This window comes from Rutidosis leptorrhynchoides, chromosome 11 (genome assembly GCF_046630445.1).
Source record: "Rutidosis leptorrhynchoides isolate AG116_Rl617_1_P2 chromosome 11, CSIRO_AGI_Rlap_v1, whole genome shotgun sequence".
In the NCBI taxonomy this organism is placed as follows: Eukaryota; Viridiplantae; Streptophyta; class Magnoliopsida; order Asterales; family Asteraceae; genus Rutidosis; species Rutidosis leptorrhynchoides.
This window is the reverse complement of record NC_092343.1, coordinates 210,763,720-210,835,808: the sequence shown is the minus strand read 5'-3', so window position 1 is coordinate 210,835,808 and position 72,089 is coordinate 210,763,720. Positions and strand designations below refer to the sequence as shown.

At 33.9% G+C, this 72,089-nt stretch overlaps 3 protein-coding genes across 3 annotated transcripts; all 3 read right to left on the bottom strand.

The window, feature by feature from the left end:
• Window positions 1–24,945: 24,945 nt before the first annotated feature.
• Window positions 24,946–48,178, bottom strand: LOC139877049 (polyamine oxidase 1). Its single transcript, XM_071864450.1, has 10 exons — window positions 48,049–48,178; window positions 47,722–47,971; window positions 47,125–47,253; window positions 46,928–46,989; window positions 45,805–45,959; window positions 45,051–45,194; window positions 27,896–28,045; window positions 26,364–26,618; window positions 25,511–25,592; window positions 24,946–25,411 (listed from the first exon to the last, which is right to left on the bottom strand). The coding sequence occupies exons 1-10, from the start codon at window positions 48,098–48,100 to the stop codon at window positions 25,209–25,211; spliced, it is 1,482 nt and encodes a 493-aa protein (XP_071720551.1). The 5' UTR covers window positions 48,101–48,178; the 3' UTR covers window positions 24,946–25,208.
• Window positions 48,179–52,648: 4,470 nt separating this feature from the next.
• Window positions 52,649–57,107, bottom strand: LOC139875380 (uncharacterized). Its single transcript, XM_071862717.1, has 9 exons — window positions 57,014–57,107; window positions 56,617–56,766; window positions 56,371–56,469; window positions 56,012–56,263; window positions 55,459–55,897; window positions 54,375–55,315; window positions 53,896–54,250; window positions 52,872–53,761; window positions 52,649–52,776 (listed from the first exon to the last, which is right to left on the bottom strand). The coding sequence occupies exons 1-9, from the start codon at window positions 57,105–57,107 to the stop codon at window positions 52,649–52,651; spliced, it is 3,348 nt and encodes a 1,115-aa protein (XP_071718818.1).
• A 4,640-nt stretch (window positions 57,108–61,747) lies between these two features.
• LOC139875379 (uncharacterized) lies at window positions 61,748–64,261 on the bottom strand. Its single transcript, XM_071862716.1, has 10 exons — window positions 64,106–64,261; window positions 63,761–64,031; window positions 63,541–63,637; window positions 63,301–63,431; window positions 63,129–63,213; window positions 62,898–63,039; window positions 62,613–62,788; window positions 62,397–62,517; window positions 62,028–62,267; window positions 61,748–61,924 (listed from the first exon to the last, which is right to left on the bottom strand). The coding sequence occupies exons 1-10, from the start codon at window positions 64,259–64,261 to the stop codon at window positions 61,748–61,750; spliced, it is 1,596 nt and encodes a 531-aa protein (XP_071718817.1).
• Between the last annotated feature and the right edge of the window lie 7,828 nt (window positions 64,262–72,089).

The window sequence follows — 72,089 nt, the reverse complement described above, 5'->3', positions numbered from 1 at the left end:
ATGGTTGTTGAATTGCTAGCTCGTATGCGGTATTTGTGTAAGTGTTTGCAAGTAAGTAGATTATATATGTATATGTATAATTATTGCATTCACTAAGCTTTATGCTTACCCTCTCGTTGTTTACCTCTTTATAGGTATCGTTGATGCGGAGTTACCTAGTTGCTAGACTAGGGTTGATAGATGTTACTTAAGCTTGAAGGATTAGCTTTTGGATATTTGAACGCGGATTAGGGATTCGGTAGTCCCTGTGGTTATGCTCTTGGTATCGGGTTGGGTTATTGAGTCTTAACCCGGTTTGTAGTGTAAATGGGTCGTAATTACCCACTTGTTGTGTAACGGGTCAAAAGGCGTCAAATTGCACGTTTTGGATTTAGACACATGTTAAACATGTATTTGTTGTATATTGGGCACGTTATAACGGATCTTGCATTATGATGTATTTAACTTTACCAAACTTATAAATAAATAAAAAAAGTAAAAGTACTTCATTTTTGGTAAACGGATTTGGGGTCGTTACACAATGTAAACTTATCATCGAGCTCATAAGCCCAATGACCTTATAGACTTACATTCCCTATTTAAAACATGTTGGGCTAAGTATCTCAAAAATGCCAAGTATTTCTAAGAAAAAATAGAGATTGCTAGAGTGAAAGAAAAGTTCAAGTGTCAGAGATTTGATAGCACCAAAATTATACATATTTTTATGCCCTTTTTATGGTGATATCTTCCTTGTTGTCACACATAAATGACCTATTCCTTTTCTTATTAGGAGGAAAAATAGCAAAGGCTACTAACGGTGTGAAAAAGTTCATTTGTGATGATTGCATGTATATATACATAGAAAACAAGTCAAAATATTGAAGAAGTTAAAAAATCAAAGAAATCGTTGAATGAATGAGCTAAACATTGAATAAATCTTGAAGAACTGCGCGTTTTGACACAGTGTTGGCCATAACTCGGCTATCCAGACTCAGATTAACGTGAATCCAAAGCCCACGGTTTCGTAAAGATCTATAACTTCCAAGTATAGGCTGGTGACCCTAAGCACTCTAAGGCCGGCGACCTGAAGAAAAGTCAAGATTTTGAAGCCGGTAGAAGATGAATCACTGAGGAACCTCATGACGGCGGCCTATGGTCTCAGCCCGGCGGCCTGACGCAAAAATGGAAAGTTTTTAATGTCATTTAAAGGGGTTTTAATGCGGACAAAGAGCGTGTCTCAAAGCCACCTCATGATGGCGGCGGAGCGTGAAAACTGCTAGAATTGATTACATGTCAAACCGCGTTTCAAACTAAGACCTCAGGATGGCGGCCTGGCACCTTCGGTTGGCGGTCTAACCCATTTTGAGCCTATAAATTGTAGTTTCTACTCTAGAATTAAGTGTGCTTTGTTCTGCCAAGTTTCACCATTTTTGTTTCATTATTGCAACTCTTAGTTTAGGAGTAGGTTAGTTTACATCTCAAGTTTATTACATTTCAAGTTTCAATTCATTTCAAGAGTTGGAAAAACCATTGTTCTTTATGCAGTTACTTTAGTTTAAATTCAAGTTTGAAGTTCATCTTTTATAAATCATCATCCTATTATTTTAATGTATCGTTCTTTACTTTTTATGCATTCAATTATGTCTTTTAGTTAACCTTTAATTTCTGGAATGATTAGTACTTGGAATTTATAGAGTTTGCTTGGACTGATGAACTGTAACATTCAGACTAATTTTTATACAAGTGAGGCCGGCGGCCTGAGGCGTTAACTACCAGAAATTATTTCGAGCACTGTCTATGGTTTTTAGATTAATTTTCTGTGATGACCCGTCCAAATCCATTTGGACGAATACATCATTCATTGATTTTATAGTGAGGTTTTGACCTCTATATGATACGTTTTGTAAACATTGCATTCTTTTAAAAAGGTATACCATAAATGAATATATAAATCCAAGATTTTCAACATCTGATGATTTCTACGTATAGACAATCACTGTATATAATAGTTTTTAACAATACATCTATTGACAATACAGTCAAATAAGATACATGGTGATGATTTTGTGAATGCAAAGTTTTCTCGAATAAAGCATGTATGACTCCATGCACATAGCTTGTATAACGTATAAGCAAAAAACGGAAGACTTCTAGAAACCTGAGAATAAACATGATAAAAAGTGTCAACACAAAGGTTAGTGAGTTCATAGTTTTAATGTTGCGCATAATCTGTATATAAAGGTGGATCACAAGATTTCAGTTATTTCATCTGAAATGTTTATCAAAAGATTCTACGAAATTGAGCACCCTGGTAACTAAACTTAACGTATATATATTTTTTATACCCTTTGTATAATCATCTTAATAATACAAGCAAACCAACATATACGCTTCTCAAATAGCATACGTCCGTTAAAAGGCTAGTGCTCTAGCTCGGACGGGAATATCAAGCCCTATGGATCCATATACTACTACTCGCGCCCACCAGTTCTTATAACCGGCAGTTACTAGTTACCAAAGCTAAGGGATTTTTGGTTCAAACTCGGTTTAGAATTTAGTATGTATTTGTATCCATTGCGTTTAAAATAAAGTGCATGTATTCTCAGCCCAAAAATATAGGTTGCAAAAGCAATTAAAAGGGAGCAAATGAAACTCACCTTAGCAGCACATAAGGTCATTCATCAAAAAGTGACCGTAACTCAGAATGCAAGATTAACCGTAGATCTCAACCTAGAGAACATATGTTGGTCAATACATGTCTAATAAACTAGGTTGGGTCATAGTGTATCACAATCCTAATGCTCGAGATCGACATACAAAAGTTATCAAAAGTCATTTCAAAAAGTCAATTTTGACAATTGTTCAACAAAACGAGACGCGCCTTATATAAGGATTCATTTACTCGACTAGTAGTATTCAAAATCCAATTTATCAATCTCATAAACAGGTTGTTTAAATCATAATTGCAGATTCAAAAGCAATTTCAATTAACATCAATCATAATTCAGTTGACCATATCTTTTAATTCGTTCATTGAAATTACGCGATTTCTAAATGAAAAGTTATTGATTTTTCGCCAGCTTTCCAAAAACATGTATATCATATACCTTATATCAGTTGTATATGTATTAAAATCATGATTCGTCATAAACTATCTAACGACAAGATTTAGCATACATGCATGCATAAACATATATACTCGAGAACTAGACATGTATACACTATTAATATATAAAGGATAAGATATGAATGCTCACGTATCAATAGTGTGATTCAATATTGCATGAAAGTACGTAGACGCAACAGAGATGATAAACACTAGGTTTGACTTGCGAAAAATACCCATGAACATTACCCATAATCTCCATAGCTATAACCCATAGTTTCCTTAGCTCTATCCCGTTCGAAAACCAGTTTTGAAAGTGACACGCTCATGACCTCGTCGTAGTATTTTATGTATAATACAAATTAATAATACTACTAATATTTCTAATAATAATATTAGAATTAATAATAATAATAATAATAATAATAATAATAATAATAATAATAATAATAATAATAATAATAATAATAATAATAATAATAATAATAATAATAATAATAATAATAATAATAATAATAATATAAAGAGACATAGAGATTGAGATTGATGAAATGAAATGGCCAAAACTGATCGAGTTTTATAGATGTCTTCTGTCCCAAGCATCCATGCGATCGCATGGGGAATGTGAGGGGAACCCATGCGATCGCATGAGCCCCATTTCCAGCTCACATCTGTTTTGTTTCTTTGTTCATCGACATGTTATTTAATTATATTTATAATATATTTAATTTATATAATTAATTATATATTATATTAAATTCACATGCATAGTTGACTTGTAATTTTTGTTCCGATGACTCGTACGTTGTCACTCGACTTATGTCCCGGTTCTGGTTTCTCGAACGCATTTTCGTACGCTTAGAAAACTAGCACTTTACCTTTCGTGACTTGTACCTTTGTCGTTAATTCGACCCAATCATCGATAGACTATATTACTCAAAGTATAATCTTTACATTTGAGCGTTGTGGTCATTTGCTTCTATAAATCAATGTCTCGTTATTTATTAATATATATTTAATAATATTATTTTAAATCAAATCTTTTTAAGATTAAGTTAATATTTTATTTTATCACCTTGTAAAATATATATATACATTTTCATTTTGAAATAGTGTTTACTGTAGCAAAGTTACTGTAGCAAAGTTTTTACTGTAGCAAATAGTGATTTTTGAAAACACTGTAGCATGTTGGGTACTGTAGCAATTCGAAAATACTGTAGCAAATTAGTGTTTTACTTGTTCATCTTAAACGTTTTAGTTGACTTATCTAAATATCAATCGAATCAACAAACAAATGTTACTATCGTTTACTAAATAACTTGAAATTATATATATTTATATATCTTTATTTAATATACATAAATCAGTTTTTAAATACACATTGCAAGTTATTTATAATTAATTTTAATAATTAATATTTTAACTTGTTATATATATATATATATATATATATATATATATATATATATATATATATATATATATATATATATATATACACACACAAATAGATGTTCGTGAATCGTCGGTCAATAGTCAAAGGTTAACTGAATATATAACATTGGTTCAAAAATTTTGAGAATCAATATTACAAACTTTACTTATCGTGTCGAAAACATTAAATCATTTAAACATAAAGTTTAAATTTTGTCAGAAATTTCCGGGTTGTCACATTTTCTATCAGTTAACAATCCAAGCCAGCGGCTGTCTATGGCTAGCCGATGACGGAGTATATATTACTTAGGTTTCATGAAATCTGTAAAGAGCTTGGTGTAACCAGCGGCTGTCTATGGCTAGCCGGTGGCTTGGCTTGTTCAATCTGTAAGTCAGCGACTGGATTGCAACATCCGACGGCCTGATATAAACCAAAAACGAATACTTGATTTTAAATGCTTTTTGTTGAGAATACTTACGAGCTTGATAAATAGATCCACTGTTTTGAGTCGAGTCACTCGTTGCATGTGTAGTAGATTATAATGTGTTAGTACACCAATGACCGGTATAAGGCCTTGCATGTCAATTTGGATCCCGATAGACTTGTAATCGTGATATTGATACATTAATGAATTAGACCTCTTGGTGTATTTAATATGGTGGAATTAACACCTCCACCCGATTAAGTCCCGTACTGTCATCATACATTGAATCTTAGTGATACCTAAGTGACAATTAGGTACACTTCGTGAGTAGATGGATTAACGACCCAACTATTCATGTTAGACACTTAAAGTCATTTGAAAATACGTTCTTAATATAAAATGTCCGAATGTGACAGGTGATAGGTCAGATCATGATGAGAATCGAAGAAACAAGTGATAGAATGAGATTCGAGTGAATAGTAAGAAGATTCGGTATTAGAGAGTTTCGGTTACAAATGATTCCACAGCTTCTTAAACTCAGTTACAATGCAACGGCTATCTAATTAGGACTACTTAGGTTCCTTATATAGCCCTCTTCTAAGGAACCATCTATTAAGCTTGTTTCACAATAACACTATCCTAACTTTGGGGCCCTAACAAACTCCCCCTTATTGTTAATTGTGAAAATTACAATGTAACCTTATTACAATCATCTAAAGAAACTTTGTTCCTCTAAAGTGAATTTTTGATTTGAATCCTCTTAGTCTCTCGTATCTTCTCACATTCCTTCTTGTGTTGAGACGACTCTTTAATCTTCTTATAAGCACTCTGACGATTTCAGCGTCCTTTGTTGAGTAGCACTTATTCTCCAATCTCCATCTTAAATATTTGAGAGAATATACTAACGTTCCATCAGAATATCTCATGAAGTCTGAAAGTCAGATGAAGATCTTTGTGTAGTTAGAGTTCACAAACACGAATCCATATGTACAGCCACTTACTTCAAGTAAGGACATGTATCGTAATCCTTTGATTGGTTGATTCAGAGGTTTGATCCCAATCTGTGATGACCCGGAAATTTCTGACCAAATTTAAACTTTATCTTTAAATGATTTAATGTTTCCGACACGATAAGCAAAGTCTATGAAGTTGAATCTTAAAATTTTAGAACTGTTTCATGTATTAAATTACATTTGACTGCTCTCGACGATTCATGAACAATTATATGTATGTATATATATATATATATATATATATATATATATATATATATATATATATATAATATATATATATATATATATATACAAGTAAAAACGACTTTTCTACCGTAAAACACTATTTGCTACAGTAAAATGACTTTTCTGCCGTAAAACACTATTTGCTACAGTAAAATACTATTTGCTACAGTGAAACCGTATTTTGCTACAGTTCTATAGTGAAAACGACTTTGCTACAGTGATTTGCTACAGTAAACACTATTTGCTACAGTAAAACACTATTTGCTACAGTAAAACATTATTGCTACAGTACACTATTTGCTACAGCAAAACACTATTTGATGTCGACGAACTAGCAAACAAAAATAGGATAAGGCGGCCATGCGATCGCATGGCAAAAACACTGAAAACTCATGCGATCGCATGAGGTACTGTAGCAGGCCACATACTATAAAAGCTCGATTCATTCCTCTGTATTATTATTTTTTTATATTATTATTATTATTATTATTATTATTATTAATATTATTATTATTAATCTTATTATATTATTATTATTAGTAGTATATATACCTAAAATACTACGACGAGGTTATGAGCGTGTCACCTTCAAAATGGGTTTTTGAGCGGGATAGAGCTAAGGAAATTATGGATTATTGTCAAGGAGGTTATGGGTAATGTTCGAGGGTATATTTGTGAATCAAATCTAGTGTTTATCATCTCTGTTGCGTCTACGTACTTTCCTACAATATTGAATGTCAATATTGATACGTAAGCACTCATATTTTATCTTTTATACATTAATTGTGTATCCATGTCTAGTGCTCGAGTATATATATTTATGCATGCTTGTATGCTAAATTTTGTCGTTAAACAGTTATGATGAATCACGAAGTAAATACATATATTACTGGTAAAAGGTATATGATATACATGTTTTTGGGAAGCTGGCGAAAAATCAATAACTTTTCATTTAGATATCGAATAATTTCGATGAACGGATTAAAAGATATGATCAACTGAATTATGATTAACGTTAATTGAAATTGCTTTTGAATCTACAATTAAGATTTAAACAACTTGTTTACGCGATTGATAAATTGGATTTTTGAATATTACCAACCGAGTAAATGAATCCTTATATAAGGTATGTCTCGTTTTGTTGAACTATTGTCAAAATTGACTTTTTGAAACGACTTTGGATAACTTTTGTATGTCGATCTCGAGCATTAGGATTGTTATACACTATGATCTGACCTAGCTTGATAGACATTTATTGACCAACATATGTTCTCTAGGTTGAGATCTACGGTTATTTGATATTCCGAGTTTCGGTCACGTTTTGGTGAACAACTTTATGTGCTGCTAAGGTGAGTTTCATTTGCTCCCTTTTTAATTTCTTTTGCAATATATATTTTTGGGCTGAGAATACATGCACTTTATTTTAAACGCAATGGATACAAGTACATACTAAATTCTACACTGAGTTTGAACCGAAAATCCCTTAGCTTTGGTAACTAGTAACTGCCGGTTATAAGAACTGGTGGGCGCGAGTAGTAGTATATGGATCCATAGGGCTTGATATCCCCGTCCGAGCTAGAGCGCTAGCCTTTTAACGGACGTATGCTATTTGAGAAGCATACACGTTGGTTTGCGTGTACTATTAAGATGATTATACAAAGGGTACAAATTATATATTCGTTAAGTTTAGTTACCAGGGTGCTCAATCTTGTAGAATATTTTGATAAATGTTTCTGGATGAAACAACTGAAATCTTGTGATCCACCTTTATACACAGATTATGCGAAACATTAAAACTATGAACTCACCAACCTTTGTGTTGACACTTGTTAGCATGTTTATTCTCAGGTTTCCTAGAAGTCTTCCGCTGTTGCTTATATGTTAGACAAGCTATGTGGATGGAGTCTTACATGACATACTTTTTAAGGAAACGTTGCATTCACCAAATTATCACCATGTATCTTATTTTGACTACATTGTCAACGGAAGTACTATTGTAAACTATTATTTACGGTGATTGTCTATATGTAGAAATCATCAGATGTCAAAAACCTTTGATTTAAATATTCATTTATGGTGTGCCTTTTCAAAAGAATGCAATGTTTACAAAACGTATCATATAGAGGTCAAATACCTCGCAATGAAATCAATGAATGACGTGTTGTCCATATGGATTTGGAGCGATCGTCACACAATCTTTTAATGTCCAGATTCTAACCCCATCTAAAAGTCATGAACAGACATCCATCTCATCGAGTCAAGAATAAACATGTATACCGCCTTCAATGCAACTGCATGGAAAGTTTTTGTCGATTCATTCAGGTCAATCAAATAGTTGTAAATGAAGATGATGTCGTTCATCTTTAGCACATCAAAATCTGCCTCTGAGAATTGATAATCCTCATCGTCCATTCTCGTAACATAATAGAGGCATTTTTACTCCATTCTTGTTAGTCATCAAGATCTTGTTAATGCTTTTGATCTCCGAGCTCCGTTGATCTTGAAGATTCTCCCCATTTTTTGGCTTATACTTATTTCGAACTTCCAAATACGCTTTTAAGTATTCTGGTTTCTTATGAAATTTCCAAGCACCGAGAACACACATTGAAGGTGCAAGGATGAGATATGTTTCACCAAAGATCTTTTAAGCTTGTTGTTCAATAAACGTTGAACGCAGAATCAAAATTTTGTCAGGATCTCTTGTTTGGGCTCATCATATGTTTACTGTGGGCTTAGACGTTGATACCCGTGCCTACTTCACCGCAGCTACCATGATCATAGCTGTCCCCACTGGAATAAAAATCTTTAGTTGGATCGCTACCATGTGGGGGGGTTCGATACAATACAAAACACCCATGTTATTTGCTGTAGGGTCCATATTTTTGTTCACCGTCATCCATTTGATAATCAGCCCCTCTGATGTAACATCCCGCCTTTTTCCATTTACTTTTCCGTTATACTAATATAAAGTCCGTTATATGTTTATAACATCTCCCGTTGATACGCGTTTTAAATTATCTCGTTTAGGTAATTCACGCACCCGAACGAAAGTTGAGGGACTAAACTTGACAAGGGATCAAACCCTTGACTAGGTCAAAGGGTCAAACCCCTTTCACCCATTCATTTTTATCTCCATCTCTCTCTCTTTCTCTCTAGCAAGAACACACACCATTACCAAATTCATTCAATCATCATCTAAATCCGATCTAGGAGGCTTACAACAAAATAAATTACATATTCGTAATCCTCTCTTCATCCTCTTCATTTTGGTACCAACTTCATCTCGTTTGGGTAATATTTCTAAAACTTTAGATTTCTCTAAATTCGTGTTTTTGACTTGAAATGGTGTTAGTTAGTGTCTATGGCTTATTGTGATGTCGTGTGTGTAATTTATATGCTCGATCTCGTTGTTTTAGTGTAACTAGCATGAACTTGACTTTTGGTGTGTTGTTCTTGAATTTTGGATGATCATATGTTGTTAGATGTTAAAAGTTCATGTTCTAATTGTGTTCCTTGTATCACTAGATTCAATTTGATGTGTAGGTTGCCTTAGAAAACTTCATGAACTTGATTATTGATTTTGGTGAATTTGGGTTAGGGTTTGATAAACTTGAAATGGACTTTTGATGCATTGAATGCCATGGATTATTATTGGTAAGTGTTTAGTTGGATTGTATGCTTGATTACCTTCGAAACGGCATATCATTCATGTAAATTGGTTGCCCGAATCATTGAATTGCATTTATGAACTTGTATGCGGTTAATGTTAAGCATTAGATGCGGTTTTGGTTGTTGTAATAGGTAGATTGATTGATGAAATGTGTTTAGTTGTTTTCCTCGTCAAATTACCTTCCCAACGGTATAAGATACTTGTCTTGATTGTTTGCGGATCATAAATGGTGATTGTTTGAAGTTAGGTTCGTGCATAAAACTTAAAAGTTGCCAGAACTCTCTGCACAGGTAATGGCGCGGCGCGCCATATACCCGCGCGGCGCGCCATTATGGTCTGTCCAACTTGGTCAATTTTCGAATAATGTTTGCTATGCTACGCACCTCCGATTCACATGTAACTTGTCCTAACATGCTCATACATTATTAAAAACCTCAGAAAAATAGTTCGGGACACGACCCGAATGTGTTGACTTTTTCGTTGACTTTGACCGACCAAAGTTTGACTTTTTGTCAAACTTAACCAAATGATTATGCAACCTTCCTAACTTGTTTATATACTTGTACCTTGCATGAAACTTGACAATTTGATTTCACATGCTACATAATCGAGTCGTAACGAGCCATAGGACTAATTGAACATCTTTGACCTATCGTGTTTACCGTTATTGATGCGACCTATTTGTTTAGGTCAAGACTAGCACTATCCTTCGCACACGTTATTTTGTGAAGTACTTTTCGTACGTGCACTCAAGGTGAGATCATAGTCCCACTTTTACTCTTTTTGAACTTACATTTCGGATGAGAAAACATAAACATTTCTTTTACTAAGTGAACACAAGTACAGGAAAACAAACATTCTACATACGAGTTTAGAACAAAAATCCTCAATTCGATTATCATTAGTTACACTTGCCGGGTGTAAGCGAGAACTTATGTTGTATGGATCCATATGGGTTTGACAAACCCTCATTCAAACGGTTCGCTACCGTTTACGAATGAAATATATTTTCGAGAAACAGTGTATGTTCTAGCACTAAGTGATGGGGTTCAATGGAAGGAATGTTAAGCATTGATAATTGGGTGCTCGTGAAACAAACTTTTGGAATGTATTACTATTATTTCATTGATGCAAATCTTGTGGTTCACTTGTACTTACTTACTTAGACCTATGATTTCACCAACGTTTTCGTTGACAGATTTCTATGTTTTTCTCAGGTCCTTGAACGATACATGATACATGCTTCCGCTCATTATTTTGATACTTGCATTGGATGTCGAGTATATATGCATACATGGAGCGTCTTTTGGATACTTTTAAATTATGTCGCATAAGTTTCATTTGTACTTAAAACTTTGTATCGTAACTTGTGGTGGAACTATTCTTGTAAACTTGAACAATCTTTACATTTGAAATGAATGCGACATATCTTTTGGTCAAACGTTGTTTTAAAGACTTATGACCACGTAACGGGACCTAAGTAGACGGCGCCATAAATGACGATTTGGTCGGGTCGCTACAGATGGTATCAGAGTGTTGGTTGTAGGGATTTAGAGTTCATTGGTGTCAACCTCGAGTCATAGGGTACATTGGTGAGTCTAGACTACAACCGGCATATAGACTTGAAGTAGGAATTACTTGACTACTTGTGCATTTATACTCGAACGCTTCTACTCATATCTACTCTTAGTTCATCTTAATCTCACGTTGTTTAATTTGATTGACGCGCCACCTTGACTATATGCAATGATGTCGAATGCACATATGAATCAGGGTAATATAATTTCCGGGATTATATTACGGTGACTCATATGAACGTTCCGACATTATGACATAAAGAATTTAAGGCGAGTCGAGGAAAAACTTCTCTTTATCTTTATTCTATATCACGGTTAGTATTATTGAGAATACTAATCAATGATATTCTTGTGTCTTGAAGGAACAATGGCTCCTCGTCGTGTACGCCGCAATGAAACCCCCGAACAAGCTCTCGAACGGATGATAGCCACCGCCGTAGATGCGGCCATGGCCGGTCACTCATCCAACAACAATAATAATAACAACCACAACAACAACAACAACAACAACAATGGAGCCGGAAACTCAAACGAGGGATGCTCCTATAAAGCTTTCATGGGGTGCAAACCTCACACTTTTGATGGAACCGGGGGACCGGTCGTGCTCACCCGATGGTTTAAGCAAACGGAAGCCGTCTTTAGCATAAGCGGTTGTCGGGACCAAGACAAGGTCAAATACTCCACTCACACCTTCGCCGGTGTCGCTCTTACATGGTGGAATACTTATGTACAATCGGTGGGTACCGATGAAGCTCACGCCCTCTCTTGGGCCGACTTGAGGGAAAAGATGATTGTCGAATATTTCCCTCGTGAAGAAACCCGAAGGCTCGAACAAGAGCTAAGAACTTTAAAGGCGATCGGAAATGATCTCAAGGCTTATAATCAACGATTTTCCGAACTAGCCTTGATGTGCCCAAATCTTGTGAACCCCGAAGCTTTAAGGGTTGAACTTTACATGGATGGTCTTCCAAAGAGCATCAAACACGGAGTAATGTCATCCAAACCCACTAATCATCAAGAAGCTTTGAACATGGCCCGCAAATTGATAGAAACGGTTGACGAAATCGTAGTTCCGGCACCTAAGGCCGAGGATAAATCGGGCGGCAACAAAAGAAAGTGGGAACCCTCCCAATCAAGCAACAACAACTTTGCTAAGAAGCCTTACACCTCCGACGGCAAGAAGGGTTATGCCGGGAACCTACCTCTTTGCAACAAATGCAACAAACATCACTTTGGTGAATGTGGCAAGTTAATTTGCCACCGGTGCCAAGGAGTTGGTCATAAGGCCAACGATTGTAAAAGTGCCACTCCCGTTGCTCGAAAGTGGCCCAATGCACCAAAGACGGGCACTTGTTACGAATGTGGTCAAACGGGTCATTATAGAAATGCATGCCCAAAAAAGAAAGATAACCCCAACACACGCGGCCGAGCTTTCAACATCAACACCGAGGAAGCCCGGGATGACACTGAACTAGTCACGGGTACGTTTCTTCTCAACAATTCTTATGTCTCTTGTTTATTCGATTCGGGTGCCGATAAATGCTTTGTATCCAAGACTTTGACTCATTCTTTTAGCACTCCACCTCTTCCATTAGATACCACTTATACCATTGAAGTGGCTAACGGGAAACTATTAAGTGCCGACACATATTACCGAGGGTGTACGATAAACATTTTGGGTAAGGAATTTGAAATTGACTTGATACCCATGGAACTAGGAAGCTTTGATGTAATAATCGGTATGAATTGGTTAGTCAAAACGAAATCTCACATTCTTTGTGATCTTAACGCAATCCGAATTCCTATCGAGAATGGTGAACCTTTGATCGTCTATGGCGATAAGAGTTGCACCGAACTCAACCTCGTTTCGTGTATTAAAGTTAGAAAACTACTCCGTAAGGGTTGTTTTGCGATCCTTGCTCACGTTAAGAAAGTCGAGTCCGATGAGAAGCACATCGATGATGTGCCAATTGTTAGTGACTATTCCGACGTATTTCCCGACGAATTGCCGGGTCTTCCGCCTCATCGACCGGTTGAATTCCAAATCGATCTTATTCCGGGAGCCGCACCCGTAGCACGTGCACCATATAGACTCGCTCCATCTGAAATGCAAGAATTGCAAAGTCAAATCCAAGAACTACTTGATCGTGGTTTTATCCAACCTAGCCATTCACCATGGGGCGCTCCGATTTTATTTGTTAAAAAGAAAGACGGATCCCTACGAATGTGCATTGATTATCGTGAACTAAATAAATTGACGGTTAAGAACCGATATCCTCTTCCTCGCATCGATGACCTCTTTGATCAACTACAAGGGTCTTGTGTATATTCGAAAATCGATCTCCGCTCGGGTTATCATCAATTGAGGGTTAAGGGGGAAGATGTCTCCAAAACCGCTTTCCGAACTCGTTATGGTAGTTATGAATTCCTTGTCATGCCATTTGGTCTCACTAACGCACCGGCGGTGTTCATGGATCTTATGAACCGCGTGTGCAAACCGTATCTCGATAAATTCGTTATTGTGTTCATCGATGACATATTGATCTATTCTAAAAATGAAGAAGAGCACGAACAACATCTCCGACTTGTGCTTGAACTTTTAAGACAAGAACAACTCTATGCCAAATCCTCCAAGTGTGAATTTTGGTTAAAGGAAGTTCAATTTCTTGGTCATGTTGTAAGTGACCAAGGTATTAAAGTCGATCCAATGAAAATCGAAGCCATTAGCAAATGGGAGACTCCTACTACTCCTACTTACATTCATCAATTTTTGGGTCTCGCCGGGTACTATCGTAGATTCATCGAAAACTTCTCTTTGGTTGCACGTCCTCTAACCGCATTGACTCACAAGGGAAAGAAATTCATTTGGGCGACCGAACATGAATCCGCATTCTAAATCTTGAAAACGAAGCTAACCACCGCTCCTATCTTGTCACTTCCCGAAGGCAATGATGACTTTGTTGTATATTGTGATGCCTCGAAACATGGTTTTGGGTGTGTATTGATGCAACGAACGAAAGTCATTGCTTATGCTTCTCGACAACTCAAAATTCATGAACGAAACTATACGACACATGATCTCGAACTCGGAGCCGTTGTCTTTGCACTTAAAATGTGGAGACACTATCTTTATGGAACCAAGAGTACTATCTTTACCGACCACAAAAGTCTCCAACACATTTTCGATCAAAAGCAACTAAACATGAGACAACGAAGGTGGGTTGAAACCTTAAACAATTACGATTGCGAGCTTCGTTACCATCCCGGGAAGGCAAATGTAGTAGCCGATGCCTTAAGTCGAAAAGAAAGAGCGGTGCCTCTTTGTGTCCGATCCTTAAACATCACCATCCACACAAACCTTAATAGCCAAATTTGGGTAGCCCAAGATGAGGCCCTCAAGGATGAAAACCTTTCACACGAGCTCTTGAACATTCTCGTCTCTCAATTCGAAATTAGAGAGACCGGACTCCGATATTACGCCGGAAGGATTTGGGTGCCTAGTTATGGGGACCTACGAAGCCTTATTTTAGATGAAGCCCATAAGTCACGTTACTCGATTCACCCCGGTGCCAATAAGATGTACCACGACCTTAAACAGCTATATTGGTGGCCGAACATCAAAAGGGACGTAGCTACTTATGTTTCCAAGTGTTTGACAAGTTCCAAAGTCAAAGCCGAACACCAAAGACCGTCCGGGCTACTTCAACAACCCGAGATCCCGCAATGGAAGTGGGAAAGAATAACGATGGATTTTATCACCAAACAACCAAAAACGACGGGCGGTTATGATACCATTTGGGTTATTGTTGACCGTCTCACCAAATCCGCACACTTCCTGGCCATGAAAGAAACGAACAAAATGGAGAAACTTGCACAACTTTACATTAAGGAGATCGTAGCCCGACACGGTGTACCTTTATCGATTATCTCAGACCGAGATGGCCGTTTCGTTTCTAGATTTTGGCGTACTTTGCAAGAAGCATTGGGAACGCGTTTAGACATGAGCACCGCATATCATCCTCAAACCGATGGACAAAGCGAACGTACAATTCAAACCTTAGAGGACATGTTACGAGCTTGCGTGGTTGATTTCGGAAAAGCTTGGGACAAGCACTTACCTCTCGCCGAGTTCTCTTACAACAATAGTTATCACGCGAGTATTAAATTCGCACCTTTTGAAGCGCTATATGGCCGAAAATGTCGTTCACCTCTTTGTTGGGCCGAAGTAGGCGACGTACAAATCACCGGACCCGAACTCATTCACGAAACCACCGAGAAGATCATTCAAATCCGAGATAGGCTTCGAACGGCCCGGAGTCATCAAAAGTGCTATACCGACAAAAGACGCAACGACCTTGAATTTCAAGTCGGTGACCGCGTCATGTTAAAAGTCGCACCTTGGAAGGGTGTAATCCGTTTTGGGAAACGCGGGAAGCTAAATCCACGGTATATTGGTCCTTTCGAAATCTTGGAGCGTATTGGAACCGTTGCGTATCGTTTAGATCTTCCGCCTCAATTGAACTCCGTTCATCCTACCTTCCATGTATCTAACTTGAAAAAGTGTCTCGCCGAACCCGATATCGTCATCCCTCTCGAGGAACTTACTATTGATGATAAACTTCATTTTGTGGAGGAACCGGTTGAAATTGTGGACACCTCTGTCAAGACAATGAAACGAAGCCGAATCCCGATTGTTAAAGTCCGTTGGAACGCCAAAAGGGGACCCGAGTTTACTTGGGAAAGACAAGATCAAATGCAAAGGAAGTATCCTCATCTATTCGTGAATTCGGAAACACAAGATCTCGAGGAAGAAACAACGACTACTACGCCTACTTAAATTTCGAGACGAAATTTCTTTTAAGGAGTAGGTAATGTAACATCCCGCCTTTTTCCATTTACTTTTCCGTTATACTAATATAAAGTCCGTTATATGTTTATAACATCTCCCGTTGATACGCGTTTTAAATTATCTCGTTTAGGTAATTCACGCACCCGAACGAAAGTTGAGGGACTAAACTTGACAAGGGATCAAACCCTTGACTAGGTCAAAGGGTCAAACCCCTTTCACCCATTCATTTTCATCTCCATCTTTCTCTCTTTCTCTCTAGCAAGAACACACACCATTACCAAATTCATTCAATCATCATCTAAATCCGATCTAGGAGGCTTACAACAAAATAAATTACATATTCGTAATCCTCTCTTCATCCTCTTCATTTTGGTACCAACTTCATCTCGTTTGGGTAACATTTCTAAAACTCTAGATTTCTCTAAATTCGTGTTTTTGACTTGAAATGGTGTTAGTTAGTGTCTATGGCTCATTGTGATGTCGTGTGTGTAATTTATATGCTCGATCTCGTTGTTTTAGTGTAACTAGCATGAACTTGACTTTTGGTGTGTTGTTCTTGAATTTTGGATGATCATATGTTGTTAGATGTTAAAAGTTCATTTTCTAATTGTGTTCCTTGTATCACTAGCTTCAATTTGATGTGTAGGTTGCCTTAGAAAACTTCATGAACTTGATTATTGATTTTGGTGAATTTGGGTTAGGGTTTGATAAACTTGAAATGGACTTTTGATGCATTGAATGCCATGGATTATTATTGGTAAGTGTTTAGTTGGATTGTATGCTTGATTACCTTCGAAACGGCATATCATTCATGTAAATTGGTTGCCCGAATCATTGAATTGCATTTATGAACTTGTATGCGGTTAATGTTAAGCATTAGATGCGGTTTTGGTTGTTGTAATAGGTAGATTGATTGATGAAATGTGTTTAGTTGTTTTCCTCGTCAAATTACCTTCCCAACTGTATAAGATACTTGTCTTGATTGTTTGCGGATCATAAATGGTGATTGTTTGAAGTTAGGTTCGTGCATAAAACTTAAAAGTTGCCAGAACTCTCTGCACAGGTAATGGCGCGGCGCGCCATATACCCGCGCGGCGCGCCATTATGGTCTGTCCAACTTGGTCAATTTTCAAATAATGTTTGCTATGCTACGCACCTCTGATTCACATGTAACTTGTCCTAACATGCTCATACATGATTAAAAACCTCAGAAAAATAGTTCGGGACACGACCCGAACGTGTTGACTTTTTCGTTGACTTTGACCGACCAAAGTTTGACTTTTTGTCAAACTTAACCAAATGATTATGCAACCTTCCTAACTTGTTTATATACTTGTACCTTGCATGAAACTTGACAATTTGATTTCACATGCTACATAATCGAGTCGTAACGAGCCATAGGACTAATTGAACATCTTTGACCTATCGTGTTTACCGTTATTGATGCGACCTATTTGTTTAGGTCAAGACTAGCACTATCCTTCGCACACGTTATTTTGTGAAGTACTTTTCGTACGTGCACTCAAGGTGAGATCATAGTCCCACTTTTACTCTTTTTGAACTTACATTTGGGATGAGAAAACATAAACATTTCTTTTACTAAGTGAACACAAGTACAGGAAAACAAACATTCTACATACGAGTTTAGAACAAAAATCCTCAATTCGATTATCATTAGTTACACTTGCCGGGTGTAAGCGAGAACTTATGTTGTATGGATCCATATGGGTTTGACAAACCCTCATTCAAACGGTTCGCTACCGTTTACGAATGAAATATATTTTCGAGAAACAGTGTATGTTCTAGCACTAAGTGATGGGGTTCAATGGAAGGAATGTTAAGCATTGATAATTGGGTGCTCGTGAAACAAACATTTGGAATGTATTACTATTATTTCATTGATGCAAATCTTGTGGTTCACTTGTACTTACTTACTTAAACCTATGATTTCACCAACGTTTTCGTTGACAGATTTCTATGTTTTTCTCAGGTCCTTGAACGATACATGATACATGCTTCCGCTCATTATTTTGATACTTGCATTGGATGTCGAGTATATATGCATACATGGAGCGTCTTTTGGATACTTTTAAATTATGTCGCATAAGTTTCATTTGTACTTAAAACTTTGTATCGTAACTTGTGGTGGAACTATTCTTGTAAACTTGAACAATCTTTACATTTGAAATGAATGCGACATATCTTTTGGTCAAACGTTGTTTTAAAGACTTATGACCACGTAACGGGACCTAAGTAGACGGCGCCGTAAATGACGATTTGGTCGGGTCGCTACATCTGACAAGAGCAACTTTTGAACCTTGGAAAGGAACATCAGGATCAGGAGGTGTTGTAGTATCTTCATCACCGTTTGAAAAAATCTCCTTCTCAAGATGTAAACAGAATTCCATGGTTGGAGTTATAATGTTGGCAAACTGATGCTCATTATATTCATTCATTACACTCTTCCCCTTCAGAATGTCCTCGATATCATCAAAATTACGATTGTCCTCAGGTACTGATGTATCCTCCGTTTGTTGTTGTTGGTGTTGTTCCTCTGCATCCAAAATACTTAGCATTTCCGAGTCACCTACTCTCTTTGTAGCCACTTCATCTAGAAACTATCAATGTTATCTCGTTTAATCTCCTCAAATTCATCACTTTCAGAACTATCGCAGATCTTAACTACATCATCTTTTACCCAGTGTTGACTAGATGAACCGGCTTCATATGTTGAGCAATGATAAGCACGTGACCCATAACCATATCTATTGAGTAAACACCTGATTATGTATTATTTATATTTCGTTATTACAATTTACATGTCTTATATCTTATTTATTTATATACCTAATAAAACATCAAAACCCCCAAAACAATTATCATATTTCCTTCTCGAGAAATATCAGCGAATCATCAAACCTTAACCTTAAGTATCCGCCTCTCTTGGGACGAACCGAACTTGCCAATTACTCTGCTACATCGACCGGGTTATCTTGCTCATTAGGTTCGTTTTATTGATTAGTAGTTCATGTTTACAAATTTAAAGGTTGTTTCTCACGCATCACACCCTTAAAGAAGGAAGCACAAAGTGATTCGAGTTTATTCATCACCGTAGTAGGAGCTTTGTACAACGACATGTAGTTTGTTCCAAGAGATCTCAAAACCAACTTAACCAAAGTTAGTCTCCCTCCATAAGATAGAAGATTGACTTTCCACGAAGAGCGAGGATTTTTCACTTTCTCAATAATAGGAGTCTAACTTTCAATCGTGTTTTGACCGATGAGGATGCCAAGGAAAGTACATGGAATTGTAGATGCCAAACAACCCATGATATTTGCCATCATGAATATCCCATTTGAGCTAACACCCAAACCAAACAAAGAACATTTTAGGAGGTTAATCTTTAAGCTTGAGATTGCAAAAAAAACAAGCAAGAATGGATAACAAATTTTATGCATTAGAATCATTTCATTCGTCTACAAAGAGAACATCATCGGCAAATAGGCAGTTAGAAATGGTAACCTGGTTAGGAGATTTACCCACACGAATGCGCGAATATAAAGCCACATCTAAAGCATCTCTGATAGTTGCTTGGAAGCCTACCATAATGATGAAAAGAAAAGGAGATAGAGGATCTCCTTGGCGCAGACCGCTTTCAATAGGAAATTCATAACAGAGACTACCATTAATGAGAAGAGATGCCTTTGATGAAACAAGGCAAGCACGAATCCAAGCAACCCATTTAGGATGAAAACCCATGTAGTTCATCATAGAGAAAATGTAATTCCAATGAATAGAGTCGAAAGCTTTTTCAAAATTCCAGTTTTAATAGCATTGCTTTTTTTTTTTTGCACCATTCGACTAGCTCATAAATGATTAAGGGACCGTCGAGAATTTACCTACCTTTAACATTGACAGTTTGTTCGGGACTAATGACATCATTAATAACCGAGGCTAATCGATTAGCCTCAATTAAAAAGCATATTCTCTTATATTTATTGGCTCACGTTTTAAAATCTTTAAAAAAAAATTACTTTTCTTTTATAAATCATATGTATTTTAGTTATGAACGTTTAGTTGTTTTAATATTGTTCTGATACTTTTTTTTAAACATTTCTTTCTTACTAATGCCACATTTTTTTTTGTTTAACATATAATTTTTTTCATAAAATTTAAATATCGATCATATAATAATGATCTCACAATGATTTTGAACCATAAGATTCTATAAATTACCTTTTTAAGTACTCCATCCGTCCCAAAAAAAAAACTGTCATCCTTTCTATTTTTGTTTATTCCAAAATTATTGTCCCTTTCTCTAAATAACCATTAAATATCATTAAATTTTCAATTATGTCTCTTTTAATTTTGGAAATTCAACTATAAATATATTAATAAATTTATTAGTTACTCTTTATAACTACATTTAATGAAGGGCAAATTAGACAATTTATAACTATATCTTAAATCTAAAAAAAGTTAAATAGGACTGTTTTTTTGGGACGAAGGGGGTATTTTATTATTGTATTACATTTTACTATTAATATGAATAAAACTTCTAATAATTAATTTCGTAAATGCAAAAGAAAATGTAGGAGGGAACTCTTACTAGTTATAATCAAAATCCACTTTATAATTTTATTTTTTAGTACTTCGTATAGTTTCTTTTGAACAGCAGTACAGGATCATTCAGGGGACTTAATCACCCACGCGTTCATATCCCGCAATTGCATAACACGTTCCCAATTGCTGCCCAGTAGGAAACCCGACCTAATTCGAGGAGATGAGCGGTAAAACCCCACTCCCCTCGCAACGCGATGTGTAGAAGGCACTTGTGGGTGAAATTCAAGGGTAATGGGTATAGATGCACAAACCGGATAAAAAACCGGATTCGGACAAAAAAAAACCGGATTTTTTTGTCCGGATTTTTCGGAACCGGTTCCGGATCCGGTTCCGGTTCTCGGCGTCGGATTTTTTTCGGATTTTTTTCCGGAACCGGTTCTTTTTCGGATCTCGATCGGATTTTTTCGGATTTTTCTTGGACTAGGATTCGATTTTACGAATTATATTTTTACCGGTTCTATTTTTTTTAACGTTTGACAACAATAATATAATCGGTATAAAGAAAAGTTATAATGCTCAACTGCTTAACACAATAGATAATATAAATAACAATATTCGAACAATACAATTATATAAATAACACTTTTATTCGAACGATACAATAATAAAAATAAAAACACTTTTATTCGAACAATACAATTATAATTAATACATTTCGAGCTTCGGCATGGCCATCACCCAATAATGTATTAAGACTAAAGTATATCGAGCTTCGGCATGGCCATCACCCGTTATACTTTAGTCGTCAAATGACCCAAATGTGTTATCTTGTTGAGCGCGTTGAGGATGGTGCCTTCGATCGTAGTCTTCAAAAGCGGGGTCATCAACTAGAGAAAGGTAAGCTTGTTGGTAACCCGATACATTCATTTCGGTTTGGTCCATATCAAACGGTTCATAGTCACCTTCATCCACTTCGTTTAGTTCATTGTCGGAATTCTCTTCGGTTGTTGTAGGTGATAATCCCGCTAAATTTTCTTCAAACTCTATACATTCTTCAATGTCGTTATATAACGGACCTTCTAATGAAGTTTGATCTTGTATCCTATCTACCCCATCCAAATAATCTTTCAAACATACACATACTTTCACAGCTTGGGGGGTAAGTCTTGACCTTCTTTCCGATATAATTCGACCACTCAAAGAAAAGGCCGATTCGGAAGCTACGGTTGAAGCTTGAACGGTAAATAAGTCACGAGCCATAATGCTTAATATTGGATATGTGTCTTGTTTTGTTTTCCACCATTTTAAAATGTCAAGGTTGTTAAATTGTTCTTCACTCATGTTTAGTGCAAAGTTTGCCATCTTATAATTTCCCAACTCGCTTGTGGGTGCCGATGTTCGTGCGCGTTTGGAAGCGTCTTCACGTACCAAGTTAAAAAGACTTATTTTGAGGTCTCGGCTCCTTCGAGAAGATGATCCGGGTTGGTCAACAATTGGGTTTGATTGTCGACCATATTTTGTTGCATAAATACCAAACATATTCTCAAAAACATCATTAAAAGCGTGTACTTGGTTCAAAAGGTAGTTGGGTTCGGCATCAAAAACACCATGCACACAATCAAAGTTGGTATATATTGTTGTCATCAATCGTTCAACCCCATTAAAATTTAATCGTGGGTCAAGTGCGGCCGCACATAAAAATACCTTCGGTATCTCTCCAAAATATTTTTTTAGTTTTTTTCTTATATGAAAAATCGCTTGTCTAAAAATAACATTATTTGAGTTCGCAAATTCGCATATTTTTTCCGTCATTATATAAAATTGTTCTAAAACTAGTACGCTAGTTGGGTAATAAACACCCGATAACATTGTTGATGCCTCTTTAAAAACTTGTAAAAAACTTGTTAATGATTCCAAGTCATCCCATTCGTCGTCACTAATTGGTTCGGAAAATCCCTTTCTAAGTAGTTTTCTATTAAAAGCGATTAACGTTTCTTTTTGACGTAAAATATTTTCGAACATTAAACAAGTAGAATTCCATCTTGTATTATTATCAAAATAAGGACCTAACCAAGTGCCATGACAATCTTTAACAAAAGCCTTATAGTTATGATGTCGTGCGTTGCTCGTACGATAAATCGTTACTAATAATCTTCTAAATTTTTCTTTTAATAAAGAACAAAAAGTTAAACAATCTTGAACTCCCAATTTTATAATATGAGCAACACAACGTGTATGAATAAATGCACCATTTAAAATCGGTCTAAGTGCAATTTTTAACTCACTCATGGCCGCATCATTATTAGATGCATTATCTAGCGAAATTGTAAAAACTTTATCGATTAAATTATATTCTTCTAAAGTGTCTTGTAACGCTTTTTTTATATTATTACCGTTATGTGGATAACCAAATATTTTAAAATCGATAACACGTTTCATTAAAAGCCACGAATCGAGATTAAACCAATGAGCGGTAACGGCTAAATAAGAATTTGCCGTTCCATGTGGTGCGCTCCAAACATCACAAGTTATAGAAACCCTATGTTTATATGTTCGAAAACCTTCAATTATTTCAGTTTTAGCTTTTTTCCATAATTTAAAGGCGTCACGTCTTAAGGTAGAACGACTTACATTGCTATATCGCGGTTGTAGTCGATTCCGAATTAGCTCTGTAAGCCTTGGATTGTCGAAGTGGTTGAAAGGAAGCGCTTGTTGAATGACAAACCTTGACAAATCTTGCCGAAGAGCTTCGGCATCGTATTCAAAAATCGAACCATCGGCCCGCATTGTTTGTTGTCTCGGGTCTTGCCTTGCACTACAACTTTTGTCAAGATGTTTTCTTAACGTTGTATTACCCGAAACACCCATGAACTTCATACATTGTGTACAACGAGCTTTTTCCGCACCATCCTTCATTACACACAACTCGAATTTGGACCAAACGTCCCCTTTTCGCTTTGTTTCTTTTTTTGTAATCAATATCGGCCGTAGTGTAGCCTTGTGAAGATGTTCCAACGGAAGCGGGACCGGAAACGGAAGATTGTGAATTATCCATTATGGGATAAGTAGACTAGAGATTAGAGAATATTTAGTGATTTAGAAATAAATATGAGAATGTTTGTTGGTGCATTTTCAACCAAAGCATTACCATGTATTTATAATGGACTTTGTGGGGTTAAAATGGTATAAAAAAAAAACTCAAAAAAAGGCTGAAACTGCAAAAAAAAAAAAAAAAAAAAACGGTTAGTTTTTGAAAAACCGGATCGGATCCGGATCCGGATCCAAACCGGATCGGATAAAATCCGATTTATATCCGGAAAAAATCCGGTTTTTTTGAAAATCTGGATCCGGGTCGTACCGGATCCGGTTTTTGCTGTGCCCGGTTTTGCTGCTGTCCGGTTCCGGATCGGGTCACCGGATCGGATCTGGATCCGGTTTTTTTGCCCATCTATAGTAATGGGTCAACCTTGTGAGCAATGTTACACCATACGGGAGTCGAACTCCAGAAGAGAAGCAGGCCACTACCACATGAGCTAGAACACAAGGTTAGTGTAGTACTCGGTATTATCTTTTCTCAAATATACGTCTATATCATTGTCATCTATCATCTATACCACGAATTATGTTTTAGCTGGATCATGTTTCTTCTAATTATACAAAAACAACGACTCTAATCTTTTGTGATTGTGGCTAGTGGTATTACAAGCTATCCACACATAGGCAGATAGGCTATATCTTGTATGATTGACATGAACTAGAGGCTTTAAATTATAGATATAAGCAAATGGTTTGTATTCCAAACTCAGCTCTTAAAAAAAAAAAAATAAAAAAAAAAAATAATTTCACGAGGCAAAGTTTTTAATCTTACAACCAATTTGATAATATCCATGTTGGCTGCAATTTAATTTCCGATATTTTGTCCTTCAACTACAATTTGATTAAGTTAAAAACAATTTCACTCTCCGGCCCTCATTGATTGTGTATTGTGCCACCATGAATGTTGCGCATTTAGAGTAAAATTGGAAAATGTTCTAGAGGTAAAGTATTATATGGATCTAACCACGAAAACATAATAAATTATTATGTTAAAAGATTGACCATCTGTATATTAGAACATTAATTATCAAAATGTGCAAAAGTCCTTTATACATCTACAATTAATAATGGGATTTACTATAACTATTACTCCATGCATCTCAACAACCCCTGTATATGATTTAATATCAGTTTTTGGTTCACCTCAATATATCAGCCTGTTGAACCGTCTTTCTTGCTACAACTTCGACCCAACGACACATTGTGAAAAGTGGAGCGTCGAATATCACATTTTCATCTTTGAGTGAATGACTCGTACTTTTCAGTAGTCATAAGATGGCCTCAGGGAAACCCCTTTTGCTATTACTATGAAAAAATTGTCTATGATGAACATCAATTTTTTGTAGATTAGCTACTGTTTCTGTTTGCGACAATGTCAATTCTAGCAAAGGTTGTAATATAGTTTGGTTACTTGTTTCTCTATCTTTGTCCATCTTCATATTGTTTAACAAAGCTTCTCCTGTGTCTATACCTGTTCACATGACTCCGTATTGATGATTTATAAGTTAAAAAATCACAAAGTTATATTTCATCTGCGATATTAAAACGTGCAAGATCAATTACTACTCACCTGCAAGGTAGCCACCATGAACATAACCATTAAACTTTTCGCTTGTATGCTCCCCCGTGAAATAAATCCTTCCTACAGAAGCCTAACCAAACGACGACAATATTTAGCATTAAAGTCCCAACTATTTAAGAGTTAGGGTGACATATTTACCACGATTATACTTAGTTAAGAGAGGAAAGTACGATAGACATAGTCATAACTAGAACCAATCTTTACAGAGGTGACAAAAATGGGCGGGTCACGCAAGGTCTCTAACAAGGAAATCATTATTACATGGGGTATATGTTGAATTGACCCAAAATACCTTTTTGCACAAAATTGTTTTTAAAATCGTATAAACAAATATGATAAATATATGATAAATTATAATTACAAAAATCAAATTATTCAAAAAATACTATAAAATTTTTAACTATTTAAGAGCTTCTGCCTAAAAAAGGCTTTGTATAACTTCCGACCCATTTAGCTCTTTTTCCTTTGAAGCAATGTAACAAGTTATAGAAGAAACATAACCCAAATAGATTATATCATATTGTACATTGCTCCAAATGTCACCTCTAAACTTGACCTAACCAGTGGTGAATCTTGGATGAAAGTTCAAAAAGGTTTCTAATTTTTTTTTCCAAAACAAATTATATTTGAAGGGTGCTTTAGTGACTTTTTTTACTTCAAGAAAACTTTAAATCCTAAAAATATATGGGGTCCTATACTTAAATATAGTGATATTCTGTATAATTTAAACAGTACTTTGTAAAAATAAAATTTAAACTAGTGATGTCACAACCCAGAGCCAAAACCCTAGGTCTACAGTATATTTATAGGACAGAAGATGATTATAGACCAGTATGATCACCTTAATATTATCAAGCAATTGACAATTTGCATGGATAGGGTAATTGCTGTAACTACCACGCTGAAAGCGATTGTTATACCAACGTGGCACAAGTATATCTGTAGCTTCTGGAATGTCAGGTCCAAACATATTCCTAAGCACTTCCATTGCTTCTCTCATTGTTTCTTGGTCAGATTGAGACTCAACGCGTTTCGATTCTCCATTAGTCAATGTTACAACAAGAATATTTGACCCCGGATATGCGTTCTCCATGTGCTGTTAAATTTAGTATTCATGAAATAATGAAATGTTAACATGTTAATCAATGTAGTTTAGTTATTCAATGTTACTTAATCAAGTAAGGTGTTGCTGGATCAAGTTAACCTGAGTTTATACAAGGAATCATCACAAAATGCTAACATATTCACAAAGCAAACCATAACCACTTACTCCCTCCGCCCCACTTTTTAAAGTGTTCACATTGAATATGCACAGAATAATAAAACGCGGATGATGTGTACATGAGTAGATCATCATATTTTAGCCATACACCACCAAGTGTACTTTAATGCATGGTACTTTACAACAATTTAAAGTACATATATTGGTGTATGGCTAAAAATGATTGTGTACATTAACCCCCATTATAAAAGCCACCAAAATAGTAATATCTACACCTAAAATGAGATGAGAGAATGATTTGGTATAATGTATAAATGCATATAATTACATAGCATACAAATGCAAATGGTTGTGAAATGTTAATGTATGAAAAAGGTTATGTGAGATAATATGTGTGCTTATGTCGATAAGAATCAATTAAAAAAAAACAGCTAAAACAGATGGGCCAAATACTATTAAACATGTCTTATAATAAACATGTATGTAATATTATACTAAACATGTCTTTTTCTTTGAACGGACTAAACATGTCATATACTTCATTACTAACCAATATTGACAATATTGAGGAGGCACAACGGTTGTTTTTGTTTGAGTAAAAATATATTAAACATGTCATATACTTCATTACTAACCAATATTGACAATATTGAGGAGGCACAACGGTGGTTTTTGTTTGAGTACAAATATATCAAACATGTCTTATACAAAGTACTTTATTATTTGTAAACATGTAAGGTTTTTCATGTTTAGAGTATTTGGAAAGGGCGAATAATGTTACTAAGATGTAAATGACCTAACTGAGTTATCTCGTGACAGTTTCGGACCCTGGCCACCTATGAGCTAGGTTTGAATCTGAGACCTGTTGTGTAGTACTCCTACTCCTAAACTATTTTGGGTTAATTATAGTTTATTGTGTGAATTTAACATTTTGAAATTGCATCATGAAGGCATTTCTAATTTTCTATGACTCCAGAAGTAGTTACTAGCTCAATTGGAATTTTTATAAGTTCCATCCAAAACATGAAAACAAACTTATGAAGTAAAATGATCTGTTATCTTAAATTATCATTATATAATCAGTTATTAACATTTGAATACACGTTGTATGTATATGTAGTCATTAAACATATACAAAAAATAAATCGAACCTGCCAAAATGTGTAATAGCCTCTTCGTTCATGGGCGTAAATGAAGAACTCTTTACCGGGACCACAAGGCCAAAAATTCTTTGGAAATCGAAGGAAGATTTTAGTGTACACCATAACCTCGCATTTCTGAATAGCCTCTGTTTTCCATCTCTGTTTTCATATATATACAAGTTAATTTATATATGTTACGCCTTTATAGATCATATGTACATTTACTAGCTAATAAAGACAACATCAGGATTCGGAGGCTTGCAGAATGTGATGAAGAATTGTAACATATAAATAAACAAGAGTGGTGGCCACAAGAGTAATACTAGCTCCTGTATGGTAGCATCTCCATAAAAATTGAAACGTATAAACAAAGAGTATTTTTATTCAAATGTAAGAGTTATTCCATTGATGTTTTAAACCCTTTTTTTTTCATCTAAAAATATGTTGTTAGTGAAGATTAAACATAAAACCTCTTTTAAAATATTATAATCACCTCAATAAATGATATGGAATTGCTCTCACTCCCCACACTCAGGGTTGTAAAAATAAAGCTAATTATGTATTAAAACCTTACAAGGATTAATTGCTCAAATCAGGATCGTAAGGTACCTTTATACTCGATGATAAATTTCAAAATTATATGTATATGAATAAATATGGAAGAAAATTACTCCCACCACCCCATTTTAAATGTCCCCCAACAAAATATTTAGGGTTTAAGATAGGTTGGATGAATGTCCGTTTTACCCTTATATTCAAAATAAGTTTGACCTAGGAGTGGTTAGTATTTGGTTTGAAACCGTAGAACCCAAAAACCAAACCGAAATCAAACTGGAAAAAATCAAACCGAATTTTAAAAACGGTTTTCGGATCGAGTTAAACCGAAACCAAATTTAAATTCGGTTTTCGGTTTGAAAATTCTGAATTCGGTTTAACCGAAAACCGAATTCAAAACCGAATTCAAATTTTTTATATATTTAATTTGTATATTTATGTTTTAATGTCATTATAATTTGGGATCCAATTAATAAAATATGTTCTCACTCATATAATGATTTGGTAGCTCATAATATAATTATGTTACTTAAATTATTATGTTCTTCGTCTTAATAACAGAAGCAATAAACGTCATAATTAAGCAGTAAATATTAATAAATCATCGAAGTTTTGATAATTTAATAGTACATCGTTATTTTAGGATATAGATAACTAAGATATTAGTAACGCTACAATTAAACTACCATCGTTCTCAGTTTTTTCATATTATTCGGTTTTAATCGAAAACCGAACCGAATCCGATTTCGAATTCGGTTTTCGGTTCGGTTCGGTTTTATCTTTAAATTCGGTTTTCGGTTTTCGGTTTTGCCCAAAAAAATTTCAAAACAGAATACACCGAACAAAATAAACTGAAAATCGAACCGATGAACACCCCTAGTTTAACCTAATTCATTTAAGAAATTAATGATTAAGAGTAATAAATGAGTGTAAAATAAGTTTTAACTTTTCTCTGACTTGAAAGTTGTGCCCACCTATCTTCTTTTCTTCCGTTTAAGCTCCACCTTCTTTCTTTTACTCCTTATAAGCTTTTGATTATATCGATCTCTTTATCTTTCTCAAATTAAATTCTACTGTAAAATCTCCACATATCTCTTTTACTCTACCAAATAATCGTACAATCTCTCCAACAGATCTAGATCTATAATTGTTCCTATCTTACTTTTCGTACAAGCTCCTCAACAGATCTAAATCTAAATTTGTTCCTTTTTCCAATCTTACGCTTCAACAGCTTCATCATATCGACGGTTTGTAGACCTCTTGCCAATACCCTTTTCGAGCACCGGCATCTCGCATGTGGTTCGGATTTACTTGCTTTATGTCGTAATAATGTCCAACTACTCAGTCCCTTGTCTCTCCGGCGTCAATCGGTCCGATTTCTTCTCTGGACACTCCAGCGACTACCAGGCGGCAATTCCGTTCCTTAGTTGCTCGGGATCTGGGATTTGTTTGAGTTTTGGGGGTTGGTTTAGGCTTCGGTTCGTTAGGGTTGATGGGTCTGCTGCTGATTTCAGTAAACGGTTCATCGTTGCGCCTCTATTCTTCTTAGGTAGCTGTAGGCGACGAGTTCCTTCAGAACTCTATAGGTACTTTGGTCGGATTTGGGTTTTGTGGTGGGGATGGGTGGGGTTTTGGCCGATTTGCGGTTATTGGTGTTTATTGTTGAAACCCGACAGATTCTTGTGGTCGGACCACTGTCTGCGGCTTCCAAGGGCGGTCGGTGGCTGTTGGCAGCCTTGGGTGGTTGCTAGTAGTTGCTGCCAGTTTCTTGGTGGTTGCGGGTGGTAGTAATCAGAGGTTGGCCGTCACTACCTGGTGACATCGATGGTAGACTGGTGGCTACAAGTGGTTGTCAATGGTTGAGGGAGATTTTAGTTGCTGATGATGTCGTTGACGGCCACTGATGGATGTTGGTTTCCTATAATGGAGCTGGTAGTGGTGGTTGTCGTTGTCGGTCGCTGGTGACTGCTGGCGGCAGTTGGCGCTGATTTCTGACTGCTTGGGTCCGGGGTTTGTAACTGTCCTTAGAAAACTGGCGAAGATGACTGGTTCCTATTTGGTTTGATTCTGCTTTTGGCTATGCTCGGTTACAACATGTTTGGTTCGTTCATTCCATTTTTCCCGTCATTGGGTCTTTAGTGGGCTTGATGTTGTTGCGGTGTTGACTTTATTGACTTCGGTAAATAGGCCTCGGGTTAGGAGTTCTTGGGTTGCCCGGTGAATGGTTTGGATTGGCGGTTTCTGAGAAGTGAAGATGCGGGGTTGGATACAGGGTCAGGTTTATGTGTATGTATTAAGGCTTAGGTTTGGTGGGGTTTTTTTTTTTGTCATTTCAATTGTTTTCATATAGTGCTCACTCTGTATGCATTGTAGTCGTTCATGGTGTTTCGAACGAACAGAGTGAGAGTCATTGAGTTTTGCTCGTCTGTGACCAAGTACTCCCACAACAGATAGTTATGATCTCCTCAATGTTGCTCCACCGGAACCTCTGTTCTATTTTATATATATATATATATATATATATATATATTTTTTTTTTTTTTTTTTTGCAACAAGAATTATATTTAGTAGTGAATTTTTTAAAATCAAATTGATTAGACTTTTCAAGATCTCTCTATATATAAGAGATTAATGTGTGGTTTATATAAGTTTAATGTGTGGTTTCCTGCTTGTGTTCCGAGACATTCATTCATCATGTGGTTGTTACTCTATGAGAAACTAAACACCCAAGATAAGTTGATGCCATCGGATATTGGTGACCCAAATCAAGCTTCGCCTATTTGCTCGCTTTGCAGAGTGCAACAAGACTCACTTTGCAAAGTGTTCTGAGACATTCATTCATCATTTGGTTTTTTTAGTGTAGTTTTTCAAAGAAAGTATGGATCATGGTAAAGAAGTTTATTTCGATTACTGGAATTGTAGACATTTGAAAGGACATCGTGTGGGTTTTGACTCCATATGCTCGTAGAAAAGTAGCTTGTGTTGTGGTGGCAAAGCTTCTCTTAGCGGCTACAGTGTATTTTTGGCAAGAGCGTAATGCAAGGCTATTTAAAGGCGAGGCTCGTGATCCGAACAAGCTGTTTAACATCATCATAAAACAGAAATGTTGAAGTTGATGTTGGTGAATTTTAAGGATTTACATCATGTTAGAAGGTTGAAGACATCGTGGCATATTTAACTTTCGAATGATGTTTTAGATTTTGTTTGGTTGGTTGAGCATAGGTCTGTTTCCTGTCTTCAATTTTCATACTCTTGTAGACATTAATAAACACATGTGTCAGAAGTATTTTTCATTTCTTGCATATCTTTAAACACGTCTATCAGGCGTACTTTTCATTCTTGTGTACTTATTCCATCATAGGATCTAGAACTATTTGTGACGACCCGAAAATTTTTGACCAAATTTAAACTTAGTCTTTATATGACCTCGACATGATAAGCAAAGTTTATTTAATCGAACCTCAAATTTTTGAACTGTTTCCATAAAACCATTTAACATATGATAATAATAAGTATTATTATTAGACATTAATATTAGTAACATTATTAGTATATCATTATTGTTAATATTGGTATTAGTTAATATTACTAGGAACATTATCATTAATAATTATTATTATCAGTATTATTAATTAATTGTTATTCTTATTATTATTAATATAATTAGTATCATTATTAAATTATTTAATTATTAATTATTAATTATCACTATTATTAGTTTTGTTATTAATATTTATAAACTCATTATTAGTATTAAATTTTTTTATTAAAACAAGTATATATTTAGTAATACAGTTCTTAAACAGATACATACACATTTACACATCCAAATATAGTATACGTATACACATACCAAATACAGTACGTATATACTTCGATATATATAAATATATATATAAACATGTATTTTTACTTAAGAGAATCAATTTCAGATTTGCATCTCAATCATTTACTGTAATTAGTTTTGTTTGAACCTCCTAATCTGTTAACAATCCTTATCACACTTTATGTTATTTATTTTATTTTTTGTACGAATGGTGATCCTTAACGATTTCATTTGACTTTAAACAACCAGCCACTGTATTTGTTATTTCTGTTGACTAACAAACCCACTAGACACCACATTTATACTTGTGTTTCTTTCCTTCCTTTTTTCTTATTTTCTGTCTAAACCACAATCAAGGTGAACCATTTTGCCTTGATCACTTCGTCACCATAAACACCCATCCATAGCCATCTCCAACGAAAACCCATCACCTATATACCACCTTCATGATCAAAGACCACCTACGGCTATATTTTTTTTAGCTCCAAACGCCACCCTATCCATCACCACCCCATGTACCAAAAACCCTTACCACAAACCACCACCTTCTTATTGCTACTGCTTGCATTACACTGTATTTATCTGTTCTTATATATTCCAACGCAAAGAAACAAGGGTGAGTGGTAGTTGAGGCCCACGAGTAAAAAAAAAAAAAAACAAATGGAGGCTGTAAAGGGTGGATTTCTTGGATTCTAAACCTCACCCACTCAAGTTTGTCTCTAAAAGTTACAAGTATATTGTATAAATTAGTATTATTAGTCGAATATCTATCTGTTGTGTATCGATTTATGGAATATAACTCAGTTGGTAACCGAATCCCTTTAGTACTAGCATTGGGCCAGTTTGAATTAAATTAGAATATAGTGCAAAAGTGATAATGCCACTTGCTTGGAAAGCTAACAAGAATATGATATTACATGGATGATGATGCAAGGTGATGTTATGAACGAAATATTATGAAAAGGAACAGTGAAAAATGGATTGAACATGTACATACGGTTTAAGAAATAGACTAGGATGATGTTTGATTTTGGGTCGAATATTGTTATAATCGTTGGGCCGAGTAAGTTTTTCTTTTCTGTTGGGTCATGGATTGGTGTTGATATATGGGCCGCAGGCCACTAAAACACTAAGAATTGGGTTATGCTATAAGCCTTTGTTAATGAGTTTGATAATAATGATAGAAGTAAGTTATGATGTAGTTGATGATAAATTAGATGATGTATGTTGATAATCACGATTAGGATATGGTGATGAAAGAATGATGGAGGATGTCGTATAATGATAATGATGTAATCATGATCGAGGGTTTAGTGATTATGATCATAAAGATTAAATGACGATTACGATCATGAAGAAGTTGAAGGTGATCGTGATATTTGTCATACCATTACTCAAAAATGATAATAAGTGACGATGGTGATAAATTATCTAGATAGAAATTATTTAAGAAAAAGATCTAAATGGATCGATGATCAAGGGTATTATCGGGTTAGCGGGACGTCGCGGGTTCAAACCCGGACTTGGGCATTTTTTTAAGGGATACTTCTTTGAGATAGTTACTTATTTATTTATGTATTTATCAAATTATTATTATTATTATTATTATTATTATTATTATTATTATTATTAGTATTAAGTATTATTATTAATATTATTATTAGTATCATTTTTATTAAAAACTATCATTTTTATTAAAAGTATCATTTTTATTATTATCATTGTTAGAAAATTTTCGTTTTTATCAAAATTATTATTTTTATAACTATTATTATTATTATAGAATCAAACAAATTTTTATTTATTATTATCAATATTATTTTATCATATAACCATTACTTATATAAAATTATACTTAATACGTATAACAATTTAAAATCACTAATAATATATAAATTTGTTCGATTACCATTACATGTGTTAATATACATAATTGAATATAGGTTCGTGAATCCAAGGTCAACCCTACTCTTGTTAAATGACGTCATATGTATTTTTACTACAAAATACAGTATGGTGAGTTTTCATAGCTCCCTTTTTATATATATATATTTGAGCTGAGAATACATGCGTATTTTATAACTGTTTTACGACACAAGTACTAAAAACATATTCTACGTTGAGTTGTACCGCTTTGCATATTTTTTTCTAATAGCTTGGTAACTAATATTTACATATTGTAAGAGCATGTAAGCGCGAATCCTATTGATAGATCTATCGGGTTTGACAACCCCTACCGGGCTAGTCGCTCTAGTATCGTAAACGGTTGCATAGTACTTCGTATTTACTACACTTGGTACAGTGTAGGGAGATTTCATAATAAAGGGAATATGCCACATTAATTGTTAAGTATGGTTACCGAAGAGCTCAACAACTTATAGAATACTTTTATACACTTGCGAGTGTACAGATATTTATGGAAACTGAAATCTTGTGGTCTATTACTATTACGGAAATGATTGATTATGATAAACTATGAACTCACCAACCTTTTGGTTGACACTTGAAAGCATGTTTATTCTCAGGTATGAAAGAAATCTTCCGCTGTGCATTTACTCATTTTAGAAATATTACTTGGAGTCATTCATGATATATTTCAAAAGACGTTGCATTCGAGTAGTCGAGTTCATCAAAATTATTATTAAGTCAATTATAGTTGAATATATTATGAAATGGTATGCATGCCATCAACATTCGATGTAATGAAAGTTTGTCTTTTTAAAAACGAATGCAATGTTTGTAAAATGTATCATATAGAGGTCAAGTACCTCGCGATGTAACCAAATGTAATGTATTCGTCCAGATGGATTAGGACGGGTCATTTCAGTTGGTATCAGAGCTGGTTTAATGCCGTTTATTAGCGGGTTAATCGTAGAGGGGGTTCTCACAGTGTTACCTGTGACGAAGCATTGGCTCTTACTCTTCGCAGTCCCTATTAGGGTTGGCTGTACGTTGCTGAGAGGCGGGCCGTAAAATCAGTGTCTGAGGTACGCTCAGTGGTCACCAGGCGGTTAGCTGGGAACGCACTGAGTGGGATGAGTCCCCAACTGAATTTCAGTTGATATCAGAGCGGTGGTCTTAGCGAACCAGGTCTTGCATTAGTGTGTCTAACTGATAGTTGTTTAGATGCATTAGTGAGTCTGGACTTCGACCGTGTCTGCATGTCAAAAGTTTTGTTTATCATTTCGTGTCGAAAATTACCTGCTTATCATCCTTAAAGTCTATACACATCTTACTGCATTGATTGCATGAATAGTGTATAGACAAAAATTCATATCTTAGCGTATCTGTTACTGTAGACTTTTCCTGACAGTTTTCGTAGATTCCTCCGTCACTTATGGGATTTTAGTATTATATATGCATATGTAAATTATGTATTGCAGGGTACTAATCTACATCCTATAATCTATTTCTTATCAAAAATCCTTCATCTGATCATACGAGATGAATCCCTCAACCAGTTCGAGTCCCTCAGATTTCAATAGCTATTCCGATAGTTATTCCGACAGCTATTCCGACATGGATATTCACCTAAGCTCCGAAAGCGGTGTCACCAGAATGAATCAATCAATCAGCCATCCCCAATTCATCTGATGGGTTAGTAGACGACTTAACCGATGAAGACGCGAAGAAGGCGATCCCTTCCACCAACCGAATTCACCTCTTGGTGAAGAATCCGAAGCACTTACCGGCGAACCTATCCGAAACACCATTTTCAGCCTCATTTCCAGAATAGCTCGACACGATTATATTCTATCCACAATTATAAACCTTATTCATCCGCTCGTGCCGACCGACAATCATCCCGGAGTAATACAAGAAGTCAACGAACTTCGCGCTCGAGTAATCAATTTGGAGAATATGGTGCAAAACGTACCAGCTTCAGCAACATCACCGGCATCAACAGTACCACCAACAACATAAATTTCAACATCACTTGCCCCAATATCTCATTCTGTACCTCGAATATAATCATCGTACTACGTATCGTTCTATCTATTTTATTTTCGTTCGACATGGCGATTATGTAATCTCTAATGTTTTAGAGATTATATATTCTTGTTCTAATGGTAAATCAAATAATTTTAATATCAGATTGACTAATTAAATCCATGATTACATCTGAAGGAAATATACATGTATATATGTTTTCATAAATATTGTAATTAAAAAATTCTTTCGTACAAAACTGTTAATGATGAAAATATTTTAACGGGTAGGTAATACCCAAGGAATATTTAGATTTCACATTAATAAGTTACATTGTACATTCATCGAATCTGATTCAACACTCATTTACTATCCTACTTACATCCACAAGATATACGAATCCGTTCATCACAGAATAACCATTTTCATTCAATTTCATATTTGGATTTTGACCTATCAGAATCCAACAAGTGGCATAATGAAGAAAACGTTGGACAAAATAAAATTTGTTAGAAACAAACAAATTAACTATGAGAAAAATTTTGTTAAGAATCCACGCTAACTGTTCCTAGCTAACTGTTCCTAGCTAACTGATTACATTTTATTTATCGCAATTTATTTATCGCAATTTATATTCTCACAATTTTATTTATCGTCATTTAATTTCTGTTATTTATTTTACGCATTTTAAATATCGAGACACGTATACAAGGTTTTGACATATCATATCGACGCATCTATATATATTATTTGGAATAACCATAGACACTCTATATGCAGTAATGATCGAGTTCTCTATACAGGGTTGAGGTTGATTCTATAATAATATATACACTTTGAGTTGTGATCGAGTCTGAGACATGTATACGGGTCACGATATGTATTAATTAATTCGAATATTATATATTAAACTATATATGAATTATTGGACTGTTACTGTGGACTATCGACTATGGACTAATAACTATGGACTATTGATTATAACATATGAAACTAAACATTTCTTCAAGTTTGCCACTTGAGTTCATCTTAAACCTCATTTGTATCTCGACGATTACAATCTACATTCAAACCTTTCATAATTCTTGAAAACACCTCAATCGAGAGGATGAACCAACCGCACTTTATCCACGGAAGAAAAAATTTATGCATATAGTGATGCACCTGAAAACACTCAGAACCTGAGTAAACGTCTAACACTTATCTGTGCTAACTCCTTTGGCATTGTTATTACCGAAAATAACTTTGCAATTCCTTTTCAAATTAGCCAAATTTGTCACAGCTCCAGCAAGCCAACTTCGACTTTTCAGTCGGACTAGCATTACTATAACCTTGATATATATACGTGCTCTTTTATTGTTACCGGGGAACCTTTTATATTCCACCATATTACCAGCAGATGTAACAGCAACCTCGTCGCTCCTTGGTTTAAATCTCTCTGAAAAATCACTATATTTATCTATTGAAGTCTCATCATGTACTCATCCGCATCTTGTAACAAGAATTGTCATACCAATTACCGGGAATCAGAAAATCTGTATTTTGAGTCTCGCAACGATTCCACATCAACAGTTATATGTATCCATATAACATTTATCTCTTAGAACTATGATCTTCCATTCTGAAATTCTGAAAAGCACTCAGTCTATAAATCAATACTCTGAATGTTGAAAAAGCTGAATGAAGCAGCAGAAACCGTAGACAACCGTAAACGAACTTAATCATCGGAAGTTTGATGATAAACAATAGTATGTTGGAAAAGCTCATAAAAGTTGGAACTGGAAAACTGATTGAGCAAACTACGAAGGAGTCTCTGAACAAAACATAAGGACTAAACTTGTACATTAAGAATCCTGATGATTCTGTTTCTGATGAAATCTTTAGCGAATACCTTGCTTTTGACTCCAAACTCTTGCGACAAATTTTCTTCACCATCCTTCGATATTAGAAATTCTAAGATATCATCGTATCTTCCATTATAAATATCCTCCATATTTCTGAAGATATTTTCATAACTATTCTTATCTGAAATCATTAATCTCTCCGTGCTATCAGTGTTACATCATATAGAAACTGTTAGTTTCTATATTCTGTAAACTTTCGAGCTTAAAATATGAATGTTATTGAAGTATTGTTGGGAACTGAAGCATGAGTTAGTATAATATAATGACACTTGATCAACGTGATTATATTACAGTAAGTCATGCTGAGTTTCTAATGGAACGTGATGATTCACAGATCATAACGTCATCATGTGCCATGTTACATAACTCTTTCATTCTGCTTAATTTCTGAACATATCAAGAAAATACATTCTTGATAGTTCTATTCTCAGTGATTCTGGTAATTTGACAAATCAAATCATGCTATTACGTTCTTTCTTGTTTAGAACATTAAGTTCATTCAAAATTCCATACTTACGAATTCTGGACCGTTGCTCGCTTTACTAGAGGTCGAGAGGATAATAAAAAGGCAACGAGATCCAAAATATAAGAGAAAATATAAAGCCCAATAACAACACAGAGGTTACAAACCATAGATATTAATACGAATAGCAATATAAAGAAACGGTATAATTAAGAATAGTATCACCCCAAGGTAATAGAAGGAGTAAATAGATTTTTCTAGTGGAAGATTGAAAAGAAGGATGACAGAAATAATAATTAGGAAAATATCAAGGATTAGAACGGGATTAAGCATTTTCACAATCTTTTTGATGTATGAACTAAGAAAGAAAGTATAGGAATGGTGTAAATAATGGAACAGAAGAAGTTCATTTATAGTGAAAATACCAGACAGAGCAATCGAGGCAGATGATCGCATTTAATTAAAGAGATCTTAATTCCCTTAAATTCCGAAGAATCAAGTCTTTTAGATTTCAAAGGTCTTCTTTAAATCCCTTGAATTCCGGAATTCAATAATTACTGTGTCAAAAGTTATGACGAAATTTATTTACTTCATTTCACTCTTTTGCGATAGCTTCACTTATATTCTTCGCATAATCGAATCGTTTTATCCATATTAATCAAAAATGATAAAACTCTATTTATCAACTCATATTCGTCAGGAAAATATTCTAATTGTTAGTCATGACGACCTCGATCAAATTTCGAGACGAAATTTCTTTAACAGGTAGGTACTGTGACGACCCGGAAATTTTTGACCAAATTTAAACTTAGTCTTTATATGATCTCGACATGATAAGCAAAGTTTATTTAATCGAACCTCAAATTTTTGAACTGTTTCCATAAAACCATTTAACATATGATAATAATAAGTATTATTATTAGACATTAATATTAGTAACATTATTAATATATCATTATTGTTAATATTGGTATTAGTTAATATTACTAGGAACATTATCATTAATAATTATTATTATCAGTATTATTAATTAATTGTTATTCTTATTATTATTATTAATATAATTAGTATCATTATTAAATTATTTAATTATTAATTATTAATTATCACTATTATTAGTTTTGTTATTAATATTTATAAACTCATTATTAGTATTAAAATTTTTTATTAAAACAAGTATATATTTAGTAATACAGTTCTTAAACAGATACATACACATTTACACATCCAAATATAGTATACGTATACACATACCAAATACAGTACGTATATACTTCGATATATATAAATATATATATAAACACATATTTTTACTTAAGAGAATCAATTTCAGATTTGCATCTCAATCATTTACTGTAATTAGTTTTGTTTGAACCTCCTAATCTGTTAACAATCCTTATCACACTTTATGTTATTTATTTTATTTTCTGTACGAATGGTGATCCTTAACGATTTCATTTGACTTTAAACAACCAGCCACTGTATTTGTTATTTCTGTTGACTAACAAACCCACTAGACACCACATTTATACTTGTGTTTCTTTCCTTCCTTTTTTCTTATTTTCTGTCTAAACCACAATAAAGGTGAACCATTTTGCCTTGATCACTTCGTTACCATAAACACCCATCCATAGCCATCTCCAACAAAAACCCATCACCTATATACCACCTTCATGATCAAAGACCACCTACGGCTATATTTTTTTTAGCTCCAAACGCCACCCTATCCATCACCACCCCATGTACCAAAAACCCTTACCACAAACCACCACCTTCTTATTGCTACTGCTTGCATTACACTGTATTTATCTGTTCTTATATATTCCAACGCAAAGAAACAAGGGTGAGTGGTAGTTGAGGCCCACGAGTAAAAAAAAAAAAAGAAAAGCAAAGGGAGGCTGTAAAGGGTCGATTTCTTGGATTCTAAAACCTCAACCACTCAAGTTTGTCTCTAAAAGTTACAAGTATATTGTATAAATTAGTATTATTAGTCGAATATCTATCTGTTGTGTATCGATTTATGGAATATAACTCAGTTGGTAACCGAATCCCTTTAGTACTAGCATTGGGCCAATTTGAATTAAATTAGAATATAGTGCAAAAGTGATAATGCCACTTGCTTGGAAAGCTAACAAGTATATGATATTACATAGATGATGATGCAAGGTGATGTTATGAACGAAATATTATGAAAAGGAACAGTGAAAAACGGATTGAACATGTACATACGGTTTAGCAATAGATTAGGATGATGTTTGATTTTGGGTCGAATATTGTTATAATCGTTGGGCCGAGTAAGTTTTTCTTTTCTGTTGGGTCATGGATTGGTGTTGATATATGGGCCGCAGGCCACTAAAACACTAAGAATTGCGTGATGCTATAAGCCTTTGTTAATGAGTTTGATAATAATGATAGAAGTAAGTTATGATGTAGTTGATGATAAATTAGATGATGTATGTTGATAATCACGATTAGGATATGGTGATGAAAGAATGATGGAGGATGTCGTATAATGATAATGATGTAATCATGATCGAGGGTTTAGTGATTACGATCATAAAGATTAAATGACGATTACGATCATGAAGAAGTTGAAGGTGATCGTGAAATTTGTCATACCATTACTCAAAAATGATAATAAGTGACGATGGTGATAAATTATCTAGATAGAAATTATTTAAGAAAAAAAATCTAAATGGATCGTTGGTCAAGGGTATTATCGGGACGTCGCGGGTTCAAACCCGAACTTGGGCATTTTTTTAAGGGATACTTCTTTGAGGTAGTTACTTATTTATTTATATATTTATCAAATTATTATTATTATTATTATTATTATTATTATTATTATTATTATTATTATTATTATTATTATTATTAGTATTAAGTATTATTATTAATATTATTATTAGTATCATTTTTATTAAAAACTATCATTTTTATTAAAAGTATCATTTTTATTATTATCATTGTTAGAAAATTTTCATTTTTATCAAAATTATTATTTTTATAACTATTATTATTATTATAGAATCAAACAACTTTTTATTTATTATTATCAATATTATTTTATCATATAACCATTACTTATATAAAATTATACTTAATACGTATAACAATTTAAAATCACTAATAATATATAAATTTGTTCGATTACCATTACATGTGTTAATATACATAATTGAATATAGGTTCGTGAATTCAATGTCAACCCTACTCTTGTTAAATGACGTCATATGTATTTTTACTACAAAATACAGTATGGTGAGTTTTCATAGCTCCCTTTTTATATATATATTTTTGGGCTGAGAATACATGCGTATTTTATAACTGTTTTACGACACAAGTACTAAAAACATATTCTACGTTGAGTTGTACCACTTTGCATATTTTCCCCTAATAGCTTGGTAACTAATATTTACATGTTGTAAGAACATGTAAGCGCGAATTCTATTGATAGATCTATCGGGTTTGACAACCCCAACCGGGCTAGTCGCTCTAGTATCGTAAACGGTTGTATAGTACTTCGTATTTACTACACTTGGTACAATGTAGGGAGATTTCATAATAAAGGGAATATGCCACATTAATTGTTAAGTATGGTTACCGAAGCGCTCAACAACTTATAGAATACTTTTATACACTTGCGAGTGTACAGATATTTATGGAAACTGAAATCTTGTGGTCTATTACTATTACAGAAATGATTGATTATGATAAACTATGAACTCACCAACCTTTTGGTTGACACTTGAAAGCATGTTTATTCTCAGGTATGAAAGAAATCTTCCGCTCTGCATTTACTCATTTTAGAGATATTACTTGGAGTCATTCATGACATATTTCAAAAGACGTTGCATTCGAGTAGTCGAGTTCATCAAGATTATTATTAAGTCAATTATAGTTGGATATATTATGAAATGGTATGCATGCCGTCAACATTCGATGTAATGAAAGTTTGTCTTTTTAAAAACGAATGCAATGTTTGTAAAATGTATCATATAGAGGTCAAGTACCTCGCGATGTAACCAAATATAATGTATTCGTCCAGATGGATTAGGACGAGTCATTTCACTATTTGATAAAAAAGATCTCTTGTGTCGAACTGCCGTTTTGGCATCAATTTCACATTACCTTCCTCAAATAAAACCAGTACGTTTGACAAGATATTCTTGTTTAATAGCAATATCACTACTAGACAACATTCCTTACATTCTCATTATTAAGATTTAAGTTATTTCTTTGAACCCGCTATCAAATTCAACCATTTTCCTAGCTTGAATCTCGTTGTGCATCAGTTCGTTTTCTCAGTTTATTTGGTTTTGAAAATTTGTAGGCAATAAAGGAAACCAAACCGAAAACTGAATCTGAATTCAGTTAGATTTCGGTTAAACCCGAAAACCTAAAAGTTATAAGTTAACCAAATATCATAGCAACGATTTTAAATTCGACTATTGATTTCAAAATTGATTTTCGTCTGTATATTGATAATTCAATATATTAGTTGTCATGGTTTTTGGTTAAATCAAATTCAAAAATGTAAATCAAAAACTGAATTTTAATTTGAAAACGGAAGCGAAACTAAACTAAAAATCGAATTCAATTGAGTTTTTCAAGGTGTTTGATTTTTAGTTAAATCGGTTTCAAATCAAATATTAAACACCCTCAACATATATATATATATATATATATATATATATATATATATATATATATATATATATATATATATATATATATATATATATATGTATATACATATATGTATATACATATATGTATATATATATATGTATATGTATATATATATGTATATATATATATATATATATGTATGTATATATATATATATATATATATATATATATATATATATATATATATATATATATATAAACTAATATTATAACTAAATATAAATATATAAATATAATTATTAAGGTGTAATCAAGTGAATCTAACAATTTGCTTAAAATTTAAGGGACTAATCAGAGTGCGATGATCATATACATAGCATTGTATATGTATATTTTATTTACTAAAGGCTAAAAGTAGAAGGTATGCGAAGTATATTCGAAAGGCTTGGAATGTTCGCTGAAAATAAAGATAGCGGATCAGTTTTCGCATTAATAAAAGACTGCGGGTCATTTCGCTAAGTTTCCGCAGATAGTTAAACAGTCCGCAGACCGCGGATATTTTGAATACTATAAATAGGGAGCTCGGCCTCTCATTTATAGGTTGTTGATTCTCTGCCATTTGCCCGGACCTTTGTAATTTTCTCTTGTGATCTTGCCCAAGGAACTTTTACATCGTGTCGAGGTGAATCATGCTAATTAACAATCAAGACCGGGTCGGGGTGGTTGATCACTTAATTGCTAAAGTGAAAGACGATCATCGGGGCCCAAAATAATCATCAAACATCCCATCCTCCATCTTAATATCATTGCACTCAATCCTTAATTAAGTAACTCATTAATTATGGGTTGATCAATTGGCGCCATCCGTGAGACTCGAACCCACGACCACGTGGTTTTAAAGTTGCATATCTTATTTTTTAGAGTTTATCATGATACATTTGCTTCGTGAAATGTATCATAATAAACTGGGGGGACTTGATCATATACATAGCATTGTATATGTATATTTTATTTACTAAAGACTAAAAGTAGAAGTTACGCGAAGTATATTCGAAAGGCTTTGAATGTTCGCTGAAAATAAAGATAGCGGATCAGTTTCCGCACTAATAAAAGACTGCGGGTCATTTCGCTAAGTTTTCGCGGATAGTTAAACAGTCCGCAGACCGCGGATATTTCGAATACTATAAATAGGGAGCTCGGCCTCTCATTTATAGGTTGTTTATTCTCTGCCATTTGCCCGGACCTTTGTAATTTTCTCTTGTGATCTTGCCCAAGGAATTTTTACATCGTGTCGAGGTGAATCATGCTAATTAACAATCAAGACCGGGTCGGGTGGTTGATCACTTAATTGCTAAAGTGAAAGACGATCATCGGGGCCCAAAATAATCATCAAACATCTCATCCTCCATCTTAATCTCATTGCACTCAATCCTTAATCAAGTAACTCATTAATTATGGATTGATCATGCGACATATGATGCGACAATCACATGTGATTGAAAAAAAATTTCAAATCTTTTTTTTTCAATCAAATGTGATTGGATTTGACATGAATAATCACATATGATTGAGTTTTACAATCAAATGTGATTGACATGTAAAATCACATGTGATTTACTGCATGTCAAATCCGATTACATGTGATTAAAAAAAATTGAAATTTTTTTTTTAATTTTTTTTTTAATTTTTTTTTAATCACATGTGATTATAGCGCCATATGTCGCACTCTAATTGATCCATTTAAACTCAATATCAAAGTTAAATTCATTTAAATAATCCTCTATAAATATAATGTAATACTATATAATTTAATTTAATGATAATTAAAGGGAGACTAATTAATGAGACTCACAGGTATATTGGGGTTAAAAGAAATGAGTTGGCTTTGAAGAACACCAATACTAACGGACAAAACGACGTAGTTGGCTTCGTAAACGGAACCATCTTCCGTTATTAACGTAACGCCATCTCTCGAGTGCTGTATTTCTCGAACAACCTGCGTTTCATGAAAACATGGATGCACGTATTATTTGATTAATTAATTATTTAATTGAATTGAACAAATTAAAAAAATAAAAGATTCCTATAAAAAGTCAAACAAACAAATAAACGTAATCGTGCAACTATATTTAATTGTATATGCAAGTCTAGAAAAATGTGTGATCTGATTATCTGCTTATTTTCATGACTACTGGTTTCCTCATCTTTCAATAATCAATAGTGCATAGAGCACTAGGATAGAACTAATATTTGGTATTTTATCATAAATTACACGTCTCCTATCTCAAGTAAATAAAAAGTTGATCGAAAATTATGAAAGTTACGTAAAACAATTACGTTATGCTTTTATTCTTTATTTTATGTACAATAGATAGATTTATCATGTTGCTGTTCGAAAAAAAAAAGATAGATTTATCAATATGGGCCACCAAAAAATCAATTTAACCTTTTTTTAGTACTTTTGAGTCTCAAATAAATGGACAGAAGATTACTAGCTGTATGTTGGCTAATAAAACAAATGACATAACTGGCAGATAAAAGATCACACAACTTGGACTCTCAAATCTCAATCAACAGCAGAATATGTATGTTACTTATTTACTAACCGTGTTAAGTTTTAATCGATTGTCCGAAATTTTGCCATTCAACGTAAACAAAAATTCCTCTGCCATTTTGTAGAGTAAATATTCGTAACCTCGCCCATCCGCTACCAAGTACTCTCTTTCGCCAAAATCGACGTATGTTGATATTGGTTCAACTTCTGTAAAATAGATTAATTTAATCAGCCAGCCAATTCATATATCAAAAGATTTTTAAAGTACTACCCAAAACCGGCAATGAGTCTCATAATTAATTAAATTTTTATAGCTTAATATGCATGTTTAACTGTGTAATTAACTAAATATTGCTTTCTTTTCAAAGAATCAAAGATATAGTTGTTTAATCATGTAAAACTAAACACTTCCTTAAAGTAGATAAAAAGGGATGTCCAAAACTACGTGCTATGAGCCAAAGTTTAGATATTTAATATGTCAAGGTCTCAAGGAGTTGTTTACAACCATCTTTGGCACAAAACATAATTGTCCCAGAAAATAAGACAACACCTAACTTTCAAGTTTGAAGTGCAACAATTTTAAATATGGATATAAGTTATATGAGTGTGAAGTTTTAACTTTCAAAATAATATATTCATCAATTGTTTTTTCAATATTGCACATTAACTAAATCATTATCATTATTTATTTTGACTTTCAAACTCACTGATAAAATATGTGGTGTTGTTTATATTTATGAAAAATAATTAAATAAACTTTGACTTTCAAGCTGACATGAATATACATAAAAAGGAGTAAATAAATAAATTGAAAGAAAACAATATTTTAATCACTTCCAATTTAACTGTTGCATATAACTTTACAAAGTTTCCTAACACAAACTCACTGATAAAGGACTAAGACAGTGACCAAAATCTGAATGCCGTAAATGCAATTAAACACAAACACATAAACATACCGACCCATAAAAACACATACATATGTGAAGACGAAGAGTTGGGCGTCAATGCCCAAAAGGACAAGGCGCGCACCCCCCTTGATGTGGTTCAAGACGGGAACGTTCTTATGATCCATCTTGATGATAATGCATGAGCAAAAATAATACTGTAATAATAATAATAATACTCGGTAATAAATTTCTATAATGTTTCCATAAATAAAAATAGAAATAAACCTGCCATTTCGAAATCATGAAGTAAAAAATCAATTGCCAGCTCAATTGGCGTTTCTGGTACCCTAATAATAAAATATAAATAAACAATAATTAAATCAAAATTGGAGATTAAATGTCACATTCCACGAGTAAAATACATTTATGTGAAGGGGAATCTATTTACGTGTGCTTGAAAACGATATATGGGATATACTTACGTGGAAAGTTGTTTAACATGGGACACGTCAGCATTTTCTAGCTGATCGGTGGTTTGTAGTTTTCGAATCGCCGACTCAACCGCCTTCTTATACGTCTCTCCGGCCACCTCACTTGGAAATATCTTCCCACTAAAAAAAAAAAAACATAATCTTCATAAAGGTTTTGTTCAAATGTTGGACGTTAGAACATGGACAGTTTATCATACATAAAGTTTCATTTGACGTTAGAACATGGACAGTTCTAATATTATGAACTTTTAATCAAGAACTACACAACTATTGAACATGTTGTTTGACAGAAACGATCCTACAACGTTCAACTTTTATGGTACACATGGTGTGTACCGTTCGACGTTAGAACGACAGTTCTAATACTATAAATTTTGTATCAAGAACATCACACAATCTAATGTTTAACTTTATATGGTACATAAGGTGTGCACCGTATAACACTAGAACAGTATAACACTAGAACGTGAACAGTTCTAATACTACAAATTATTATTATTATTATAGATTATAATTTAGAAGTGTTCACAATCTAACGTCTAAGTTTTGAAAGATTTGTATATAAGTAATTATGAATCGTGAATGTACATTGAATCGTAAATATTGTAACGAGCATTGCTATAATCGGAGAAACATGTGCGAAGACCGGATCGAACAGCTAGTTCCCAAATAGGATTTGGTTGTTTACCACCAACACCCGCGATCCACCCTGCCCCTAGCTCGACCGATATGTTGCCAAATTCTTGTTTCTTAACCCGTCCTCCGATGCTATCCGTAGCCTCTAAAATCAAAATGTCCTCGACTCCATTTTTCGCTAACATCTTAGCTGCCGATATACCTATAATATAATTTTATTTTTCCTTTATCGTATATTTATATTTATAAATTTTTAAATGAAAAATTAAAGTATTATACCTGAAATTCCAGCACCAATGATGATAACGGAACACCGATTTGGAGATTCCATGGAAAATAATGTTTTTAGTTTTTATTTTTATTTTATTAGAAAAGGAAAAAGAAAGAGAGGGAATGGATGATGAAAATGAAATTGTCGATGAATGAGTGAAGAATTTAGGATTTAATGATTTGATGTAGGGCGGACGGTTAAACAACGTTGCTATCGCGATTTATTTTTTCATATAAAAATAAATGATCTGAAAACATGTTATCTAGTTGGTAAATGAACGGTCAGGATGTAACGAGGAATGCTCGTGTGATGTTGAATCTTGGATTTGCACGTTCATATAAACAATCCATTTAATTTAATTTCTCTCAATTTAATTTAAAAAAATTTACACCGATGGTTATTGTGGTTTGGAAATTGTTTCGTGAATTGTCCATTTATTTTTTGACTTGAATACTTCACTAGCTGGAGACCCGCGAAATCGCGGGGTTATTTGAGTCAATAACGATGAGACAGTTCTGGAATGGGTCTATGACATTAATGTATACGCTTTCTGTTTGCAAAAGTAATATAAATCAATATATAGTTTAAATCTAAAAATAACATTTCGTCATTGTAAAAAATTAAAAAAAGATAACAATGCAGTCAAACTTCCGGTCTTGATTCCCACAAATTATTCCATGATTGAAGACGCATGACATGTTTATGAACAACGTAAAAAGCCATAACTGTTTGTCTTAGTGTGAGTATAGTCTGTATTTCCTTGTATGTAGTTGCTCGTAGGGTATCCGCCTGCTTGTAAAGAGCATTAGCAAACAATTATATGTCAAATTATTATTGTTGATACACTTGCAAGAAACATACTCTGTGTATTAAAGTCACCTGAGATAAGTAGTTTTCCATAGCTGATAATCTACCAATCTGTTCAAACATATTGTTTGTGTAATTTGACATAGCTGCAGTATCTCCTTTATCAACAAAACTTTTACCTACAAATGTTTCTGATATTTCGTGCTTCAATGTATGCACCTTATTTATAAGCTGCGTCTCTTGTTGTAGGGTTAGTAGTTTCAAGTTTTCTATTTTGGCTAACTGTTGAGTAGACAACTCAATGTGGTTGAGTATTAGCTGCAACGTAATTTGAAAAACAGTTAGAAATGAATTTAATTAGTAAATTGATATAATATGTAAACGATATTCATTATTTAGTGTTAACATTTGTATGAATTTTTTTTGTTTGGTTATAGTTAAATATTAACGTACTTAAGACGTATGAAGTAATATAAGTATCTCGAGTTATACCTTTATTATATTCGACGGACGAATACCACCAATCCACATAATAGTTGAAAGTGTAGGTTGCAGCCATTTGACATCTATGATTGACATCACACATTTTTTTGCTAATTGTTTCTTGGTATTTAATAACTCTAAATAGTGATCATTCAAGAGCTGTATTACCGGATAAATGTGAGCAGCATCATTATTTACATACATTTGACGTTGTAGAGTAGCAATAAGGTTGTCAAATTTTTTAGACCAATCTCGGAAAAAAAGTCCAAAGTTTGTAATATCTACAATATAATTTAAGAAAAAATTAATAAGATTAAGTATATGCAATCTGAATTCAGTAATACAGTAATTAAGTTATATGCAATAACAATGGTAGTTTTGTAAACATACCTGATTGCGAATCCACACGTGTTTTCCTGATGATTATATTATGGTAATTATAATCTTTACGTAAGTAATAAATATATATATATATATATATATATATATATATATATATATATATATATATATATATATATATATATATATATATATATGTGTGTGTGTGTGTGTGTGTGTGTGTGTGTGTGTGTGTGTGTGTGTATACCTGAATTTGTGTTTGGATTAATGTTTCAATCTGATTTTTTTGATCTTGTATAAGTTTTTCCAATTGATCAACGTATATCTGTTTTAAAGACATGTTAAAAGAATTGACATGTATTGTTGTTAATAAAATTTTATGAATACTTATGGTTTGATTTATTGTAATATTACGATGTACCTTTTGTCGATCTCTACAACGCCTTGAAGCCTCAGCAGATCTGGCTCGTTTCTTTCTCAGCTATAAAACATAAGTAGATAGATTGTTATGTTATTAAAAAGTATTATCATTATGTAATGATAATTAGTAAGTATAAGTATAAAAACTTAGAAATTGCCATGAGGTACAACACATACCTGTTCTGATGCATCTTTTTCATCTTGAATAGATTCGTCAGTAGTATGTTGATCATTGTTTATAGGTAAAGATTCAGTTGTTTTGTCTGTATTCATCTGATTTGCACAGAAACAACAAAAACATTTTTCACATAGAATAAAGTAACGTAGGAAAGTATATGGAAAAAACGATTTGTATAGTTATTCTATATAGATAGTAAGATAATCTTTACCTGGTGAAATGAAAACAAACCGGATGCTGAAGACTTATGTGAAGAAGCATGTACAATGTAATTGTGGAATAAAAAGCTTGGTAGGCTTTTAAATAGAGACTAAAAAAAATTAATGGCCGTAGTATATGAAGTTGAAAATATAATTGATATGATTTTCAATAACAAACTTAACAACAAAATCACCTACAGTTTAGGACTTAATATCCTGAGATTTTTTAAAATATTGTTAGTAATCTACAACCTAATTAGTAGGGACTTGGTTTGACTTAGTGATTTAATATGTATACATATCTCATTAAACGAATGTAAGATATTGTATATCACCATTAACATTATTTGTTATGAAAGAGGTTTTTTTGTTTTTTATAGAACTGTAACATAATTAACAAACTATGTGTAAAGGGTTAATTGGTATATACCAAACAGTGAATTTAAAAAAAAGTACTGTATTATAAGAAAAAATGTAAATTGAGAGAATAAAAAAAAAGAAACAACACAAAGAAAAACAAAACAAAGAGTGTATTAACTAAGGTTGTTCCTGAGTTGCGTATCTGCACATAAAAATGTATATAAATGTATTACAGTTGTAATTTTGATGTTAAAACGAAATAAACAAACTTAATGTTAAAATAATACCTTTGATTTATATGGAGCACAGAACTTCTTTGTAAACCACGTTTTTTGTTATATTGGTGTCTTTTCCCTTGTCATCTAATATGACAGCCTTCAAACCTTTTTTGCTGGTGACTCGAGAGATTGCAACATACAACTGTCCGTGAGAGAACACTGGTTTGCGTAGGTATAAACCAACATTTGACAATGATTGACCTTGACTTTTGTTTATTGTCATTGCGAAACAAACAGTAATTGGAAATTGGCGTCGTTGAAACTTGACTGCAATCTTTCGATCAGTAGGTGCAATCACCATTCGAGAAATGTAAGCTAAGTTGCCAAAGAAGTGGCCGGTAATGATTCGAGCTTCTATTGTATGATCCCCAATACGCTCAACCAATAGTCTTGTACCATTACATAACCCTTTTGATTGATCCATGTTACGAAGTAACATTATAGGTACACCACATTTTAGAGTTAATCTATGGTTAGGTACACCAGGTACTTTAAGTCCATTCAATACTTCAGGTGAGTAAACTTGTTGAGCCCAAGTGTCATTCTCTTCATCTGGTGTTAGACTATCAGAGCTTAAGAAGACCCGTTCCTCATCATCTATAGAAGACAAAATGTGGTCATTTATTGAATCTACTTCTTCGTTGGTGGGAGCAAGAATAGCTTTCGAGCTGAAAAAATTTCCGTCACCTAAGTGATCAAGGATCTCCGGATATGTTGAGTTTACAATAGTACTGATTGCATTACCATTTGTTTTTAACAACATTTCCATAGGAAATTCAACATCTGCTTCACCATCATTTGGCTCGTTGATTTTGCCCTCACCAATCTTTAAAATCCAATCAGCAAAATCCCTGATTTGTTGTTGATCAGTATCATTCATATCCGTTCTTAGTCGCATGTTTTTAGTTAACTTCAAGACCTTACAATGTCTCCATAAATCAGAAGAATGAAGTGATGCATGCACAATTTCAGATCTTGTACCTCTCTGTATTACAGGAAGGATCTGTCTAAAATCACCACCAAAAACAACTACTTTACCACCAAATGGAGAAGATCTGTTAGGAGAAACTATGATGTCGCGCATTGTTCTGTCAAAAGCCTCGAAACAGTGTTTATGCATCATAGGTGCTTCATCCCATATGATTAATTTTGCTTTGTTCAATAGAGCGGCTAAGTCACTATTTTTCTGAATTGAACAGAAAGAATCTTCCAATACGTTGATAGGAATTGCAAACCGTGAATGTGCTGTTCTACCACCAGTAAGAAGTAATGCTGCAATACCACTTGAGGCTACATTTATGACAATGTCTCCACGAGAACGAATAGCCGCAGCTAGTGTTTTCCAAACGAATGTTTTTCCAGTGCCACCGTATCCGTAAAGGAAAAATAGACCACCTTTATCATTATAGACAGCATCAACAATTGTATCGTACACAACGTTCTGTTCGTCAGTCATAGTAGATTTCAGATTTTGATGCTCTTCATTTAAACTCTGTATGTCGTAAGCGATCTCATCTTGTATAAGCATGTTTAGTGATGACTATACAAATTCGAGATCTGGAAAAGGCATATTAGGTATGTTACGCAAGCTGTAACCTGCACTATTAAGGTCCTTTTCAATTCTCGAAAGTGCAATGTTGTGTAGGACACGTCTAAATGTCTCTGGATCTACAATAAAAATATTATATTTTAGTTTAATTCAATTTATAGATAAATGACAACCTTGTAAAAGTTATTGTAGTAAAAATGTAATAATTATGTACCATTGGATTTGAGACGTTCTGGTACTTCTCTAGCAAGATCGTCAGACAGGAGGTCACAAGTTTCTTTCCAAACACGATCAGGGAACGTGATACTGTCAGTGGTAATTAATGAAACAAAATGAGACCGACATGCGTTCCATGTTGACCATTGGTGGACCTCTTTAATAGAAGCAATGTATTCTTTATCATCATCTAATAGTCCCATTGCATAGCAAGCTTCCTTGAAGGTATCATAAATTATACCATCGACAGTTCGCAAGTCTTCATAACATGTTGGTCCTCTCACCTTATTGAGCATGATACGTAAGTAGTACGCCTCGCCTGATTTCGGATGAACATAATGTAATCGGGCAACAGTTTTCTGTCCTTGTCTCTTTGACCACTTTCTTGGTGTTGCATTCCAAACATAATGGCGAGGAAATTCAACATAAGTGTACTGTCTTCCATCAGGATTCTCTTCATTGTATTTCATCCACTCAATGAATTGAGAAGCGCCGACTGAAGGTTTGTTAATAACTTGTTCCATACAGTCATCACCATCATATACAATTGGTTGTTGATTAGGTAGATGAAAAGATAGCCTGTACACTGCCGGGGATCTGAATACTATCTCGTAGTTGAATATTCGCCAAGCGGCCTCACATGCAGATAGGTAACGACAGCTATAATACTCATTAATCTCATCCCTAACAGTGGTTGTCGTTTGGGCTTGATTTGCGCTATTATTTGCAGAATTGTTGTTATTAGCATGAAATTGAGCAGATATTCTGTCTGGACCTTTGTTGATATACTTGAACAGATACTTTATGGATCCGAACTGGTTACACCATTCAATATTCATGTGTGCTTGGTACTGTCTGAGTAGTGATTTATTATAACCAACTACGTGCCTGTAAGTTAAAAATGGTAGAACAATTAGAATGCAAGTTAAAATCAGGCTAACAGGATTTGTAGGAATTTAGAAAAGGTTTAAATGATAAAAATAAAAGTATTGTAGTTCTGCAGTTTGTATGTGTAAACCAACCTGTTGTCTAGCTTTTCTCCTTTTTTCATAATAAAATTACCATCATTACGGCGTTTGTATACAGGGAAACCATCTGCGTCAAAGTGGCTCTCATTTGTGAAATCCTTTGGAAATCCTTTCGAGCAAGTACCGCTTCGCATGCATGGACATTCTTTATGTTTCTCTCCGCACGGTCCATGCATCATAAAATCTGAAACTAAAGAATACAGTTCTGGATCCTCATCTTTATCTGGTATTTCAGCACTAATAAATCTGTCAATTTCTGAAGCGTTTGGTGTGGCTTCTGTTTTGTCAAGCCATAATATCATGTGGACATGAGGTAACCCACGTTTCTGAAATTCTATAACATATAAACCTGATATTTTTTGAAAATGGAAAACAATTATTCAACTTAGACTTGTATGTCATAAATTAATTAACTAATGTATAATAGATAGTTGTATAAATGAACATTTAATAGTAGATGCTTGAAAAAATACCTCCTCTAAGATATCCGAACATCTTTTCATCTTTGATTTGATCGTACAAAGAATCTAGTTTCATTTTAAATACGCGTGTAACAATATCTGGCCTATCTTCTCGGTTTAGATTCAAAGGCGCCAAAACACGAAGAACTTCAGGCCATTTTGGATTAGACGTTAAAGTGATAAAAAGGTCAGGTGGACCAAATGATCGAACAATAGCCATAGCATCCATATAGTTTGCATACATATATCTTGCTCCGCCCGTAAAAGAAGAAGGAAGTGTTATCCGTGTGCCCATAGCTGAAACATCATAATTTCCAGTTTCTTGTGCTTCGTGCAAACTGGAGATTTGAGCAACTCTGAATGCTTTCTGATTGTTCCTGATGTAATGCAGCCTTGTATTCTCGACCATAGTATAAGCATCTACCATGAACTGCTGTAAAAGTTTTCTTGACATTAGAATCAAAGACTTTTCGCCTACTCTCATTTGTAATCGATAAGCAAAAAATTCACGTAAAGTGAGACGTGCATGTCCAGTAGCGTCCTCTATTTCAACACCCTTATGGAGTATATCTACTCTGTAACCATCTTGAGCGTAGGGAAATAATAGTGGATACTGTAGTGCTAAATAAGACGGTTGAAGCTCACTTATACGTCTTAATCCCTTTCTACGGTGATCCAATACAATGTCACGTTTATCACAAGATCCATCAATATCTCCAATTATTATTGCAGCAACTTCATTTGCAGTTGGTAAATTATAAGTTCGTCCATCTTGTGCTCGGCTACCAATTAGTTTGATTTGTATCGGTTCATCTTCGTCCATGTCTAACCGATCTCTTGCCATACGAAATTTTTTAACCAACGGATTAACATGGTCAAGCAAACCTTTCAAACGGTGTACTGTGTTCGGAAGCAATGAGTTTTGGTTTGACGTTGATTTGGAACTTCCGTTACTGTAATGAAAAATAAAGCATATATCAGTAATAATTTATTATTATTTAAAAAATAAAAGCAGCCATGGTTAGTTATTGGTTTATAGTAGTTGGTAGTATAAAGAGTAAATAATCTGGCAATGATAAAGAAAATAATGTTATACCCGTATGAATTAATGCGGTTATCTACTTCATTTCCAGTGTCATAGATATATAGTTGGCAGAATCGTGGATCTTGACCAGGCTCGGGCAGTAAGCTACCTACCAGATGATAATTTTGACCTTGCATACGATATACATAAGGACCGTTGCCGTTGTTGATAGAATGGTCAATTTTGCCACCAATCGATGTAAAACTGAATATCATGTTATACCGCCGTATATTCTCCATAAAATTTTTGCCATGTTCGCTTTGACCAGTAAATAGATCTAATAACAACTGTGGCGGATCATTCAAAGGTGGTAGTTCGACTTTATCATTTAAACAACATAAAGAATAAGCTTTTCTTGTAAAAGAAGGATTGCCTCGCATTGCTTCAGATTTCCACAATCGTGCTTTGCATGAAGTGCATATATATATAGGATCACCAAGGTCTCTATATTCTGTAAGATTTATATGTTAGTATATATACACAAAACAAAGTATGAATGAATATTTTTTGGTAAATGTAAAAAAAATTAACAAAACAGTTTATTTTTGAATTTTTCTTTAATTACCAAGACTTCTTCCAGAAAACTTCTTATTATCATCATCATCTCCTATTGTGTTGTCATTCATACCATCTGGTAAATCTAACGGTATCATTTCTTCATCAGAAAATTTGTACTTTGGTGGTCTTCCTCTACGTTTGACGGTTAATTCTTGCTTAATAGGAAGTTCTTGGTTACCAAATGTATTTTGCAATACATATTTAGGATTTCTTCCTAATTTTTTTTTTCCAGGTGTAACGTATGATGTGTTACCATGACCTATTAATAACATGTAAAACATTGAATTATGTTAATATATATTTGTCTATGTATATTAAAAATAGAATTAGTATTACGAAATAATTGACATAATTACGAATACATACTTTTGGTTATGTCAGACAACGGACTTCTGATAGTGTGTAACTGAGAAGAACTCTTGGTTGCGATATTTCCGGCAGAAGATGATGGTTGAGATAAAGAACCTAGACATACAATAAAGAAATAAAAATTAAAAACACACAATGTAACAAAACACATTTGTATTCAATACTTTTAAAATGAGAACATACAAAGTAATGCCGGTTTAATAATTGTAGTTGAATGACAGAAAATGAGATAATAAGAATTACCAGCGTTTTTATTTATATTTTCTAAGCTGAATGGAATAGTATCGGATGGCGAAAGTTTGTATTTTGGTGGGCGTCCAATCCGTTTTGTTTTAGTAGTAGAGGTTGAATTCACACTATCAATATTAGAGATACCTAGTGGACTGTTTGAACCTGCATAAATGATTCACATTCAAATCAATAAGACAGTATAAGACAACTGTTAGTGATATAAATTTTTAAAAAAGAATAATTTCTATAATCAAAATAGGTAGGTTTAAAAGGTAATAAACCAAACAATGAGTGTATTAGTGAGTCTTAATTTTTTCCTATATGATTGATCATGGAATAAGTTAAATAAAATAATAATTCTCTAAAACTTTAACAGAATGTTGAGTAAATAGTATAATGAATCTTATACCTATCGTGGATAGTGGACTTTTACATGAATTCTGCAATCTTCTATCCTCTGGAGTTTCAACCTTTAACTGTTTTTTTCTTAACGCTTTGTTCATCGGTGTAACAGTTGTACCAAATTGATTTCCTGCATTTGTAAAGATGTGAGTAAAAAAATAGTTAGTAGGTTAATTGTGTGGATTTCTATTAAAAGTTCACATGATGTATTTGACTGACAGATACTGATATCAGTTACATATATAGTACATATTATCATGAAAAATAATCTACGAAAAGAACATAATTAGAATATAATGTTGGCAGAATAAACCTGGTTACACAATTAAGAAAACAACACAATTCTAACTATAGAAATTAGTTGATGATTATGTACCGATACATATAATTATAGTCCCTTTTAATCGAATACATACCAGGATTGTTGTCGATATTATTTTCTCCATGATTAGATTCATGTTTTCGATTGATTGAACAATTTTCTTTGTTCGAGTCCGATTCATTTTTCCTTTTTCTGATACTGGATTGTCAGATGGATTTTTGATCCTGATTCATAATCTTGTTGAACGACACAAAAAATGGAATGAACACCAGACCAAATGATTAAGAACACTAACCTAGAATTTGAAAAATGGATTACTAAAATTACGGATGAAGAAGTGGCATAAATTAGGGTAACAGATTGAGGGGTTGGCGTTTGAAAAAAAAATGTTAATTTGTTTTTAATATTAATTTTGTTACTAAAATAGAGTAGGAATAATTCAAACCGTCTTTAATTTTAATATTATCAGTTTTTCTTAATCTTGGATTAATACAAAAAATTAATTGGGCCGAGTATTTGTTTTAAGAAACCCAGGTTTATTTTTTATTAAAAATAGCATTGGACAATGGGCTTTGAATAATATAGTGATCCAACATATATATAAACGTGAATATATACCCGCACGAATGGAAATGCCTTTTTATAACAAAGTATAAAATAAACACTCTTGCCACCTACTTTTTGTACTCCTACTCATTGACGGCGACAGTTTCAAAGACGACAAGTTTGTATTACCAGTCACTATCTACTTCGATCTCTTGTAAGTGATTTCTTTTCTTCCTTTCATACTTTATCTGATGTTAATCGTTTTTCTTCGAAGTATAAAACCCTAAATTTCACAAAAAAATGCCAGTTTGTTGTTCTAGGGTTTCGTGAAAGTGAGATTTGGAAGAAATACAACTGATAGTTAAATAAAATAACAATAGATAAGTAGATCTTTAAAATAGTGTTACTGGTAATGTGAATAATGTGTTGTTTGAAAGGGATTTACAATATAACAATGATCGGCTGATTAATGTTCAGCTACATTATTTGTGAAAGTGATTTATATGATTCTTAAATGAAGATTATTTGATTGCATGTGTCTGTCTGTTTTTCTGAGTTTAAGAAGTATTTTTTGTTAATAACTCCAGACATGAACAATTATTTAAATTGTGTTGTCTTTCTTATTGTAAAAAAAATTAAAACAACTTAAAGCATATTAATGTAATAAAGTACTTATAGGGAGGTATAATGATAGTATGACATATACAGGATTTATCTTTACTTGCATATTAGTGCAAAGTAATGTGTATAGCATTGTATAACAACCTTTGTTCATTTTGTAATTGCATGTTTTCAGATCACTGTTCTGAAATGGGTAAAAAAGATGCTGGAAGTAGTTCTTTTAAGAAGGATAGCAACAAACGTTTTCTAAATATGGTAAGTATGTACTTGTTTCTTTTAAAAATTGTTTTTGTCAGAGTATTTTTTGTAGATATTTAATAGTAAATTATATGCCTTATATTAAACATTTAAACTATATTACATTTGACTTGTTGGACAGCTATTGCCAAAAAAGTTTGTTGCTAACAACTTTTCATCGACGGGTGAAATCGAAATCAAGGTTAAGCAAAGATCTGCACGCAGATCATTCAAAATTGGAGTATTTTGGAATGGTGAAAGACTTCGTTTAACAAAGGGATTGGAGCATTTACATGAAATGTTTAATCTTGGCGATAAAGACTATATTCGGTTAAATGAAATTGCTTACCGTAAGTTTGAAGTGTACCATCATGTGTTTGAGGATGATTACTGCGAGCCCGCATCACTGTTACAGCCACCCATATCTTTTTTAAGTATTCTCTACTCTGCAAAGCCTACAAAAATGGTAATTTGATAGTTATAAATTGAAATTATAATTTAATTTGGTATAGTTGATGATAAATATGTTTTAAATTCTTTCTGTAATTATTCATGTTAATATATGTGTTAGGTTTTCCCTCATGCTTGGGTCAGAAATCATTATCCTAGTTGGAAATCGAAGGTGGAAATATGCATAAACGCTGGTGTAAGTTATAAACGTGTTGTGGGTTTGCGCTGCCATCGTGAATACCTGTTTTTGACCGATGGTTTTAAAGAGTTATTAGAAGATCTAAAGGTGAAGATGTTGGATGTGCTATGCTTCACAGTCTTGGATGATGATAACTTGTATTTTACATATTTTGCTGATGATTCTAAGGAGATGTCAACAGCCAGAGTTACTTTGAAGACGCGTGATGGTGCTTCGACATCAAAACAAATTGAACAGAATGATGATGCAATGGAAATTTCAGCTGAAGAATCCGACAGTGATAGCGAAGAAGATCCTGACTCTAACGTTGATGTTACTGTGAAAATGATCATAACTGGGGCCCACGTGTTTGTAAGTATTGTTTCTCTATTAAGACATAAGCTTTGGTTTATTACAATTTAATTTGTTATTTATTTTTTTTGCAACTTTAAAACTAAAGTTTTAAGGCTTTTCATATATTTATTTAATCGTTTTAATAGTTTGAAAGTTTGATTGATATAGCGTCTTCCGGAAGAGTTGTTATCTCTGAGGAGTTTGAAAGCTGGAAGGGAGTATACCGTGACAACTCATGACGGACACGACTTCAAGTGGGTTTTACGAACAAATGACGATGTCAAGAAACGAAACTTGTATGTTTCAGCTGGGTGGTCAGGCTTTATGCGTGTTAATAATCTAAAATTGAAAGATGAAGCTGACTTGACATACAAACCAACGGAGAGGAAGTTTGTGTTGTCTGCATTTTCACGTCATGGTTAATAGGTGTTGGGAAAAGTGGTATCTAAATCCTTGTTTTTTGTTGATAATTTGGTGTTCTGGTAGCATGTATGTTTGATGTTGCTTGTTTTTTTTGAACTCGATCCTTATGTTGGTACTGTAGCTGTTAGTAATCGTTTGTGAAGCTGTAGAATGATTTCTACTGGTGTTTATGTAGATTTGAATCTTTTTAATGTATAGGTGGTCTGAAAATGTTAATCCAGTTTATGTGAACTGATGTTTTAGTAAGAACATGATGATGTATCTAGTAGTTTTATTAATATAAAAAAATGTGTGTTTGAAGTTATTATGTATGTTTAAGTTCATTTGAATCACGAATTGTAGCTCATAGATGAAACTGGATTTGTTTGATTATTAATCACATATGCATGTTAAACTGGATTTAATTCCAAGGTGTTTCCAAAATACATTAATGATTTTAATTTGTCATACACAAAATTATATGAGGATGCTAGATTTGGTAATTTTTATACTATCACAAATGGTATGAATCCAATAATTATCTAAAGGTGTAATAGTTTATTTTTGTTAACATGTAATTTAGAGACATCAATTTTAGTGTAATCGAGAGTAAAGGAATTTATTTTTTTGTTTTTTTAATTAACAACGCTAATGTTGATTCAAAAGACTTGTGACAAAATGTAACTCATGCACGTTTGTTACTCTTTTTAACATTTAAAAAAATGTGTGTTTGACGGTACTGATTTTTATCTAACATTTTGATGTACATATTCGATCCATTATTATAAGAAAGTGTTTGTTTGAAGTTTTTACGTATGTTTTAGTATGTTTAAATATAAATATTTAGTTGACAGATAAAAATGGATTTTTGTCAATTACATGCACATATACATGTATCGTGTGTATACTCTTGAACGGTTCTTTCTAAATAAATTAATGTTACAAAAAAGGATGCTATAATTGATCTTTTTTTTTTCCATACCAAAAAAGGTATGAGTATACTTGATTAAAAAAAGTATAATGGTTTAAAACTGTTCAGATGTGTATCGTGATCATTTTATAATCGAAGATAGATTAAAAAGGTATTATTTTTTGATTATATATGTGTTCAACGCAAACGTGATCGTAACATCATTCTAACTCAATGTAATTCCAGCTAGATTATCGAACGTTTTAATAGTTTGCGGTAATGAATAATTTATATGATAACCAATGTAGAGATTTGGTAAAAAGGTTTCGATGTTTAGTATTCATCAAATATTTTTTGTTTTTTTTTTCACTTGTTTGTTTGTGAGTATATTTAACCTTTATTTGGATTCAATTCTATTGAATACAATGGATGTTTATATTATAAAGGTCTAATAAAAGAATTGTTCAAAAACATAAAAAGTAAAGTAAGAATGACAATTATTTAAATAGCGTTATCATTCATGGACCATCCCAATAAAGGTGGTCTAATTCAAAAACAAAACACTTACAGAATGTAAGGAAACAGAAAATTCAAAATCATCCAAAATCACTGTATCAGACATAACACTCGCCTGGCAAATTATTTGCAGAAATATAATGTAAACACTAAGTATGAGCTATATGCTCCACACTATGAATGATAACAGCTACCACTTTGATGTTCAAAGTGGTTCCATCTTAGGTATTTTTAAAGCAGAAATCCCAGCAGCAGTGCCACCAGTAGGTGTTTCCTCATTACCAACTTCATCAACGGTAGCAGCCTTTCGTTTTCCATCGGACGATTCACCAGTGTTGCATTCACTCCCGCTGGCAGACCCACCACTATGCGCTAACAATGCCTGTAAATAAGTGACGATCGCGGGAAAGTTTATGTGTACGATAATTTGTATGAATGTACTAATTGAATGTGGTGCGTTAAAAGGTATAATATTTGTTCAATACCTTAAACGGTTTTGGGGTTTCAAACTTTTCATCTTGTTGAGTCGCATTGTAATTATCTACGTATGGCTTATTTCCCTTGCGACTAACTTCATCCATGATATCAACATCTTCAGTAGCGTCCATCACAGTGTAAGACTTGTAATTCAATTTTTCATTAAAGGTACTCTTGCAAACCAAAAACAGAAAAGTTTGTTTGACAACATCATTGAGTTCCGCAGGTACATCCACAGGATTGACACACTACATTATAAATAGATTTAGTAATTCATGCATAATACATGTAGTAAGACCAAAGGATATAAACATTTTGGTCATGTCCATGGTTTGGTAAATGTATATTCATTTACTTTTAAAACGTGTGTTACTTACAGATCCTGCTCTAGTGTTGAGCCAAGTTGCACTACGTTTCACCAATTTAGCAAGTTGATTATCAAAAAGTATGATGTCACAAGCACCAGTGTCGTCCTTGATTGTAATTGAAGTACGAATCCTGTGCATACATCAAAATGTTAGTATAGTAAATGTTACAAACTAACTGACAACTCCAAATTGGATGAGTGTAACGAATATTAAAGATGATACTACCTTGGAATCCATTTTTGATCATCAACTTTACAGAACTCACACCACAAAACATCGACATCAAGATCACAATTGTAGACTTCTGCTAGTTTGTTCTCATGTACTGGACAAAGTCTCTGAAACCAGCCATCACTATTGCAAACTTTAACCACTTTTCCAATAACCACAAAGTTGTAATCCTGCATTAACAATACGCTGAATATGAATATGAATGACATATAAAGAAAATGAAAAAAGCAGTTTTTTACAATTATGGATGGAATAATGTTGTCTAAAATTACAATATACCTCCTGATAATTAGGAACTTGTTCAACTTTTAGCAAGTGACACTTGGTATACTTTGCTCCGATTTCTTGCTCATCTTCACGAAAGTCAGGCGACATCGTTGGAATTGCGTTCAACTCTCCTTTATTAGGAGCGTTGGCGAACCTGTGGAAGAAGCAACATTATTCAAGAAATTGTTAACATGATTATTAATTGTACATATGCACTTGAAAATTATCAATATATATTCATACTCGGAGTTGAACGTAGAAATTGGATGAACCAATTCATTCAGGTACAATCTGGTCCCAAAAAAAATATTGTTGACTTCTGGTCCTCCTGCAACATAATAATTTGTAAACAAATGAGTTTATGGAAATTAACATGTTAATATTATTCTTGAATATTATTAAAAATACCATATACCTTCCCACAGTTTTAGTTGACAATTGTGAATGAGTGCAACTATTGGTGGTGAGTTTGCATCGCATTTCCTAGCCATAGTCAACAATCTCTTACCATGTTCTCCCCATAAAGCACAACGAATAGTTTCACCGCTGTATATAGTTTGTTTTACTAATTATATTAGACAAACAACGTTTAAAAATCTATTAAAACGATGAATAATTAAAACATGAATTCCACAGTTGATTGCAAAAAAAAAACCTTGGTGAAAGCAAAAAAAACTCCAATTTCTTCTTATCACCAGATCTCTCTTTAATAGTTCTGTTCCTAATAATGTTAATGACCCTCCCACACACATCTGTAACAAATAAATATAACTTTTGTTAGTACAAATATTTAGTTATCTAAAACCTAAAGATCAATAAATTTTTGAGTTATAACAACGCATCCGTTGAGTGAAGGAAGAAATAAAGTTACCCACCAAAAATATCACTCCCATATTTCAATTCTCGTTCATTGATTTGTTGAAAAGTAACTATGCGATAGAGATCTTGTTCAACAGAAAATTCAGGACATTTTTGAACTTTAGAACTCTTTCGAATCCTCAACTTTAGCTTGTTTGTCAAGAACTTGATTTTGTCATCAACATCCAGCACATCAAACTTATATATAGTGAGATATCTACCCTCAGTGAAGGTTGGTCCATAGTACTTGACCGTATCTTTCTCGATGGCAGCCCTCATCTTGTTTCCCTGTAAATACATTATGTCAATAGTTATTGTATTGTATTGATTACAGTAGGTAATATGGACATTTTAAAAAATACCTGCTGGTCCACAAGAACCATCTCAATGGAAGAAACATCAGAAGGGTTGTTAACCCAGTATTTCTTCCACAGAAAATGCACCTTGACCTTAACTGTGATCTTCTCCTGTCCTTTGACGATTTCATTGAGCGGGGTGAATTCTTGAACTGCAGACATTTTTTTTGTGTTAAGTCTGTTCTGGATTAAAGAAATGTGTTTGCTGAATACTTGTTTGAAAAGTGAGTTCATAGTTTGTGGTTATCGGATCCCTTATATAAGGATTAAAATCGAAACAAAAATAGCAAAGATTATGGTCATTAATTCTATCTTATCAATAACCATAGTCAACATATCAACTTTAAAACTGTGAACCCTGATTTGTAGCGCTTTTTTGAACGTATTTTTAGCCAAATCATTCAGAAATTAATTGATATTATATCTCATTTATTAAAATGTCTACGCGTTATTATATAAAAAAGTCAACGTAACAGTATTGTTAAGCAGGTTGATTTAAACGTTCATAATTTTAGTGCAGTGTATTAGACAAAAAAAAATTGTAGATTTTAAGCTAATCATAATATAAATAGAGTAAGACTATATATTTGAAACTATTTACTGACGAAAAGATCCAAATCATGTTGCAGAGAAAGTGTCTGATCGATTGATAATTGCAATTGGATAGATTTCATTGAACCCCTAATTTTGCAATTGAGTAGCGTACGTTTTTGATTATAGAAGGGTAGTTTAGACAATGTAGAAGTGTAGAGATTGACTTATCACCTGATTTGTGAGATTAGATGTAATGGAGGGCCATGATTTAAAGTTTAGTTAGGATGGATGGTCAGGATTTATTTTGTTTTGGAGATATCACTTAATTTAGTGTTTGTTATTAGTGTAGGAGAGATTATTTTGCACTTACTTGTGGATAGCCCAAATGTTAACGTTCTATTACGGAGCTCCCAACGGTAGTATCATCCACCTCGTCCACATTTTCGCCCAGCCAACAGCCCTTTTTCATTTATTTTTCAATCATGTTTGAAGACGTATGTATATCTATATGTTACTTGTATTATTCGCATTAAAACTTGTAAACTTTTTAATTAAGTAATTTAATAAGTGGGTCTTAATTTATTTGAGGGAGTATCAGGTATGTCATTGTTGGTAGTGTTTACTTGAAAAAAGAAGTACTGATGTAGCGCTGATGTGACAGCTAGTCCTGATGAGGAATCTTGTCACCATTGGAAGCAGTCTTAGGTTTACTCTGTTTACTTCACTGCTTTCACATGCATTTCATCATCATGTAAGTACAAAGAGTCTTTTTACGGAGTTACACGGATAGTCACTTCATTTAAACTTTAAATTCTTTATTATTTCACCTACTTACTTCAAAACGCAATAAACCCTAAAATTGATTAAATTTGATGAAAAAAATTATGTATCCTGTAACAAGCATGTGTATGATGTGAATCAAATGTAAGATGTTTAGGGTAAGCATTACACAATTTCATACATTGTTGAATTTTTAATAGAACAAATCATATTTTTGTTTGATTCAAATTTAATCCTAAAATGCCTTGTCTTACATGTATTTATGATTTTCTTTTCACAATTAAACTTCATCATGGTGGTCATTTTATAGACATTTCTGGTAGGAGATATGCTAATTGTAGGGTTACACTTATCGATGTCGTAGATATTGAAGGTTTTTTGTAATTGTGCTCGGTGATATTTTAGAAGTCTTAGGTTATGATGGTTTTGTTCTACATTTCTACTCATTTCTAAAACCTGATTATGATCTGGATTATGGTATAGAACCCTTAAGTTGTGACCAAGATGTTCACCATTTTAGTAAATATGAAACATAACATAGAAAAATTGTCTGTATACATAGAATAAGGTACACATATGGTTAAAGCATCTTTGAGTTCAAAAAACCTCTTTTGTTAGAGAAGACTGATGATGAAGTAGTAGTGCCCACCTAAAGCAAGAAAAATAGAAAATAGAGATGTAGCAGCAATTTAAAAAACTTTTTATTGGAATGGCTGAAACACAACCATTTGAGAGTCAAGAAAGTGTTGTAGCACATTATAGTCACCAGTTGTTAGTAAAGATAATGTTAGTGGATTCGATGTAGAAGTAGATGAACCAGATGCTTATGAAGGAAATGTTAGCGGTCCAGATGTAACAGAAGGTAATGTGAGTGAAACCAGATGATGACTACCTTAAAGATAAAGATAACAGTATTGTGAATTTGGTTGTTGACATGAATGACTTCTACTTTAGTATTGAGAAGAATTGTGAATACATGGGAAATGCACCAAAAATCAATGATGAAACCACATATGATAATAAATTTGTGGATCTACATGTGTTATACAATGATGTGTTTGATAGTGACTCCTATAATGAAGATGAACCTGATTAAATTAGAGAAAATTTTTTATGGATTTGAAGAAACAAGATATGGAAAAAAGAGGTAATTAGTGGGACGATTTTTATGTTGGGCAGAAGTTTGCTACTTGCGCTAATGTTAAAAGATATGTTAAACAACATGCGGTTGAAACAAGGAGGAGTTTGATATTAACTAGGAATGACAAAGGACGAGTAAGAGAAACTTATGTAGTTTATGTTGAACTTATGCAAGTGGTCAGATTATGAACTAGTTTGTGTTGAACTTGTGTACTGCAGCTTATGTTATGTTTATCTATGCATGTTAATTTGTGTTGAACTTATATACTTCAACTTATGTTTATGTCTATTACGTTATGTAGTTTGGCCAGTAATGCATTTGCAATGTTGTTTTATTTGCAAATATATCCAACCATAAACAACTAGATAAGTACACTAAATAAATAACCATTTCATTTTAACATATAAGATATCAAATACCAATACTTTTCTAATGTACAAAACAACTAGAATTCTTTCTATAAACAACATTGAACATGAAACAAAACAACAAACACAACAACACAAAAAAAAAAATAAAAATTAGCATCTGCTTATACATTCTTCTTCTTTTTAGTAGCCTTTAACTCTTCTTCTAGCACATTGATAGTCCTTAACAAACCATGAATGATGTTCTTCGATCGATCACATGTTGGCGGATCAAGCCAAAGAAAGAAGTTGCAACCATCATTCTGAAAGCAAATTCGATTTACGTAACCAAAATAAATATACACAATAATCAAATTAGGGCTTCATTTACTCACCTTTATAGAACAACTTTAATTTAGTCTTCCTGGATTTCGAGAAGTCCACGATGTATGAACGGTAACGCCTATCCCACAATTGCAGTTTGATATCATTTGATTATAGTTTAAAAAGGTATCGATGGATATAGTTAGATCTCCCATTTTTGCTAAACCTAAGTCAATTTAGGGGGAAAACGTATTTATAAAAACTAAATACTTGGGTTATCCATTAAAAGACTCATTTACCCTCACATGAAATAAACGTTAAAGCAATAAACAGAGTAAACCTAATGGGACGTTAACATTTGGACTATCCACGAATAAGTGCAAACTAAAGGCTAATCCAGGTAAATAAAAATGAACGATCAGTGAAATAGTTTGCAAACCACAAGGACTACTCGTGTAATTTAGTCTTTAATTTAATTGGAGGCTCTCTAATCAATGTAATTTTAGAAGCTACAATTATTTTTGTTATTAGATTATTTGTTACGAAGTAACTACTTAATGTAACATCCCGTCTTTTTTCGTTTACTTTCCGTTTATTTATTCTAAAGTCTGTTATATAATTATAATACCTTCCGTTAATACGCGTTTTTAACTTATCTCGTTTAGGTAATTCACGCACCCTCTTTAAACTTGAGGGACCAATGTTGTCAAATGACCAAAGTTTTGACTAGGTCAAAGTGGTCAACCTCACCTCCTCCATTCATTCACTCTTTTTGTCTTTTGATACTTTAACCTTTTTCTCTCAAACACCAAAAACAAAGAATCATCATCTATTTCCGATCTAGCAAGTGTTTCACAAAACAAATTACATATTTGGAATCCTTGCATCTTCCTCTTCGATTCCATACCGATTTCATCGCATTTGGGTAACTTTCTAAAATCACTAGATTCTTTGTTCTTGATGTTTTTAACTTATAAAAGTGTTAATTAGTATCTATGGCTCAAGTCTAACATGAATATATGATTTGTATGCTCGATTTTGTTATTTTAGTGTAACTAGCATGAACTTGAAATTTGGTGTGTTTGATCTTGTGATTTGGTTGCTTAAATGTTGTTAGATGTTAAAAGTGCATGTATTAAATGTGTTACTAGCATCACTAGCTTCATTTTGATGTGTAGGTTGATTAGGAAAACATCGCTAACATGATTATTGAATTTATGATTTTGAGTTAGGTTTGATAGAGGTAAAATGAACTTTTGATGCACCTAATGCTATGAAATGTTGTTGGTAAGTGTTTAGTTGCAATGTGTGTTTAATTACCTTCGAAACGGCATATCATATATGTAAATTGAATCACCGAATCATGAAACGCATTTAATGAACTTGAATGTAATAAATGATGGGCATTTAATGCAATTTTGGTTGTTATAAATGTTGAATTGATTGATGAAATGTGGTTAGTTGTGTTCCTCGTCAAAATACCTTTCCAATGATATAAGATACATGATTTGATTGTTTACGGATCATAAATTGTGATTGTTTGAAGTTTGATTCGTGCACTTGTGTGTTTTCAACAAGCAGGATCTGTATATTGATTTGGACGTCGTCCAACCATCTAGACGTCGTCCAGCCTTTCACATCTGGACGCCATCCAGAATTTTTGGACGCCGTCCAAATGAACTAGCAGGGACTGATCCACTTGGTCATTTACCGTTTAATTCTAACTATGCTACGCACCTCCGATTCACATGTAACTTGTTCTAACATGCTTATATATGATTAAAAACCTCAGAAAAATAGTTCAGGACCCGACCCGAGCGTGTGGACTTTTTCGTTGACTTTGAATTGACCAAATTTGACTTTTGTTTAAACTTAACAAAATACTTATGCAATCATCCTAACATGCTTTTATATTTGAATCATGCATGAAACTTGGCAACGTGATTCACATGCTATATGTAATCGAGTCGTAACGAGCCATAGGACTAATTGAACAACTTTGACCCATCGTGTTTATCGTTATTGATGCAACCTACTTGTTTAGGTCAAGACTAGCAATTGTCTTTGGACACGTTTACTTGTGAAATACTTTATTACTCGTGCACTCAAGGTGAGATCATAGTCCTACCTTTACTCTTTTAAACCTACATTTGGGATGAGAAAACATAAACGTTTCATTTTACAAAGTGAACACAAGTACGAAAACAAACATTCTACATAGGAGTTAGAACAAAATCCTCAATTCGATTATCATTAGTTACACTTGCAGGGTGTAAGCGAGAACTTATGTTGTATGGCCATATGGGTTTGACAAACCCTCATTCGGACGGTTCGCTACCGTTATTCGAATGAAATATATTTTCAAGAAACAGTGTATGTTCTAACACTATTGTGATGGGGTTCTATGGATGGAAAGTTAAGCCTTGATAATTAGGTGCTCGTGATAACAAATTTTAGAATGGTTTACTATTATTTCAATGATATAAATCTTGTGGTTCATTTGTACTTACTTACTTACTTAAACCTATGATTTCACCAACGTTTTCGTTGACAGATTTCTATGTTTTTCTCAGGTCCTTGAACGTTTTGTGATACATGCTTCCGCTCATTATTTTGATACTTGCATTGGATGTCGAGTAAATATGCATACATGGAGCGTCTTTTGACTACTTTTAAATTGTGTCGCATAGGTTTCATTTGTACTTATAACGTTGTAACGTAACTTATGGTTGAACTATTCTTGTAAACTTTGAAACAATCTTTACATTTGAAATGAATGCGACATATTTTTGATCAAACATTGTTTTAAAGACTTATGACCACATAGTGGGACCTAAGTAGACGGCGCCGTCTATAACGATTTTGTCAGGTCACTACAGATGGTATCAGAGCATTGGTTGTAGGGATTTAGAGTTCATTGGTGTTAACCCCGAGTCATAGGGTACATTAGTGAGTCTAGACTACAACCGGCATATAGACTTGAAGTAGGAATTACTTGACTACTTGTACATTTATACTCGAACTCATCTATTCATATCTAACTTTTATTCCATCTTAATCTCACGTTGTTTAATTTGATTGACACGGCACCTTGACTTAGTGAAATAATGTCGAATGCACATATGAATTAGGGTAATATAATTTCCGGGATTATATTACGGTGACCCATATGAACGTTCCGATATTATGACATAAAGAATTTAAGGCGAGTTAAGGAAAATTTTCTCTTTATCCTCATTCCATATCACAGTTAGTATTATTGAGAATACTAATTAACGATATTCTTGTGTTTTGAAGGAATAATGCCTCCTCGCCTTGTACCACGCCATGAAACACCCGAACAAGCTCTACAATGAATGATAGCCACCGCCGTGGATGCGGCCATGGCCGGTCACTCATCCAACAACAATAACAACAAGTACAACAACAACAACAACAACAACAACAATGGAGCCGCTAATTCAAACGAGGGATGCTCCTATAAAGCTTTCATGGGGTGCAAACCTCACACCTTCGATGGAACCGGGGGACCGGTTGTGCTCACCCGATGGTTTGAGCAAACGGAAGCCGTCTTTAGCATAAGCGGTTGTCGGAACCAAGACAAGGTCAAATACTCCACTCACACTTTCGCCGGTGTCGCTCTTACGTGGTGGAACACCTATGTACAATCGGTGGGTACCGATGAAGCTCACGCCCTCTCTTGGGAAGAGTTAATGGAAAAGATGATCATCGAATATTTCCCTCGTGAAGAAACCCAAAGGCTCGAACAAGAGCTAAGAACTTTAAAAGCGGTCGGAAACGATCTCAAGGCCTATAATCAACGATTTTCCGAACTAGCCTCGATGTACCCAAACCTTGTGAACCTCGAGTCTTTAAGGGTTGAAATTTACATGGATGGTCTTCCAAAGAGCATCAAACACGGGGTAATGTCATCCAAACCCGCTAATCATCAAGAAGCTTTGAAGATGGCCCACAAATTGATAGAAACGGTGGACGAAATCGTAGTACCGGCACCTAAAGCTGAGGATAAGTTGGGTAGCAACAAAAGAAAATGGGAAGCCCCCCAATCAAGCAACAATAATTTTGCCAAGAAGCCTTTCACCTCCGACGGCAAGAAGGGTTATGCCGGAAACCTACCTCTTTGCAACAAATGCAACAAGCATCACTTTGGTGAATGTGGCAAGCTAATTTGCCATCGGTGTCAAAGAATTGGTCATAAGGTCAACGATTGTAAAAGTGCCGCCCCCGTCGCTCGAAAGGGGCCCAATGCACCAAAGACGGTCACTTGTTACGAATGTGGATAAATGGGTCATTATAGAAATGCATGCCCAAAGAAGAAAGATCACCCCAATACACGCGGCCGAGCTTTCAACATTAACACCGAGGAAGCCCGAGATGACAATGAACTAGTCACGGGTACGTTTCTTCTCCACAATTCTTATGTCTCTTGTTTATTCGATTCGGGTACCGATAAGAGTTTTGTATCCAAGACTTTGACTCATTCTTTTAGCACTCCACCACTCCCACTAAATACTACTTATACCATTAAAGTGGCCAACGGGAAACTATTGAGTGCCGACAAATTTTATCGGGGGTGTACGTTAAACTTAATGGGTAAAGAGTTTGAAATTGACTTGATACCTATAGAACTAGGGAGCTTCGATGTAATCATTGGTATGGATTGGTTAGCCAAAATGAAATCTCACATTCTTTACGATTTTAAAGCGATTCAAATTCCTATCGAGAATGGTGAACCCTTGATTGTCTATGGAGATAAGAGTTGCACCGGACTCAACCTCGTCTCGTGCCTTAAAGTTGAAAAATACCTTCGTAAAGGTTGTTTTGCGATCCTTGCCCATGTTAA

Coding starts and splice junctions, on each gene's coding strand:
- LOC139877049 (XM_071864450.1), bottom strand. CDS start 48,100: ATGGAATCTCCAAATCGGTGTTCCGTTATCATCATTGGTGCTGGAATT. Junction 45,960..46,927: donor TCATGATTTCGAAATGGCAG/GTTTATTTCTAT, acceptor TCTATTTTACAG/AAGTTGAACCAATATCAACA. Junction 25,593..26,363: donor AATTGCTTGATAATATTAAG/GTGATCATACTG, acceptor TCGTTTGGTTAG/GCTTCTGTAGGAAGGATTTA.
- LOC139875380 (XM_071862717.1), bottom strand. CDS start 57,107: ATGAACAAAGCGTTAAGAAAAAAACAGTTAAAGGTTGAAACTCCAGAG. Junction 56,767..57,013: donor AAGTCCACTATCCACGATAG/GTATAAGATTCA, acceptor TCATTTATGCAG/GTTCAAACAGTCCACTAGGT. Junction 56,470..56,616: donor AAATATAAATAAAAACGCTG/GTAATTCTTATT, acceptor TTGTATGTCTAG/GTTCTTTATCTCAACCATCA.
- LOC139875379 (XM_071862716.1), bottom strand. CDS start 64,261: ATGTCTGCAGTTCAAGAATTCACCCCGCTCAATGAAATCGTCAAAGGA. Junction 64,032..64,105: donor TGGTTCTTGTGGACCAGCAG/GTATTTTTTAAA, acceptor ATGTATTTACAG/GGAAACAAGATGAGGGCTGC. Junction 61,925..62,027: donor AAACCCCAAAACCGTTTAAG/GTATTGAACAAA, acceptor ACTTATTTACAG/GCATTGTTAGCGCATAGTGG.